General features: G+C 39.1%; 3 protein-coding genes across 6 annotated transcripts; 1 reads left to right on the top strand and 2 right to left on the bottom strand.

The window, feature by feature from the left end:
* Nucleotides 1-23137: 23137 nt before the first annotated feature.
* Nucleotides 23138-30981, bottom strand: mfsd8l1 (major facilitator superfamily domain containing 8-like 1). The gene is made up of 11 exons (XM_054603200.1): nucleotides 30591-30981; nucleotides 28793-28978; nucleotides 28587-28649; nucleotides 27984-28103; nucleotides 27538-27617; nucleotides 27099-27447; nucleotides 26901-26974; nucleotides 26585-26798; nucleotides 26173-26295; nucleotides 25930-26060; nucleotides 23138-24823 (listed from the first exon to the last, which is right to left on the bottom strand). The coding sequence occupies exons 1-11, from the start codon at nucleotides 30664-30666 to the stop codon at nucleotides 24743-24745; spliced, it is 1497 nt and encodes a 498-aa protein (XP_054459175.1). The 5' UTR covers nucleotides 30667-30981; the 3' UTR covers nucleotides 23138-24742.
* A 2264-nt stretch (nucleotides 30982-33245) lies between these two features.
* Nucleotides 33246-36292, bottom strand: polr2h (RNA polymerase II, I and III subunit H). The gene is made up of 6 exons (XM_054602548.1): nucleotides 36077-36292; nucleotides 35488-35579; nucleotides 35152-35235; nucleotides 34685-34778; nucleotides 34425-34508; nucleotides 33246-33652 (listed from the first exon to the last, which is right to left on the bottom strand). The coding sequence occupies exons 2-6, from the start codon at nucleotides 35558-35560 to the stop codon at nucleotides 33535-33537; spliced, it is 453 nt and encodes a 150-aa protein (XP_054458523.1). The 5' UTR covers nucleotides 35561-35579; nucleotides 36077-36292; the 3' UTR covers nucleotides 33246-33534.
* Nucleotides 36293-36347: 55 nt separating this feature from the next.
* Nucleotides 36348-61518, top strand: LOC129094390 (lisH domain-containing protein ARMC9). Of its 4 annotated transcripts, none has more exons than XM_054602545.1 (25): nucleotides 36348-36818; nucleotides 37091-37191; nucleotides 37973-38098; nucleotides 38345-38515; nucleotides 38923-39078; nucleotides 39306-39398; nucleotides 39785-39809; nucleotides 40264-40421; nucleotides 40734-40832; nucleotides 43374-43408; nucleotides 43500-43611; nucleotides 43999-44091; nucleotides 46121-46211; nucleotides 46838-46961; nucleotides 47258-47397; nucleotides 48272-48348; nucleotides 48784-48858; nucleotides 49295-49385; nucleotides 49837-49886; nucleotides 51062-51160; nucleotides 51909-52024; nucleotides 53544-53713; nucleotides 54213-54318; nucleotides 57145-57335; nucleotides 60271-61518. In XM_054602545.1, exons 1-25 carry the CDS (start codon nucleotides 36806-36808, stop codon nucleotides 60291-60293), a joined length of 2535 nt encoding a protein of 844 aa, XP_054458520.1. In that variant the 5' UTR covers nucleotides 36348-36805; the 3' UTR covers nucleotides 60294-61518. The 4 variants fall into 4 exon arrangements, with proteins under 4 accessions (XP_054458520.1, XP_054458521.1, XP_054458519.1 ...); XM_054602546.1 differs by having other exon boundaries at nucleotides 49834-49886; nucleotides 57169-57335; XM_054602544.1 differs by having other exon boundaries at nucleotides 49834-49886.
* Nucleotides 61519-72089: the final 10571 nt, after the last annotated feature.

Raw genomic sequence — 72089 nt, 5'->3', positions numbered from 1 at the left:
TGTTCATCGAAAACATAATAATACTGGAGATGCCGCACCACACATACGGATTTCAAATCCAAGTACACAGGAGTGCTAGAGGTTTCCACAGAAACTAGATGACTATTATACCCTCCACACGAACAAAGTCGTGCAAGTCTGAATGTTATAACTACTGTCCCTGGGAGACATATACTACCATAAAGTGCCATAAATGTATTGGCACATAAGTATATTTGACAGCAAGTAGTCTCATCTGGGATCACTTTAGGTAATGCTTGTTGGGTGAGAAAATGAAGGATTTTAAGATGTTGCCCCCATCAATCCACAGCATAATTTTCATTTTAGAGAAGAGACGGGGTAAGCCATAATATTATGTCATCTGTCAATAAAATGCTTTCTTGCTCCCACAGCGACCATGCCGTGCCATCCTGTTTTGAGCAGATTGAAATGCATATCATCTTACCCATAATGCATCAACTATGTGGTGATGAATACTTCCTTTCAGCTGTTTTGAGTGAAACAATGGATGGCAACCAATATCATATGCACACATAGTAATTATTGCCATTACGTGAGCAAATAGTTAATTTCTAAACACACATTGCAATCATCTAGTCAGGTTTGACTCACATAGCCTACAGTAACCAGCCCCATTTTGCTGCAGGAACTCGGTCATAAACCTTTCAGAATTCAGTCACCGCAGTATTATTACAGCTGCTACAGCCACTCACAGCAGAGCCAGGAAGACAGTTGATGTCGCCGTTCAAGTACAAAAAAAGAGCGCATCAAAAATTGGGAAGCGCAGTGCCAAAAGAAGTAGCCATTTCATTTCAACGCCATCTTTTGCTTCTGGAAAACTTTCATTGTCAAGCCTGGAAACTCCAGCTTTGACTTGAGGTTAATAAGCTGCTACGGCTTTGTGATGCGGTGAGTAAAGACAAACTATCCTCTGGAATATGCCTATAACTCATCTGCAGCTAAAACTTTGTCAGTAGACACTGGAGGAACACTGCACCAATCACAACGAAGCAACTGGGCAATTTCAAGTATTCAGCTACTCAAAATACCTAACAATACTGCTGCAACATTGGCCCATATGGGTATCATGCAATTTAAGAGGTTTGGAAAAAAATACAGAAATTGCTTTGGATATAGTTGATACATCTCTAACTAGGGAATTAAACAGGTCTGTAAAGCATAGCAACACACAACACTGAGACACTAATTTGTGATTCGTTACATAACACAGATAAAGACTAAATCAGCCATTTGGTTATATTTACCCTGGAGGCCAAGGGAATGAAATGTTTACGAGCACACATTACTTTTTCTCTCATTATTTGCAGGCAATCACTAGAAAATATTTACTTGTGGGCTTTCAATTTCCTGCCTGGCTTTCAGCAACAGTCTAAAAGTAAAAGTTATAAGATTCTAGTTTGTTTGGTTCATGTTGCTTGTAATTAACCAGGCTTTGGAGCTGTTCAAATATTTCTGTTGACAGAAACACATTCTCATATGTTATGAGGAATGACAAGTTATTCATTGAAGGAGAAAGGTTCTGTCAAAAGATCTCAGCAAAGACCACAGAGTTTCATCATGTAGAGATAGTTAGCCTAGGACATGTCGTCATTGGTTGAGTGTGTCTGTGAGTTTGTGTTCAGTGTGTGTGTGTTCAGCGCCGGCCTCTGTACCCGTCATCCTGTCTCCAGGAGGATTTAATCTAGTCCCTCAGGCCTTGTGCTCAAAGGCAGTGACTGACAACTGGCAGGGGGTGTGAGAGATATGCATGATACGGTGTACTGTAAGAGGTTGTGTGTGTGTGTGTGTGTGTGTGTGTGTGTGTGTGTGTGTGTGTGTGTGTGTGTGTGTGTGTGTGTGTGTGTGTGTGTGTGTGTGTGTGTGTACGCAAGTGCAGGCGAGTGTTCTGGATGGTTTTAAATATATTACCTGATTTATTGTGTCATAGACATGTGTCTATTGTGCCATTGTATTTGTGTATTTATGCCAACATGCACATGTATGTTGTGTGTGTGTGTGTGTGTGTGTGTGTGTGTGTGTGTGTGTGTGTGTGTGTGTGTGTGTGTGTGTGTGTGTGTGTGTGTGTGTGTGTGTGTGTGTGTGTGTGTGTGTTTAACATCAAGCAGCAGTGTTTACTACTTTGCAGTATGCCTGCATGGCCATACTATTTCTCCTGAGTGCAAGTCCTCCCTTGTGAATGCCATGTGTGTTTTACAACTGTGAGAGATATGTGCGTGTAGCAAGATATGCCTTGTTATTCAGCTCATATAGAATAAAGGAATAACAGGGATTTCAAGGGCTGATTTATTAAATTTATTTAAATAAATTAGAAATGTATTAAAAGTTGGTGAATGCTGAGCATAAAAGTTTGATTTTGAGCGCAGAAGCAATTGTTTGTCTATGAAAACAAAAATCTTTGCTCAAGGTCCACTAATTGTTATTTTATGGAGCTTTTATAAAAGTTAATGCAAAACAACATCTTTGAACAGGGATTTAGATCTCACCCCCATAGATGACAACCTATGAGAATAAGTATGGGACTGAAGTTCATTAATTAGTGTCTAGCACTGAGTTATCTCTGTGACAACTCTGCAAATTCCTTCGGCTGATACTTTCAAAAGCTCTAGAAGAAGCCAGTAAGTAACCTTTGAGTTAAGATATTTTATATAAATCGGTGTCTGATATCTTAAACAATCAGAATCTTATTTAGCTAAAAATTGTATTAATTTAATTAATTAATACTTTTTTAATCAAAATCGCATGTATTTCCCAAAAATAAATTAAAAAAAGTTAGTTTAAGTTGCAATTTAAAGTGTAAGATTGATCTTTAAGCACGGCAATCAAACAGTTTCATCACATCAAATTATTCCCTCCATCCACTATGCCACATCACAGTTTGCATTAGCTCGATATGCCTGTCGCTAACAGCCTGAATACAGATTGACATTTCATGTAAAGGCCTCACTGTTAATTATAACAGAGCACAGCTGCAGGTTAGTGTTGGCTAAAAATGAGTTATCAAGCCCTGAGGCTGTGAATGGTCTCACTGTATGAACAGCGGTTTCCTATGTCAATCTACAGGGGGCTACTGTTGCACCGCTAAGCCTGGCCATTGTTACAGTTGCTACTGTTGGATAGAGGACACACTTACAGTGTTGCGATCTAGTGTGTGTTTGTGTGTGTGTGTGTGTGTGTGTGTGTGTGTGTGTGTGTGTGTGTGTGTGTGTGTGTGTGTGTGTGTGTGTGTGTGTGTGTGTGTGTGTGTGTGTGTACAATGTAGGGCGTCTCCTTATGTGTTTGTGGTTGGACTAATTGTGTATTTCTGTGTGCATGCGCTCACATAAGTGCATCGTACAGCGTGCACAGTATGCATGTGTCAGGACAAGCACGTGGACACAAATGTCTTTCCATCTGTGTGTGCTTTCTATTGTAACAGTCTGCCAGTGTGTTATGGCAGAATTTCAGATCCTGCACCGTAAACAACAGGACACCCAGTTTCAGTGCCAAGTCACACAGTGCCCCCTGTTTCCCCATAATCCACCCTGTCTCCAGGCAGGTGATCCTTGTGTGTCTTTGTAAGCGTGCATATGTGTATGTCTGTGCGCCAAGCCCTGCTCTGCTCACATCAGCAAACTGTGTCTACTCTCACAATCCTTTGTAACTAATTTTCCCCATCAGCCTGTCACTCCTCGCAGTAACCCGAAAGCTAAGCCTGTCACAACCCTGGTTAAGCCTTATCATGTGCTCTGTCCCCACTTGGGGGTACAGGGCTATACCATATCAAAACAAGGCCACTTTTAGTGCCATTAGTCATTTTGTCAGCTACTAGTGTAGTATTTCTCCATAGTCGCAACCGTAACTGCCTACTTACCACAGTTAGGCAGCTGTCTAACTTCAGAGTATATTTTTTAAAATTCAAGCATACCTTCTTTGCCTTAGTTGAGTTAAAGCTCTACTGAGAGGTAGATTTTAGCATTACAGATATATTCAAGCTAGCTGGCAACATTTGCAATGCAACAACTAAGGATTGTTGAATGTCAGAAATGGCCATATTCAGACCACTGCATACATAAATGCAACGTCTTCATTTATTTTATTAAGTATAGCTTACTAACGAGTTAACAGATGGAATGAACAACTGAGATATAACGTTTTAATTAGCATTCAACATCTCCTGGTTTCGGCTTCATGTTCAGCTCACAGATAAACAAGTTGTATTGATCTTCTCATCTAACACTCGGCAAGAACGCAAATAAGCACATTTCTTAAAATAAGCACTCTTTTTCAAATAAAGCCCCAGAAAACTTTTCTCTGATGAGATGGACAGCCAGCATTCAATATCAGTATTACATCAAGCAGAACTCCAGTATGGCTGCCAGAGGATGTGTTACATTACCTGAAAGTTATTTCTTGCTAAAATAATACCAGATGTGTAATATAGGAGAAGCTGAACCTCATGGAGGCACACATTCATGAATGCACCCAGACAAATGCATGCACTCAAACATATGTTCATACCCCAGAAGGCCCACATAGACATCTGTTCAAGAACACACTCTTGCAATCTCACCAACGTGCAGGACATTATCACCCCCACCGTCTGTTCACCCACACTGACTTTAACATACCCACTGCATTTGTCAATCATCCAGTCAGTCATACCAGGTGTCAATCATCTTCCTTGCTGACCAGCCGTCACGCCGTGCAGCCAGAGAGAACACGGGCCCCCCTGCTGCACTCCAGCATGAACTCCTCACCCCAACCATAATGCACTTGGCCTCGCTCCAACCTTCCTTCAACCTCCTAGCTTTTACCTTTCTCTCTCTATTCACAACACCAGCATTTATGGACTCAAAGAGATCCATCACTCAGAGTAGTCTATGTACCATATCCCCCCTTTTCTATCCCCCCATCGCTGTTTAGGCTCTTATCCAACTATTCCTGGTATTTAGCCTGAGTGACAGTGTTTAATAATGTGTTCAAGAATAAAAGGGCATTATTAAAAGGGTGAAGGAGGAGGGAGGCTACTAAAAGGCCAGCTATTAGTACGGCCAGGTGAGAAAGCATGTTTGGACGATGGGCACTTGTTCGCAGGCACAAATGGGTCATGCTGGTGGTTACGTATGCTGACACGGACATGTAATTAAAAAAGAAAGCACACAGAAAGGTCTAATAGCTTGTTCAATCAATGGGTAACAATTATCTCAATAACTGCCCCCCAGTGGGCTCAGTTCGACACTGATAGTGTAGTAATGAGAGCGCGCTATGACAATAATTTGGTGTGTAATTCTATGTGAAGTTAGCAATAGTCAAACATCACCAAAGGCATTACCGGCATGTCTAGGAATGTGTGCTGCGCGGCCGATTCTGGCCAGTGATAAGGCACCATCTGTTACCCATGAGTGGAAGTGGTGGGCTGTCCATGCACACAGATGCAAACACACACCACTCTTGTCACTTGTTCCAAAGGCCTCCCTCCGATGCCTCGATTATGGAGGGGTTTTGGTGTTTCAAGCCGGTCAGTTTTCTTTTTGTTATTGTAACGTCTTTGGGCGACACACATCCCTTTCTTCCTCTCTTCAGTTTCTTACCGGGATTAAGATAAGTAAATGGGGTGAAGGACTGGCTATAAACTCCCGTCTCCGGTCTCTATCTTCAAGGAATTTAGGGACACATGGCCCCATAACAGCAATTCCATTCCCCTCCATCCAATTTGATTAGATGTGCCAGTGCCAGCAGGGGAGAGGGAGAAACTTACATTGTAAGTGAAGGAGTGACAAGAAAAAAAAGAAAAAAGATCACATTATATCAGTTTTAACTCATGCTGTGTAAAGCCTCTGGTTGTTGTGCTTGGAAAAGGTTCAGAGTGTGAGAAGGCTGCCATGGGGCACAGAGCGAGGATAAGGTGACTCCAACTTAGTGAACTGGTCCCAGGATTGTATTTCCACAAAAAGCGACATAACAATCTTTATGACCTCACTATGGTTTAATCAAAGTGCAAGCGAGATGAATGTCCATTCGTTTTGAAAGACATTTTTTTCCCTACTTGCCTGCCTTGTAATGTCACACAACGTTTAAGCAGGGAAATTGTCTCTTCCAATCAAAGTTCCTGATTTGTATTGTTCAGTTATCTGATTGAGGGTTGGAATGAAAGGCTGTCCGCGAATAGCTGGCCAATACCGGTCTAGGGCAAGTCACTGTTGGAAGTATAACCATATGCCTCATATCTGTACTAGCTGTTGCTATTTTAGGCTGTTTGCCTGCCAAATATGAGGCTGGAAATGAAATGTGAAAAAAAAAGGTGTCCTTTTCTTTAGCAAGAGATTTTCTCTATGTAATCTCTATTAGGTAGTGGAGAAATTGAAGCAGACATCTGCCATCTACTTCTCTTGATTAGTTGATGTTGCATCACTGAACGACCCAGTTAAACATGGAGACCAACAGTTGAATCGTTATTGTTTTATCTTCAACTTTTGTGCAAGGGGAAAATAATATTTTTGAAGGCTGACCATTATTCCGGCAAAAGATTTATACAATGTTCTGATGGATCCCAATAAATAATAGCGCAACAGCAAGTTTTTGGATGTGTGCACTATCCTCTCTACTAGTAGTAGAGAAGCTTAACTGCTCACTAGATTTTCCTCCCTTAAGAAGCATACATCAGTCCACCTCAGCCCTTTAATAGCTCCAGTTCACTTTAAAGTCACTTCCAAGTCTTCTCCCATACATGGAACTTAACATTCTCCAACTTCTGGTCCCCAAGGTGGTTGCCTGTGTGACAGTGACGGAGGAGCGATAAGTAGGTGGTGGGGGAGCACCAGGAGGATAGCTGAAAAACGTGTCAGGAGATGAGTAGAAAAGCAGCAGGAGGGTGACACAGAACTCACCAGTGGGAAACAGCGGTGAAGAGGTCTTCAGAGTAGTGGGAAGCCACCAGGGGAGCACCAACAGGGGGTGGAACGAGAGAAGACGGAGATGAGTTGGAGCTAGTGGGTTCATAAATGGAAGGTTGTCAGTTCTACTCATCCAACAAACTCAAAAGATATGCAGAATGAATAAGTAATGCAGACTACTCTCATGGACAAATATTACGTTATTTATGACAGTTATAAACGAGTATGAAATACCGCAGCAACTTAACCTCTCTTTTCACCTTGAATTTTTTTTTTTTACATTTTTTTACTTTTTAGCAAATGTCTTGTGGTCATTAGAGAATCTTGAGCAAAGGCACTGGATCTTCTGCTATGCTCTCGCTCAGTACACAGTTTTCCTCGCCCTGCAATCCCCCCCGGGCCCTTGTGGTAAACAAGCGTGTTCTTGCCGAACCTGTCAGGTTAAATAAGGGGTTAACCAAATAAGGGGTGAGGCCGAAGCTGCCAAGTGTTTGACGTTGGAGAGCTGTCGGACTATTGGCAAGGGCCCCTTGTGGCTGCTGTCTCAAAATCCAATGGCAGCCTCCCAAGTGTGTCCCAAGTGCCTGTAAAATCTGTGTACTGGTGTGGGTATGCTATCACTCCACAAGCTTAATGGTCACAAACTATCCTTTAGCCACTGACAACCTACGAGGTACTTGTTTTCTGGGTCAGGGTTGGCCCTTGGGGAAGGAAGACATGTTATGTGAGCATGCAGGTGTCCAACCATTTTTCCTCTTCTGTTTTTGTTTTGTTTTTTTCTTTTTTTGTACATTATCTTTTCCTTGTCTTCCATCCTCTCTGGCCAGAATTGCAGTCCACACACCCCCCTTTGCGCTGCCAACTAGTGTCACTGCTAAATAAAGTCCAAACAAACATGGGTGCTTTGCCAAAACAAATTCTGTGGCGTAGCCAATCATAAAATTCCCCCTTCATTTAACGAAAACCCACAGAAAACACGCCGCTCACTGACAGAGTGTATTAGCAGTGACAAGTACAAGTGTGTTTCTGCATTATATGTTTAGATATTTTTTTTGCGTGAGTCTGTGCATGTGGGTCTCTGTGTCCGGGGGCCGTGAAGGAAGGAAATATGGCATGCAGTGTCCATTTTCTAATCCCCATGTCTGCCCTGCCTTTCTTAACCTCAGCCTTCTCTCCACGCTGGTCGGTAATTTCCATCACTCTGCAGACGTCTCAGCTGTCCTGCTTCTTCACTGTCAAGGTGCTAACAACCCATGAAAGGTGTCATTATAGAGGTCCTCTGATCAGAGTCTGGCTTCCACATGAAAGCTGTCGTACATGTGTGCATGTCTGGCCCCGGAGCGCTGTGCGTGATGGCAGGTCTACGACTGTGAGGAAAAACTGAATGTTGGGCCAAACAGCTCAACACACTCGGGCTCTCAGCGACCCCTCTCTCTCTCTCTATGCAGATGTGAGCAATACTTTGGCTTAAGCCAGCGCGGTGCTGATCCAAAACCTGTGAATCTGATACCAATTAGTGGCAGCCTAATCATGTGCCTCCCGGTCCTGGCTTTTGTTCGAAAACTAAATAAAGAGATGGAAGAAAGTAAGGAGAGGGAGCCAAAAATGGGGGTAAAAAAAAAAGTCCAGAAAGTGGAGAGGGAGAAAAAAGGGCTCAAGGGATTTTTTTAGAGAAATGATCTGGCAGCAAAAGGCTTCAATAGTGTCAATTTTATCCGTGAGGAAAAGTTCCCTGTGCTTCATCTGTAGAAATGCGTAGGGATATGACAAACCGGATATTTGGGATGTACAGGACCTTGTGTTTGCTGCACTGCTGGCCACATGTGAGCATGATTAACCACACCCAAAACTCCCCTAATGCTCAATTACTGAGGAATGCAAATACGAACACATGTATAAAAAAAACACAGTCGCTTACCCACATATAGATGCATCATTGTCACTGTTCTACTTTCGCAGGTGGAGGGTTGGCATTTAACCAGTCAGCAATGCCCCGCTGAGCTCCCAGCAGATTTGCAGTTCATCACAGGGTCATATCTCTCTCACTCTCTTTCGCTCTTCATTCATTACTCTGCCTTAAACAGCAACATTGCCCAAAACGAGGTGAAATAGTGCCCCCCAGTGGACCCTATCTGCCATTTAACAAATAGTCCAATCGGCCCTGTAAGTCTTTCAGCTAATTTGAACCAATGCCCTCAGTGTGAACCCTGTGTCAATCAGAGTTCATGCTGTCTGAGTTTACAGCTAAGCTTCTCTTTATCCTCTAGTAATAAAGCTTAGACACATGTCTTGTACACTGAATGAGTGGAGAGAAATTGTTTGTTAGTTTGTAGCATCCTATCTGTTGGTGATGATGTCAATGGACAGCATGGACAGCGTTCCCAGGCTCTGCTGCCACAAGGTCGGACCACTGTATAATAAACATGCACATTGAGAAAGAAGAGAACATTACATATATTTTGAATATCTGTATTTTTTCTAAAGGAATACCTCCCTATTTATAATTTGCTCCAACAGCCCGTTTGAATTTTCTGATGTATTTGTGAGCCAAATAAGACATCTTTTTGTTCAAAATGTAAACACAGCGGGGCTAGTAGTCCTTGTATAAGTGTTATGGAGTTCCGTTAAATATAACAATTTGATGTGGTTTTGTCTAGTTTTACTTCTTGTTATCTATGGTTTTTAACTACTAATTTAAGTATTAATAAATACTTGTATGTAATTATGTCATGCAGACACTGGATGAGTGTATTCCATGTACATATTCTTTGTTTTTGTATGGATGTATACAGTATAGTATGTTTATGTTTTGTACATGCAACAGGCAGTGGGCAGAGGTATTGTATACACTATTAGGAAGACAAATTAATAATGTTAACATAAATAATAATCACCTTTTACAGTAATTTTGAAGTTGCTTTAAAAGACACAAATAATAAAAAGAAACCTTAATACAATTAACACAAGACAGAGAATCTCATCTGACTTTTAGAAAAAGAAAAAAACAGTAATTGTATTTAGTAAAATTAGGTAGGAAATTTGTTACCACTGCTTTTAAATTCCTTCAAGCCTTGATTTGTCAAAGTGGAGATGTCAGCTTGTACATACTACCAGAAAAATACATTTAAAATAAACTCACATATTTTTACAATTTCACATATTTCTACTGAAAGTCATGCATTACTTTATTAAATCTTGAAGAACGTTTAGGGAGCCTAAATGTTGGGCTATGGCTTTTAATTGACATACATTCTAAAATGAATAATGGCCAATAGTAGAATGTTTATGCTCAAAGCAGCAGGATTTCTAATTAATGTTTTTAGGGATATGTTCTTGATTGAAGTTGTGTTATGATTGTGTTATGAAGGAGCATGTATCATTCAATATTTATTATTTTAAATCCTGGATTAAAGAAGAAAAAGAAAAAATATTTTTGGTTTAATTTGAATTATTGTTGCTGTAAAATAAATATATGAGCTCTCTTACATCCTGTATTTTGTGTGGTTTGTTAATGTCTTTTGGAGGTTTGGGTGTTTGTCAGTGTGTTTTGTTCTTAAATATACTTGTATTCAATATGAATCCATTTTAGGGGAAAAACAAACATCTATTAAAATTAAGACAAAAACTAAATTATTTTTTATTATTATCCATTTTATTTCATCAACCATTATTGTGCCAGTTTTATTTATTTTTGTGATAACTGACAGTAATGATTTTGGTAGTTTTATATACTGTCTACAAATAGTAGTACAAATAGTAAAAAAAAAAAAATCAAGTATCATACGGTTTAATTTGTTATGGGAGTGTTATTCAATTTGCTAATACTGAAAATAGTAAAATAACAAGCAAACAAAAGTATTTTGATGTTTACAAATCAGACAAATTAGGGCGTGGAAAATAGTATTTAATTCTGTGGTCATGAGTGACCTAGGATTTTTTTTGAGTACTTTGTTCTGCAGCTTCTCTGCATTACTTCTGCTCTGTGGCACAGGAACACAGCCGGGCTTATTGTCAATGTTTATCATTGTTTTCCCACTCCTGACATCTACACATGACTGGCAGCAATGTGGATGTGATGAAGGGGAATGGAGGGGAGATGCTAATGAGCATGCTCAGTACTAGCAAAGACATGATGCACTGGAAAGGCACACAGCTATTTAGAGAGAGAAAAGAAAAATGGGCCGTTGCCTCTCGGCGGCCTCCCTTACAGCATTTTCACATAACAACTGGTCCGCTTTCGTGGAGACTCTTATCTTAATGATGCCCAATCCTTTGTTTAGCCCACAGTGGATGCACAGATAGGATTGTTTTTAAATAAGCCCCCTGCGTTCCTTGTGTACCTCTGTTGGCTCGCTGTCCGCGCTGCATCAAGCCAGGCAGGCCGCCTTCCATGTCTGAACTACTGAGACATGATACATCAGTGTCAAAGTTGTCATCTATTCTGGGTCCAAGAAGCCTGTTAGGAAAGATCTCTCTACTTTTCTTGAGGGATTGACAAAGACATTTGGTTTAACTGTCCCCCTCAGCAATCCTGATACATATTGAGGAGACGGGGAGGTAGTATACTGAATATGCTGAGAAACCCCACCGAGTCAACTGTCTGCGTCCTTTGTGATTTTACACTAAAGGGGAGTTTGTCAAGTGTCATAACTGTCTGTTTTATCTGAGAATCAAGAGCCAAGTGAACAGAGTACAGAAGAGCAGAGGTCAAGAAAAAGTTATGCTGACTTTTAAAGTGACTCCAAAGGCCTGGAGGACAGGGGCCACAGAAAGACATATATCCCAATGTAATGAGGGCGCCAAGTCATCATTATAAGGCAGAGCAAGCTCGGTCTCCGTAACTTGTGCATATACTATAAGTCACCACTTCCACCTCTACCCTATTGCAGACTGATCCCAGACCTCTGCAAAACCACCTTTGTCTCTGTTCTGCTTGCTGGCGGCCATTTACAGAGAACGCTAAAATGCGGGGTGAAAAGTTCATTCGCTGTGTGGCTCTCATGGTCTTTTGCTCCCTGTCTTTATACTAACACTTACTGAAGGCAGCCAGCAGCAGTGCCGTAAGTGAAATGTAAACTCCGACTCACATTGTGTGCAAAACAGCACCATGTTAACCCGCAAGAATACATTTCTTAAAATGTAGTTGCTAAACACAGAACCATCTTCAAGTGAGAGAACTTAGAGACAAGAATGTGTAAAGAGTCTCTCGAACACGTTTCAACCACCGAGTGAGATTATAGTGAAGAAAGTCGGTACTGTTCGGAGCCATCAGACTCAGGGTGGGAACATTTGAACTTCGGCCTGCAGGACTCAGTTTTCAAAACTTTACAGTTAAATGGTCAGGTGCTCCATAATGTCTCGGACACTGCGAGGCGGTACAGTCCAAATCAAACTACTCTGTAAATAAAAAAATCTGCAAATTGACAATGTACATATGAAACAAAACTATAATAAAATATAATACAAAAAAGTCCCATTCCAGCAAAAAATACCACTCAATTTTGTTCACAGGTCATACATAATTCAAGGAAATAAAATACCCAACTAAAATTTTTTTAACTCGCCCCGCTTACCATTTGAAAGACTTGAGCACTAGTCTAAAACTTAGACTCAGCAGATTTTTAACATCTGACTTGTATAATTTTAACAAATAAAAAGTATTCTAATTGCTGAAGGTGATGACGCTGTCGCTGTGTGAGCACGGAGCTACTCCCGCCCTTTTGCACATGTAGCGACTACACAAAGGTAAAAGGTAAAGTGTGTGGTGGTCGCGGCTCCCTGACAAATTAATTTAAAGAAAAACGGGGTAGGCTTGCCAAAGGGGATTTGATTACAGGGGAGAAACAATGGTAAACTAAAAAAAAAGAAGAAAAAAATATATTTTATGGCTGAAAATTGTTATTATGCAAATATGAATGTAGTTGAACTACCAGCAAGCTACTGCAAAATGTTTATTTAAACTACTAATTTAATTACATGTAGTTCACTTCTGCCCAACACTGGAAACTGCACCGCATTGGAAACTATATGTGTCCAAGGTATGTGCATTTATTCTATTAATATTAAAACTTAATAAAAATACATGAAACTTGGAACCAAACTGTTCATTTCAACTGTATTCCTTGGTATTGTGTATTATCAAATGTTAAATACACGTCTGTAAAAAAGCACAAGATCTAAATATGACTATTTATTAAAGAACAAGACACTCCTAGCACATAGCTATCTTGTTTTATTACATTTTGACATTATTTGCATTCAAGTTTTTTCTTATTTATTTGAGGTTGAGTACTTTATTTATCGTTATTCAAAGTTTAATTTCCCTTTTCCAAAGTAATGAGTAAAGCTAATTAATTAAGTCAAAATATTGTGTATCATTTAATATGAAACGCCTCACTATTTATCTGCAATATTTCAAAAATGGAGTAAGCATTAACTGTACTCATGAATGTTAGCTATAAAGATAAATATAAAATGTACTTTAAATATTTTTGTTGTTGCTTTAATATGTTGTTTTTTCAGTATTATTTATAAATATGTGAGAGTGGATGCGGCTGCTTTTTAAAATGTTTAAAGTAGGACATGAAATAAAAAATATTCTAAAATAAAAATGCAGTTGGCTACAACAACGAATTCAGTAGCTCTATATCGACGCCCCAGAGCGCCTCAGTCAGAAACAATATTCCTGTTAAACCAGAAGTTTCATAAGCCAAAGGTAGTTCAATCTTTAAATATTATACATTTATTTACAGTCAGTTGTCAGTTTGATTACATCAAGAGGACTTTAAATAATTTTATTATGGCTCCTGTTACAGGAAAGAGAGCCTAGCAACATTTCTGCCAAAGCTTATTCAGACTGACCTTAGGGACAGAAAACCAAAGCAGCTCCTGAGGCCATAAAAGTCATTTAAACCAATAATTTTAAAGATTCAAGAGCCCCATATAATCTGCATACAGACCCAGAAGGAACCAGTAAATGTCTACACATAGAAAAGACAAGGAGGTACATGAGAGCAAAGGTAAAACCAAGAGTGAATGTTTTACAGTCTGTGATAAACATACATGAGTAAAACTAAGACACTATAAAGAAGCACTAAGGTTAGAAAGCAAATTATATGGAAATAACCACAGTACCAAAATAGAAAAGCATGTAAAGGCAAATTAAAACCATACGGAGTCAACATGTTCTGCATTCAAAGTTTACACAAAGTACATTTAAAACTTATGTGATACTAATATTGTTTTCAAAAAAATTGAAAGCATATATTTTATGCCAGTTGCATTATAAAAGCAAATAAACATGACAGTTATAAGGGAGAGTGTTCATTTATATTGTCAAGCTACAACTCGCATTGGAGTCACTAAGACATAACGAACAGCTTAGTGAGTAATATTTTGCTTCAATAACTGCGTGTTTGCTTCACAGATAAATCCTGTGATGATTTCTTGCCACAATTACCTTTTTCTCACAACCTTACATAACCCATGCTTCGGTTGTGAACCCAGAAATGACTTGACAGTTAATTAGTCACTGCATTTCACTGGAGTTCACCTCACCTAAGTTTGTGCTCTATCATGGTTTTCACTCCATTTAATAATCCACACGACTAACTGCCATTAAATATTTACAGAGCTGCTCAAGCAGAAAGTGCTAAATGCGTACGGTCTATGACAGAAATGAATGTTTTAATTAAAATGTATCACTGACCCTTTGCACCTTTTATGAAAAAGTATTTTTGTAAAATGAGTTGACGTACTCTATGGTCGTTGACTTTAGAACAGAAAAAAATGAACACAACATTAAGTAGCCTAGATATGCAATAATACAGTTAAAGGGAGTTAATGGCATAGGAATAGGGGATACAGTGAAAAATATCCCAATGCTTGGGAGAGAAACAAATACAGAGATGTTATGTGGTTTATTGATTGTATATCAATTCAATTTAAAACTTTTTAACACCTACTTAGAGCGTTTTTTGAAACACTGTAGTAGCGACAATTGTTATATATATTTTAAAATGCATTTATTTAACATAATTTTGGGACTTGAAGGACAGTTTACAATTTATAAATTAGCATCAAAAGGGTCTTTAAAAATGTGTTGCGAATAATTTTTATATACGTGTCCTCAAATTTGACAGTTTTAGGGCAAGAAATGTTGAACAATTTTCAAACATCCAGATTACTAGAAACGTTTACATATTTTTAGGTCTCTTCAAAAATAATCTATTCCTGAAATCCTGACTATTGTCATTGCAAAAAAAGATTTTTGCCAAACAATCCAAATGTAGTATAGTCCAGTCAATTACTAACAACCTGACTGTTCTAGCTAAATACTACATATCATAATACATTATATTCAGCGGCAACTACATAAGAGGACCTTTCCTAGTGTCACTTCGATCTCATAGGATTTTTATTTACCAGTGCACAGCTGAACCTACATTATAGTAAATTCTAATTTTCCAAGACAATTTCTTTATTATGAATTACCAATTGTTAATTCAGGTCCACTTAACAAGAAAATATGTTCTTTCAGCTGAGGTCTAAGGAAAAGGGGAAAAATACCTTTGACAAAAGGGCAGTGGATTTGGATTAAATAGGACAGGCAACACAGAGACTTGACGCATGAATCACAGATAAGGGACGAACAGTGAAACATGAGTTGGAAAAACAATGTGCATAAGAGTAGGGGTGTTATGACAGTCTTGGAGTAAACAAGAATGAACTCACAGATCCCCAAACCAAAAGAGAGTTCATGAGAACAATGACGAAGTTATCAAAGTCTCTCATAATCCGTCCTTGTTTGTTTGTGCCTCAAACCATTGCACAGACAAAAACAATATAAACCATAAAAACGTAAAAAAGGTTGAGAAGAGAGTGAAATGGAGAGTGAGGACAACTGTGGATGGATTATTAAATCCAGGAGGGTTAGGGCATTGTCCACGGTTCACTTTTACAGAGAGGTTATGGAGAGGCCACAGCAGGGTGGTGTTATGCTGTGTAATTGTGTGGCATTTGTCTTGGCACTGCTCCGGTGTGACTGCAGTGTCTTGGCGCCACACGAGAGCAACACTCAGGCAATGGTTTTCTTTAATTTGATGAGACTTACATTGGCTTGACCGTGTACTTTGCATGTAAGGCTGGTCAGGCCGATTGCTCTTTGACATGTCCAGCACCCTCACACCTCACGAAGACAAGAGAGGTCGCAGGTGAAAGTGGTAAGTGGGTAGCTGAGAAAGAAAAAGGGGAGGAGAAAGAAAAAGAGTGAAGAAGTGGGGAGTCCCGTGGCTAGGTCAGGAGTTCAGAGTTGGAGTTTTTTGTCACCTGCTCGGCTTGGCACGCAATCCTACTCAGGAGCAGCAAGACTAAACTTTCTACTCCCTCCTACACACCCGCCGTTCTGTCTCCCTCTACCTCCCGCTAATTGGATTTAATGAGCGATTTAACAACACAGCACTGCCCGATCAAATCAACCTGCTACTGTCAGCGCGCGCTTAATCCTGGGTCACTGCTTTATAATGCCGGCATGTCCCAGGTCCCTCCTTTTCTGCAAGACTCCTGCGGCCTCCTTTCTGCCTCACACATTCTCTCCCTCCTCTCTCACCCTGCTGTCTGTGTCTATTAATGTCCACCCGGTCAAACCCAGAACAGGCTGAGAAATCCCCCCTTATCCAAAAAAACAAACTGTGTTCTCACAGGACTGGTCGTATTTGACTGTTTGTTGTTGAGCTCAAGGTAAGATCTCACCTACAGCTCAGAAGGAATCAATCACCGGCCCTGCAACTTAAGCTCAGCAAGTTTGTGCTGCACCCTAAAAAGAGTTCAGAACAAGTGAAGGAAAAACACTATCCAATGGGGATCAACTGATACCTCTGTCAACTTCTGCTTTAGTATACCAAGTTGTTTGTTCACTTTAATTTCTCACTTCTAATGAAATACATGGCAGTTTGAAACAGACTGAGACTCACATCTTTGGGCTTATCAGTCATTTTTATTTCATCCTGAAGACATCAGGCTAGGAATGGTCTCATCATGGCTGAACAAGGGGATCTTATGTTAACGCCACATTTTGGGATGAAATCTGTCCAAAACGCACAATATACACCTCCTTAATAGGATTTTCGTATAAGAACATCTACATATTTCATATTACATGCTCCTGATACAATGCAACAGTCACTCATGTGTGCGGTCAAAGCTGTAATTCCTTCAAATTAACATGTCTCACATTGATGACACTGAATCAAAAAAGGTAAGCTCATGAAACAAGCTTTTCACTTGGCCGTTGGTGAATATTTTTTTGTACTCATTCTCATAGATTCAAGATGTAGGATTCATCTCTCAGTGTGATAATAAAAGATTTTGGAGTTTAACAAGGGAGCTAGGAAGCAACCAAGTAAGACAAAGCAGTGGTTCAGTTGAGAGAGATTTGTCAGTGCTGTTTGGCAAAGCTGCTTATAATGCTGAAAGCAGCTTAATTATTAGGTCAAAGGAGAAATGGCTAGGATCTGAGAGAGGAAAGGGCCTGTTGGGTTGTTACAGGGTTCAATGTGTAATTATCTCTGCATTTGTTTGGGGGTGTCATTGCAAATGCAGCAAGGTATTATTTTCTTAAAGCATCCTAATATAATGCAAACCCAAACCACCATGTAGACAGCTACATGTAAATAACATTTTATTTTTTATTTTGGTACATATCATTTTTATAGATTTTGTATAAATACTCTAACCATAGCATTTGAAAACAATCTTTTTACAATTTTAACAGTTTTTTTTAAATCATTGCAAATGTAACTTGATCAAATTTTCAATGTCTCATTTGGGTTAAATTGAAAAACCTTTATTTCTCAAGATTTGGCTTTTATTTGAAATAAAAATGTACTGTAAAGAAATGCTTTTAGCGTTTTAGCTGTATTAAAGTGCCTGAATTCATATGTCCAATTTTATGTTGAAGTTTCAATGTCCCCAATGAAAATTACATAAATATTTTCTCCCTTTCAATCAAGTGTCGCTGATAATTTTATGCTTCTTCAAATGTTTGACATATAGCAACAGATAGAGATGGACAAATATACGCTGCAGTCCGCGGTCACATTCCCCCACATGTCACGTTTGCTCACACCAAAAAGGAGCCGGGGGTTAATCAAGAAGAAAATTCAGTAGGTCATTCAGACGTCTAACTTCATATGACTCTGGACATAAACCCACAGCTGTGTTCAGCACATTTGTATTCATTAAGAACATTTACTTATTTTACTTTCTTTTTTATATAAAACATTTATATATACATATTTAAAAACATAATATATTGTCAACCATATGTGCTGAAAAATCTGCACTGAAACATTTTCTCACTCAAGTGCAACAGAGCTTGTGAGTAAACCATCATCGTGTAAAAACACACTGGCCCATATTTTATTTTCAGTATTTTCACATTAAGCTGGAATTTAACTACACAAGATTAACTCCTGGCAGGCAACACGCCTGATGGCTTCCTGTCAGCTTGGTCCGGCAATATGTCATAAACAAAATATCAAGGCTGGCATTGCTGTTGACATATGGTCTAACTTGACCTTTCAGGCTGAGCCATTGGCAGCAATGCATTTCTAGGTATAAAGCTAGATGAGCAAATCCATCTTAATGCTTAAACAGTGCAAGTTTAGTTATTGATGGCACAGCAGTGCTTTAATACTTTGTTGTGTATTTCATCCATGCTCATATAAAACGTTCTATATATGATAAGGAATTTAATTTCATTATTTAACGCTCCATATACAAATATACCAAAATAACTGGTTCACGACCATAATACTGTTGAATAAGAAACAATCAGGATTTTTTGTCTCATTAAGAGACAAAGCAGTACAAGTATCAGTATGTTAGGGATTAACATGAATTAAATCTTTATTTTAATGGAGGGAAGTGAACCTTGTACGCGTTTCCCAAATATAAAAATATGCAGCAAACATCTACACTGGTTTCCCTCTGTAATGGTAATCTCACTATAACTGAATCTTTGATGTGCTGTTGCATCCAGCAGCTCGACAGAAGCTCATCGCAAGGACACTGAAAGTCATACCAATTTATGTTTAAACGCTAGAGTTTATATCATAACTGACACCCAGTTTTCATTGCACTAAAACAGAGAAAGATATATGTATGTGCATGAATCTGCTCCTCCTGTGCAAATGTATTTGCCTTCGCTCTGTCTCTCTTTTTCTTCCTCTCTTTTTTTCCTGGCTCCTGTTCCCATCCGCCCTCCCCAAGTTTGCCCAATTCCCCCTTGGTTCAGCGGCAGGGCACTGGGTCACGGCACTGGCTTGATTTTCACACTGTTCCCTCTACTGAACAACACATCAAGTTAATCAGGGTTAACAATTGCGGCAGTGCCTTGCTGAGCAGGGCTCCCATCGGCTTAGCGTGGCCTGGCTCTGGTGATACAGATGGGCTAATAATCTCTGTTCTGGGAGGAAAGGGGTGGGCGAGGGTGGATGGAGGTACATCATGGCTGCCTGGGCGGGTGATGGTGTGGGATAATGGTTGTCAGAACAAGAGGACTATGTGACAAAAATGGGGAGTTGAATATTTGTTAACCTTAATTCGAAAATATTTTCAAGAAATATTGTAGCTTCCTGAACTTCGATGACAACAAAGGGCCGCCAGACATTTTTTTGCTGTTTGGTAGCTCCCTTTTTTCCCTTGTTTCTTTATTTTTGGGCCTCAGTGCTTTGCCGGAAAAATGTAACTTTTTGGCTCCATTCATAATGTGTTTACCTCAACAAATAATCTAATTTATATGCCTCCAGAGCAGACCTATCTTCAAAACATATCTAACTAAAATTGACTGTGAGGAATTGAGGATTCACTGAGATGCATTAAAGAAATGAAAGAAGATAGAATAGAGCTACAATGAAAAGGACAAATTGGTATTCTTTTAATAGACCGGCCAACATAAAGAGTTTGAAAAAGGTGTCAAATGGGACATAAGTACCCTAAATCCCTCATGTGCCGCTCCACTCTAATTGACCACACGGTTCGAGACTTGAAACAGAACTAGTGCCATGTCAAGGATCAAGAAAGACCATCAGAATTACAAATCCAGAGCAAGTGTATGATGTTTTATGATCAAAGAGAGGGGGAAGAATGTTGTTAGGAGAAAACTTCCAGCACTGAGGATGACTGAACCGTGACACATTTGGCAAAACAGAACTCTCAGCGAAACAGCAGCTGGCTAGCTTGCACAACACAGCCCAGGGTGCCCTGAGCAAAGGCTAAGCAGACTTAATTATTTATTCAGACAGAAGAAGCATTACACAACCGCAATTTCCTTACAGGACCAAGGGAGGAAGAATCCTGCATTTCACACAGCCTTGGGTGACAGAAATGGAGCTCAATTTTCAGCCGGACTTCCAGTTCTAACGGCAATCGAACCAGACTTTCCAGATGACCTTTTCAACTTAAGAAACTAGGTTAAAGTCTAACTCGTGCATTTGACTTTGTTGTATTCTACCTTTTGTTATGGCAGACTTCCTGTCGCAGCACATCTCTTTTTACCCGCTATACCACAGCTCAAGCACTCTGCTTGTCTCTTTTTTCACATAACAGTCTTGCTTTCCAGAGGTCGCAGCTCTGCAGAGTGACATATGTATTATTAACACAAGTTTCAAGTGCTACTCATGCAGGGACACTCACAGACTTTCACAGGTTTCTGTCGGTGCCACCATTTTGATTTGACTGTGGCTTCAGCAGTTTTTGCAAAAAAAACGGTAAGAATCCGTGACACTAGAGCACAAACTAAATATTTCATACGCTTGGCAGCTCAAAAGCTTTGAAGTCCAGGTTTGAGAGCCCTTCTATCCATTTATTACCCATCTCAACTACCCTCATGAAAGTCTTATAATGACCAAGTTGAAAGTGTTATTCATGAACTGCTAAGTTGTTCAATGAACGGAGAGAGGGTCTTGTAAAGGGCAAGAGCAATAAAAAGGGGATATGTGGGAAAAGTGGTGGCCGATGCCGAAGTGTTCTTTTGTCCACACTCCCATGGGTAAAATATGTATGTTAGGCTGAGCCACAATGTCCCACAAGCCCCAGTGTCGCAGTGCATCATCCAAATTCATCCCTACACTAACCCAACCCAGTTTGTGCGGGTCAATCAGTGATCGAGCATGGGGAATGAGATTGCAAATAAAAAAAACGTTTAAGTCCCACTGAACTCCACCTGCCCTCGCTGCCCTCTCTAGTCAAAGAAAAACACAGTTCATCAAAAGTTCACGTCTACTATCATCGTTAAATTTGGCTGTATATGCCTCATACCATTTCCCTGTGATTGGCAGGGAAGGAGGAGGAGTGAGCGTACCAAACTTAACCCAGCAGCGGCTGCTGATATGACACACATCGTGTTCTATACTTCTGACCCTGATACGCAGGGTCACTGTTCGGTCAGACTGCCGCTGTAGGCTGTGTGTGTGTGTGTGTGTGTGTGTGTGTGTTTGATGGGTGGTGGGGGGGTTCCAAAAGACAAAACCCAAAATATCTCTGGCACTGTGTCATAACATTTCTGAGCCTGCCCCACCCAACATGAAAACGGGTTCAACCAGAGTTCACGTCTAAGGCCACACCCCCTCGCCACCACGTCAGCGGGCAGACGACGTATCGTCATGAGTAAGAAAGACGCCTATTTTCTGGTTCTGTTCTAGTTTCTGGTTCTGTTGGCGAGGTCACAGCGACCCCGAGTGGGCACCGTTCACCTACCCAATGTTACCAATGTTGAGAACACCAGGTTTAGAAATGTGCTGGTTTTCATGCTGTGGTCTAAAATCATTATCAAACTGAGAAGGTCTGTGGTCAATTTAATTTTTTTAAATAAAATTCCTTATGAGTAACTATATATGCATTGAATATTTATTATGTTAATGTTTCACTAACCAAATGTTGAATAAAATAAATATATTTTTCTTATAGATAATACATGCTATTTTGAAATATCATTGCAGGGACAAATTATCCTCCACGTCACAAACATAACTAGTAATTTAATTAAATTTGTATTATAAAATCATATCTAAAAAATAAGTTTATATAAATATGTATCGTAAATAAAATCAATATATACATAAGTAAATTTGGATTCTATTTATATTACATATTTACATTTATAGACTATTATTAAATAAATATCCATATTTTATTACAAGAAAATATTGTCACTCTTGAAATTAATCCATTCTACTGGATTGTAAATTACATAATGTGGTGCATAAATCATGTATGGGGAAAATAAACATTCAGAAAAAACACTTATTCGATTAGAATAGATAGAATATTTTTTTATTAATAGATAGATTTATAATTGTCCTAATGTAATCCATATTATAGATAATATTATTATAGACAATTGGTATAATAAGCTCTGAACTTACTGTTACAATTTATGTTTGACATAAAAATAACATAAATGCATTTATGTTATTTTACATTTCCGATCAATATTTTTTTCTTCGTCCCTTACAAATTAAGATACAGAACCTAAGTAACAATGAACAGAAAATTAAAGTATAAAATATATTAGAATGACAAAAAATATTATATTATGAATTTTACAACAAAAAATAAAAAAGAAACCTTACATCTTAGAAAAAGAAAATAACTACAATAACTTAAATGTCAATGAAACAATTTGAAAATAAAAGGATTTTATGTATTTAATAAATAAAATGAAAAGAAAGACAATAAATGATAAATTCATGTCCCATGACACAATATTAATCTTTCACACATAGCATGCTGTTATGGAAGGGGGGGGAAAGTTACAACTGGCAACATTATCAGAAATGAAATATCATCATTTGCTATAAAAAATCTCTGTATAAACTATAGGTTCTCTTTGTTTCAATTTGTAGGCCGAGTTCGAGTTGTAAAAAATGTTACCCACTAAAAAGGGCATGAGCTTAGATAAGCAAAGTTTTTTTTAAATATAAATGTATTAATATATTATACTCCTATAGGTTTGTCCTGTGAATTATATTATAATTAATATCATCATTATTATTTTTTTAATATGTTTTACTGTGCACACCACACACAGAATAAACAAGCCAATGTATTGCAATAGAAGTTTATCTTTTCTGTATAGAGACAAGGAATACAAAAAAGTTGGATGTACATGTTATTTACCACCAATTATTTAATAAAGAAATGCGTAACAAATTTGAAACAAAAAGTTGAAAATGTATATTTTGTGTTCATTAATATAAAACCTGAACAAATTACCAAGAGGTATAACCCATAATGCCAAGCCTAAAGAAGTTATTTGCCGGAATGGTGTGCATTTTTGTTCTGCAACCTAAAACAATTCCTTTACTATTTTCAATTTTTCCCTAAATGTGTATGTGTGTGATAGTGCACCTGACCTTATGGAGTAATCAGACCAACTGAGATCACAATGCAAGCATTAGGCTCAGCAGGAAAGACGGGGATATACTTCGGTAGAAAGACTAAGAGTGCCCACTAGTGTTGAAAACATGTACTACATCCGCATCAAACAATTAGAACCTTTTTAAAGCAGGAAATTATTTTATTATTATTCAGTGTTTAAGCCAGGACGATAAGAAATTATAAATTCTATTGTATTTAGTGTTTCCCTGAGAATTGTATTACTGTTAAGTTTCAAATGCATCATTTTCATCATTATGGGATGATAAAGACTATAGGTTAAATAAGACAAATAGTTAAAACGCGAATTAATTCAGTCCTTTTATGTAAGTGTTCGAAGTTCTTTTAGACAGTGACTCATCAAACTGCTTCAATGGTAGGGGCCTTTCTATAAGTATTTATTAACAAAGCACATAATTCAACAGTTATATGAATAAAGACTTTCAGGAAAATAAAACATCCTTTCAAATATTTCTCTTTCATGTGCCCTTCATTCTATCAGAGGTAATGGAATTTATATAATGAGTAAAGTAGTGGATTGAAATTATATGTTGTCAAGGTTAAATTCCTTCTGATGCATCAGCAAGTAAAATATTGCTCTAAACTATATGTATTTTAATAAAAGCCTGTTTTTTTTCTACATTCCAACAAACACTTTACACATATAACACTTTTGGTAGTTTCATCCATCCGAAACTATTCCGTGAGCTTGATAAATATTGGAAATGCCTTTTTCCTCATCATAGCTAAACAGCTTATTTATTTGCATACAGCTCAAGGACACAGGTCTCCAAAATCCACAAACATTTGGCATGTCCATTAACGGCAGAGTGTTATCGACTAAATGTAGTACTGGTGCACAAAACAAAAAGATGAAAATGTTTTTCATCCAAAGCTTTCACATTCAGCAGGATTCCATATTTCCATGGGAAATATAAATATACACCATATGAGTGTTTTGATTAACCTCGGCAGACAAATCTGAGCAGTCCAAGTTTTAGGTAAGCCCTCAAGCTGAAGTGAGGTGTGTTATGTTGGTGTGTGGGTGTTATCACCCTGAATGCTGGTCCAAATGCGGTAAGTGAAACTGTGGAGGGACTCTAAGGCTGCTTTTTAGAGTCTGGAAATTATCTGACAAAATATTTTTTTTGCCGGTCAAACCAAAAACGTGGAATATATCAATTTATTATTACAAAAAAAAAAAGGGGTCCAAAATTCCCAGTGAACATTTTGATCGTTACCGACTCAGATTATGTATGCATGAAAGAACAAAAATTGTCTTGCATTAATAAAATACAGTTCTTATTGTATGTCTTTGAATACACATACATAATTCAATGTCTTATTTTACTACATATATTATGTTCGTAAAAAGCTACCTTCCATATCCATTTTTATTGCATCCAATGGCATCAGCCACAGTTTTCAGAGTCCTCCACTTGCTCCTCTGTAGCAGGTGCAACTAGCCGGTCGTAGGAGAAAGCCAGCATCACCTGTAGAAGACAATATTAGACTAGAGTTAATACAAGAAAGAAAAACAGAAGAGAAAAAAACTGTTTGGCAATGAAGCTCCATGAGAAAAAAAACAAGTGTCTGATTGTCTTGTACATTTCTTCTATTTCTTTCTCAAATCTCCCTCAGTAATAAACTACAATTAGAAATCTCATAAAAATAAGTTGTCTAGATGGATTAGTCTAAATATTAAAAAGTCTGATGCATTAGCAAATAATTGAGGTTTACACAAAGCAAAATAAATCCTAAAAAAAACTGACTGATTTGGAGAAACCCTAAACCTTGAAACCCTGCTTCAGAGCTGTCAGTGATGTAACAGCATATCATTAACAATGGAAAAAATGAGAGACAGAAGAGACAGGGCTGTGAAGGGAGCTTCCCTGTGGGCCTAATTTAAAAAGGAAGGTGGACTCCCTTTCACCTGTTTCACAGTGCACACACTGAGTCCTTCTAACACAGACACACACTCTGGTTGTGTTTCTTCTTTCTTAGTGATAGTGGAAACATTTGGTTGCTGGGCTATGGTTTGCCCACGCTTCATTACAGGCATTACAACCATTTTGTTATGCTTGTTTGTTCCCGAGCTCAAGAGAAGCTGTTGGCTATAAGATGTCAACTTGCATCTTCTATTCCTAACTGGAAACCCATTTCAGAGGTTTGTTTGTTTCTTATTTATTCTAATTAGATTCTTGCTGCAAAAAAAAAAAAGAATAACTGTCATTGTAATTTTTTCTTGAAACAGAAAAAAGATCCATATTTACACAAATCATTTTAACCATTGCAAGTTCTGTGTCTTGTGCACATATTACATGAGAGCAAATCAAAGTAATTGGTATTTATACTTATAGTTGCATGACAAACTACAAAAGTATTGAGATTCAGTACACAGCCCTAGTGGTAAATAAGGCTCCGCTAAATTGGATTTTGGTTAAATTTGTGCAGAATTATAATGCCACAACCAGAAATTGTGTTTGAGCCCTCAGATGGTGCATTTACTTCCCTAAAACACAGCCATAATCCCCTTCACCCAGACATGATGACTTTGGATTTAGACACATTCTCTGTGTTTTAGTTCCCTTTTGCATACCGTTAGCAGTGCCAGCAGTGTCATCATGACCCCCATCATGATATACAAGTTATCTGTAAGGCCCCCAGCCCACAGAGGGCCCAGGATGGTAGCTAGTCCTCCCACTGAGCGACGCACTCCCTGACTGAAACCTGAAATACAAGCAAGGCAAAAAGACTCAACACACCAAACAACACGAGGTACAGGACATACTTTATAACATGCAATGCTTTCTCCTTTCCAGTGGATGGTGCCGTTTCTCACCTTGTGTTTTCTCAGAAGTAATTTTGGAGAAGAGGGAAACCTGAGCTACGGCTACAAATGGCAAACCCAAAACCTGCAGAAACACCCCAATGACGAACTCGGTCAGCTGCCATGGGAAACCGCCTGCAAAAGAAAACACCAACACACTGATACATGCATGATGCAGCCACGTTCTAATGAGGCATTTCAAATGTTTGATCGAGAGGATGGTACACAAGATTTGAGGATGTTCTATATTTAGCAATGTTAGTCATATAAACATGTAAACCTGCTTTATTAAACAGGCCTCATCAGTAAATAATGCACCATTAAACTGACTCTTTGTGGGAGATCAGGATTTTGTAGCAGCATCAGTTACAGTTGATGAAGATTTGTGTGTACAAAAGCATAAGTTCTTTCAGTGCAGTCTGACCTAGCGGGTTAGCCAAGAAGATGAGGCACCAGACACCAGAGATGTTGCAAATGGCCAGACCGATGGCCAGGACCACTCGCTCAGCAACACGCTGGCTCAGCCAGCGCACAAACAGGAAGCCAGCGATCACCTCCACACCGCACAGACAGTACATCACGCTGTTCTCCAGCTCCCCGTAGTTGAAGTACTTCTGGGTCAGCGGAGTCACCATGGTCTGAGTAGGGAATGTGTGGAGATGTTGATACAGTGCATAAAACGCATATTAACAAGTGAATTGTCACTGAGTAAAATTGTCTGTGTGCGTTTCTGTTTGCACCTCCAACGCCGTCTGATTGAAGAGGGTGATGAACTGAGCAGCCAGCAGCACGACCACTTCTTCTCTCAGGAATTCTACAAAAAAGGGTCAGAGACAGCATTTTTAATAATTTAAATTTCTAGTACGTGTTTTACAACTGTTCACTGACTTTCCATGGACCCTGAAATGATACTGACACACGCACTGTAATCCACCCACCTCGGGATATGCTGAATTTCTTAAAGGTGCTGGAAGCCTCATGGGACTCTGCTGGCACGGGAGAGGGAGGAGGAGAGATATGATTCAACGTGGCATTTGAGGCAGCACAGGAGTCGTATCCGGTTGGGTTGGGTGTCACAACTGAGCCGTAGGACCCCCCCAGCTCCTGCGACCTCATTAGAGGCTTTTCCTCGTCATTGTCCTCTTCCACACGCCCTCCATCATTCTCCTCCTCCCTGCTCTGGCCTGTCAGACTCTCCTTGGCCTTCCCCTTCTCTAGAGGCGGTAGGTCCCAGTACATGCAGATCACCGCCACTTGAAGGAGAGTCCAGAGCAGGCACATGAACAACTGCAAGAGATGGATAAAGAGTTAGAACTGTTTTTTTGAGGGGGCAAAGACTGTGCTGCAAAGTTGAAAGAACTTAACGCGGACCCTTACCCCTGGCGCAGTATATTTATTGATCACAAAAGAACCCAGGTGGAAATCACACAGCCTCAGGAAGATGTTAAATGCTGGACCTGTGTCAAAACCCAAAGTCAAAACATGCATTTTAACCATAGGTCACCCCAAAATCTTTGCAAATCATTCAGCAAAATCTTGGTGAGTAGCAAAATAATCTAAAAGCAGCTACAATCATACAGGCTGTTTGTTCATTTCATCAACTGTATCGGCCCATGCACTATTATGTAAATGTGCTTTTGAGCTCTAAGCATTCACTGTGTTAAATGGGAGGCTAGATGGCATAGGTCCCGCTCAAATATAATTTTTTTAATTCTTATTTTCTGTGTAAAGATCACATAACCATTCCAGTACATAACAATTAAACTCAAATGATCAGCTGGCAGCCTTTGGAATTTTTCATAAGAAAGCAGAGGAGCACTGACCAATCAGAAGGCCAGCTTGTCGACATGCCATGACAGCAGCAAATGCAGTGGCGCGGTCCTCAGGAGAAGTGCTTCGGGTCAAAAAGCCAAAGATAGATGATCCAGCACCTGTGCCGATGCCTGGGGAAAATACATATTTCATGAAGAAATTACAGTCCTGAAACATTGAGGTGGAAACCTGGAGCTCTGGGGAGGATGTACATCCTTGTGGTATTATGTCACAAAATGTGTTATTATATTATAGTTTCAAAGCATCACCAATGTGCTGAAATTTGGGGATTTGTGGCTACTATTGAGTATTCTTACAGAGAGAAAAATGTATGTCCGTGTTTTGAAGCATTTTGGATATGCATAGATGGTCAACCAGACATTATAATGTTAAAATGTATCATTTTTGGTTTAAATATGCGTTTGCATTTAAAATATACTGAACAGCAACTGTTAGAAGGCTCAAACAAGGATGAAACATTTTATTTACAAGCTAAAATGTAAATCTTTACATTATGATACTGCCAGGCTATACTGGTGATGAGAGGTGTATTCTACTGGCTTGCCACCAGCTAAATGGTTAATAAATCAGAGTGTAATTTGGTGCCTACCCACCTGCCACCAGTCTGCTTGACAGTAACAGCCACTTGGAGTAGCCCATAAAGTACATGAAATTACCTGGAGAGCAAAAAGTAGTAGAAAAATAAAGTTAGCCATGTACAATAATAACACGAATAGAAAAACAAATGGAGTAGTGCTTTTGAAATGAGAATACCATCTTAAGGCAGTAGTGGTGTAAATACAAATATGAGTGGATTCACCAATTATCTCAAAACAGTTGGCAAATAAGATGATCTTCTTGGTGCTCCGTGTTCGGTCGGACCAGTGGCCAAACAGCGGTCCTGTCAGGAGGCCGCTCAAGCTGAACGCCGACAGGGCCAAACCTAGAAAGTAGGGAGCTGCATCCAATGTCTGCAAATACTTCCATATTGTGGGCAATATTACCGCTGGGGACACAAACAGAAGCAGAATAAGTGTTAATCTGTTTTCTGAAAAAACACTTTAATCTGAAGTATTGTTACGCTTCATTGATTCATTGTCTGATTTGAAAACAGCTGGAAAACACATATAAAGTGAACATTGTATTCCAAATCTGCTGATTCTACACTGCCTAACTCAGCAATGCTGAGTCATCTGCATCATAATGTCCAATGTGGAGTTAATTGACCATGCTGTGGCTCTGTTGGGCTGAGGCCTTGTGGCATCTCATCAGTGTTTATTGCAACCCTGTGACTCTCCTGAGCCCTATAGTGACATTTATCATTTGGTGAAACAAAGATTAGATGATGTCTGTATGTATGTATTATTTCTAGGTATTTCAAGTGAGGAAATTAAATGTTCTTGTCATCTGCAACAATGTTCATCATTCCCCACCAGATGATTATACAATTGTCAGGAGCTTGTCTTGTCTGTGTGTGTTTTAGTCTTGTCCTGTTTATTTGATATTAGTATGTCATGGTATTCTGTCTCTGTTTAGGTATTGTGCTGTTTATTATGTAAGTCTGTTGTGTGGACCCCAGCTGCTGTTAATAGCTACTGCAATGCTCTAGCTAATTGGGATTCCTAATAAACTAAACTAAACCCTGACGGAGGCATCTGTATGTGGGCGAGTGATAAAACCATGTTATATATTTGAATCTTGTTTCTTTGTTACAGTTATTAGGACATCATACCTACTGCGAGTGACCATGAAGAAAACATGTACAGTGAAATGCGATCTAACACAAGAGTCCTGTAATAAAACGTATCCTTATGAATCTTATTGAGAGAGGTGTTAAAGGTGTTGTTCTATGGGATAAAGTTATAATCAGGTTAATCAAAATGCCCCAAACATTACCCAAGGACATGACAAGATAAGATAAGATAAGATAATCCTTAATTAGTCCCGCAGCGGGGAAATTTACAGGATGCAAGCATGTCCTTTGGTATTGCAATGTATTGGGTATTGTAGATGTTGGGTGGCATCTGTATAAAGGATTAAAAATGTGCTAACCCCAACCAGATTTCAGTTAAATATGGACTGTTCTGCAGCTGGATTCAGGTGATTACATCGAGTCATGTCCTTGGGGTATTGTCCGAGGCATTTTGATTAACAGCCTAGGAACGATTATCCACAGGGTGTCTCTTTGAGGCAAAATCAGGTATTCATGGACCTTTTTAGTCAATAAATGACTAAATGACATGGTCAGAGAGGAGATGGAGTTGGGACCGATCACAGTGTAGGCAGATAAAGTTAACTTACACAACAATAGAACAGTTAAATGAATACACTGATCCACTCTTCACGTTTGTTTAATCATAATCCTGCATACAGTCCTGGTCAAAGTATATTCTCTGTCTGATGTAACAAAAGAAAATTTAAATAAATAGGTATAAATAGTAAACAATCCACTCTGCATGGCTTTAACCACCACTCTGTATTACTAACAAATGCTCAATTATGGTTAGTGATAACTTTATCCACAGTAGCTTTACACGCATGTAATGAAATATATCAATGTTGTTATCACAGAAATAAGAAACATTTTAGATTTGTGATTCATTCAAAGCAGATCTTACCATATTCCACACCGCTTAGGAGAAATATAAGCCCAATGGTTACGAATGTCAGCTTCCTTTTTCGTCGATTATCCATCGTGTCTGTCTGCTTTTAATACTATACTTGAGGATACATGTTCATTCTAGTCGCTCCACGAAACACCGCCGTTGACATAATCCCGAATGCAGTGCTTCCAATTACATCAAAAATGCAGAAAACATGTCACCAAGAGCTGTCTGTGAGCCCGTTTTTAAAACTCTTTTCTTGTTGTAAAAAAAAAAAAAAAAAAAGTGCAAACAGTGCGTCATAGTGCACGGCGCGTGTTTAGATCATCCGTGAAGGGCAGTACAACTCCCTGAACAGGTATAGGTCGGAGCACCAAACCCCGCAGAGCTTCCTGCGCAGCTTAGGAAAACACTTACATCACTTCCGGCGGGCTAGAACCAAGCACTGGACCGACCCGAGTCCTCCCTCAACTACAGATTGAATGTGCAAGTGCGCAAGGGTCGGATACATGTGTGTGGTTTCAGGTGCCTGGCCATTTAGTGAGAATATAAATCTACAAAAAAAAAAAAATGAATTATTTTGCTATTTTTAATTTAATTTTGATTAGAAATCATTAAATGGCTGGAAGGGAACTTCATAGAAGCTTGGGGAAATGCTCAGAATTGTTGTAAAGTTAACCTTAGTTGTAGAAAAATAGAAAAAGAAAGACCAATTCATTTACGTCCCATGGAGTAAAAGTCAAGCTCCAATATGGCACAACCAGGACACAGCTAATGTACTGACATTTTTATTCTATGTCTATGCAAATGCACGTTACAATTGCCCTTTGCCAATTGTAGTTAATGCCAAACCAACATTGTCATAATATGAATTTGATTTGCATTTAGGGTGTTATTAAACCAGCGGACACCAGTTGAGAAACAAAAAGAAATGCTGTTTTGGATGCATGTCCATCCTGAAGAGTATTCTGATGAAAATCACTGAATATGTGAAGTTTTTGAGCAGTGTGTTACATCATTTATAAAACATACTGATCATCAGCACAAAATCTGCCCCCGAATCTCGAACACAGATTAAACCATTCATGTCTATTATTTCTAATAGTAAGCCCAACATTTATATCTTTCTTATAACTTGGTCCGTGTAGTGATACAATTTATTTCTTTAACATACAGCATTGCTGTTTTGTTAAGGCTGCAAGGTTATTCTTCAACTGCACTACATTTAAATGTTTTAAGGCTTTCCTGCACACATCAGGAGTTTGTGAGTCACTGGCAGTGTTCCTCTGCATCCTGTGACACCAATTAATGCAGACATTGAGAAGCCTGTGTTACACACAGCAGCTGCCTCTTCACTCTTAATTCAATCTTCTGTCTCATGAGTATCCACATTTTAAATTGCTGCCATCTAAGCAAATATAGGAACTTTGACCATGGCCTGGTAATAATGTACCATGTATGAGTATACTATTCTAACTTCCTTAATTCCTTGAGTATAATATTCTAACTTCCTTAAGAGGATCTAGTCAACATCTCAAATTTCAATGTTTGACTTAATGGTTAATCTGCAATTTCTGTTAAACAAATCAAGTCAAGTCTTTCTTTACAATCTGTCTGTAAGCTTAATACAGAATCTGCAGATGACTCTGACTCAACACAGTAAAATGAATGAGCGAATGAGTGAAAGAGAAAATAAGGTTTTATAAAAACTGACAAACAATGAGATCAGAGAGGGACGGAGCAACTTATTAATTTGACCTGGTGCTAAGACAGCATCTTGAAAAGATGACTTAGCATTAAGGCCATTTTATCTTTTCCTGTCTTGTCCTGTTCTTGTGTAAGGCACCAACAGTTGGCTATTTGCAGAGATATAAAACCTATTTAATAAGTAATAACATTACACACATTTTCTGCTTGGTCACTCTGATAAAAGATGATAAAAGTACTTGGGGGGGTTAAGAAAGTACACGGTCAGTGTGGGACTGTGCTATGAAATAATACATTGGGTTAGGGTTAGTAAATATGCAAAGCAGCAGAACCTAGTAGCACTGAAGGCCAAATAAAGTTACAGCTACTCATTCTGACAACTACAGCAGGATATACACATAACAATAGTTGTATAGATGGATTATTTCAAAGCAGATTTAATTTGCAAGTCTTTTGATGTGAGCAGATTAGAGTTTCTCTGTACCCTGTTTCTGGAAGGAGATGTGGACAACTGTTCCATTGTTTTCAATGTAACTTTTTAAGCTGTGTCTGGATTACATAGCTAGCAAATATATCAACGCTTCATTTACTGGTAGTAAGAGGGATTGCATAAATTTATGCTCAGAATTAATATTTGATTTGGTATAATGTCTATCAATTATATATTTTTCCATAACAAAGCAGTGTTTAAGACCATTGCCCTCTAAGGTACAGTGCTTGGCCCAAGCAGCACCAGCTTCTTTATAAAAACCTTTTCCCGCCCTCTTCACTATAGCACACAGCTTGCCTGCAGTGAAAATATTTAGGAACACTGTTACAAAATATAACCAAATTCAACAGGTTTGTAAGAGCCCCTAAGCAGTTGCTGAGGTATATGGTTGGTTAAGAAAACGAAAAGAATAAATAAGCCAAGATAAGAAAAAACATTTGTAAAAAGGTGACCGACCACCTGAGAATTTTTTTGTATAAAAGAAATCTTTATTTACAGTTTGCCAGCAGATGGTAGCTGCCGTAGTTCTTAAGTGTCACAGTCTTTAATCTGTAGTCCATCACCTTGGAGGAAACATTTTGTAACTACAAGAGTAAAAAACTAAATATGTTTTCTTCAGCCTCCACATACTCTGTCTTTGAGCTGCTCTTAGATGATGGTCAGGTGCAGCAGACTTGAGAATATGAAATGTTCAGTATACAGTTCAAAATCACTTTAAAGTTGACTGCGGGATTCGAGGAACCAGTGAAGCAGAGTTGAGTTTTAGAAGGCCAGTTTCTTCATGAGGAGGTAGACCCTGGCGTCCACCTCAAAGCCGTGAAGGTTGTTGGCGTCTCCTTGCAGCCTCATGAGGAGGCCACCGAAAGACACATAGGCAGAGCTGAAAGAAGGAGCATATCCATGAAACTTGATTAAAGTTACGAATGAGAATGATTCCAATGTTTGCAACCGCTGATAAATAATATCATATCATTATCTCTCACACAGACTTTTGTTGGGCAAGTTAATGACAATGAATCAGTGTAAACACAGCTGATGGTGATCATCTGCAGAGAGTAGTGGACTTAAGTCAATCCACTGAAAAGCCTCCTACAGTGTACGCTCTTCATAACGATGAGTCAGTAGATCTTATTATAGTTTAAATATAAATTTACAACCAAATATAATTTAAAAAAGGCCATTACAAACCAGCTGTGTTTTTTCTTGCAATTATTTAGCACTTCAATATTCTTTTTTTTCAACTGTATGTGTACTTTAACAAAGACCGCAAACATTACACGGCAAAAAGCAGAGTGTTATTTTATCGAAACAAGGTGAATTTTTCTGAGATTTTGCACTGATAAGTAATCAACCAATCAAGTTGTGCTGTACCTTTTACAAAAAAGCTCTAGACAATCTTTTTTCGTTTCAATTTTTTTTTTATTTTATTATTTTTTTAAAAGGCATGCCCCTTGTGTGTAACGGCCTAAATGCTGAAAAATAATTGAAATCTAATATTTCTGTGCCATTTTCGATATGTTTCTAGTGAATTGTCGCACAAATAATGTATCAATAACAACTGCAATGCTACTTGTTATAATGTTAATGGTTGAATTATTAGTTAATATATTAACACATATAAGCTTAAATTGAAATCGAGAAGAATTACTTACAGGCGTGTTGCTGCTTCTGTTGAGGTCTCATCGCCCTCAATCTTATAAACCTTCCCATACATCACATAATCAAACTGGTCCGCTCTGGGGATGTAGACAAAGTTAAATGAGAGCACACATCTAAACCAGCTAAAATGATTGATTATCACAGGGGACAGTCAAAGAAAGAACACATACACTGATGGTATTTTACCCTATAAAAAAAGAAACATTTGTGCGTAATGTTAAATGCATCAATGAATGAATAGCAAATGTCTTACCTGGATGGCCGGTCATCCTGAGGATTGTACTCTCCGTCGTCTGGCGTTCCATCTTCATATAACGTACTGGCAATAACCAGCCTGAACTTGTCCCCTTAATGAAATGGACACATGCAAGTGAGTTTCTATTGTGTGATTAAAACCCTGGGTTATTGAGGCATGGTACTTTGCTCCTTTATCCCTTTCTCTAAAAGGTGCTCTAACATATAGAGGACATGAGAGGAAAATGTAGCTTTTTTTAGTGCAAAATGAGTGCACCCAAACACATATGTGACCACTTTATAAAAGATGCTTTAGATTTAAGAGGAGAAAACTTGTTCTGATGGGATGTGGAAAGATAACTGATTTGTTCTGACCATCCTGTATTCAGCTGACTTTAGAATATGTTTGTGTTAGACAAAAAAAGACTTCCAATCTTCATTTAACTTGAAATAAATATGCACAAAGACAAAAACATTGCTCCTTACCAAGATCAACCGGATAGATCTGAATGTTCACATCCAAGATGAGGTCCATCTTAAAAGATTCACTTTCACAATGCAGACGAGATACTTTAGAGGAGGAAAGAAAAGTGGTAGTGGATTTTGGATTAGGTAATTTGCAGTTTTAAAGTCAAGGACATGAATTAAAAACTACACTGAATACATGATGAGTAACTATATGTGAATATAGGTTAATACTTTTCGCAGGTGAATTACATAAACATACACATAACTCAAAACAAAAATGAAAGAAGCAAGATCAACAACAAACAACTAAAATGTCCCTTCTTCAACCTTGTTTTATAATGACATTTCACACACCTCTGTCAAACTTCTTGCCATCGGGATCAATGTCCTTTACATCAAAGATATCTTCAAACAGAATTCCAGCCATCTCTGTCTTGGTCTATTAACTTGGGAAAGGAAAAAAAAGATAGAAGATATCGTTAAGCCAGCTTTGTTAGGGGGAAAAAGGTTCTGTGAAAACAATGATCATGCCTAGGAAGCTTTAGACTTTAATAAAAAGTGCTAATATTTCATCTACTAAGGGGGAAGTATGATTTTTTTTTTTTTACAAACAAGGTGTCTGTTAAGGCATTGCTCTTCTTATTTAGAGTCTGCCCTTTCTAAGTCAACCTGTACAACTGGACAGATCTCGCAAAAACAGTGCAGAGTGTAGCTCAACTTAATAGTTAAAATAAAAGTGATAATATAGATAAACCTACTCCACCAAACTAGTTGAATGAACCCCATTAGGTAGAGTCCATGTGGAGCATGAGCAACTCTAGCTTAACATGAGACGTTTAAACTCAAAAACGTGTTGGCAACTCAAACACTACAACTTCTGACGTTTTCACTGTGAGGCTAGCTGTTAGCTTTAGCATGTCGTGCACACGCTTCCCGAACTTACCTCCAATAAGATGACTTTCTTGTGTTATATTGTGAACAGAATGAGGTCTCAGTCACCTGGTTTCTTTACTGTGGCACTGTGCTATCTAAAGGGTGCGCTCGATTCCTTGTTCGAGTCAAACTTAATTCAAACCAGTGATTTTGCATCAATAGACTGCAGGATGGTACCGCGGAGAAATGTGCTCGACCTCTGACACGGAAACTACTTCCGGTTGAAAATACAAATCTAGCTAGATGAATTTACCGACTGATGTTAAAATTGAAAATACATGGGAGTATTTTTTTGTTGTCTACGGCTAAGAAAAAATAAACTATATTATATGTAATAAGAAAAAAACAACGTTGTACTAATGTTTTTAAAAAAACAATTGTGCTTTACACGTTATTTGTTGTATAAAGTCGGTTTTCCCAGGAGATCACGCAGTATTAACCATTTTTAAATTAATATATCACAATCTAAGAAATAAGTAATGTTTATACATCCAGATTCAAACGCTTTCAGCTTGTGCGGTAAAGTGTCATAATTTACGACGTTTGCCTCTGCTTTCCGGCCTGCATTTCCCCACTGTTTGGTTGCTAGGTGTTTTAGCGTCCTATCTGTGTACGGTTGCTAGCTAATGACTAGCTGCCTGATATTGTAAGTGAAGCCCATAAGCCTTGTCGAAAAATGGATTGTAAAAGTTTTAGACGCGGACGAACACGTTAAAAGGAAAATAGCCTGTATTCACCAATGTGTGTAAAAGGTGAGAATGAAGTTATCTCCTCTCTTAACGTAAGATAACGTTAATTGATTAGCTTGTCTGCTAACTAGTAACGTTACTAGCTTGCAGTATTTTTTGCAAACGTTGTTGTCGCTGAAGCCGACAGAGTCAGCTAACATTCATTTAAAGGGCTTTGTGATTAATTGTTTTTTTGTGCAACACTAATATGACAATGTAATCGCGCTATGTATTCCCCTGTCCTCACAGGCTGTGCAGGATGCTTTAATCAGTGCAGACACCTTTGCTGTCAGTAGGTGTTTCAAAGGTTTTGGTCACTCACATGAGTTCCAGGGACGCAGCCAAGATGGGGGACATCTTGGCAACTGAAGCCGATCTTCTTGGGATGATCAAGGAGGTAACACATTCAACATTTTCAAAATGCACACAGCAATATAAGAAAAACGGAATTACCCCCAAAACAGTAATTATATTATATAAATGTGCTCAAAATGCCCCCCTCAATAAATTGATACAAATATACAGTACCAGTCAAAAGTTTGGACACACCTTCTCATTCAATGGTTTTTCTTTATTTTTATTTATTCTACATTGTAGATTAATATTGAAGACATCCAAACTATGAAGGAACACATATGGAATTATGTGGTAAACAAACAAATGCTCAACAAACCAGAATATGTTTTATATTTTAAATCCTTCAAAGTAGTTGAATGAGAAGGTGTGTCCAAACTTTTGACTGGTACTGTATATGCATAAAAGATACCCCAGAATCAGTTTCTGCTCAACTGCTCTTGATAGGCACAAGCAATGTCAACTACTGTAGGTTACTGTCTCTATATTTCATTACTTTCAAATGTGTATAAATGGGAAATTATATATGAGTGTTGCATAGAAGGGTTTTCCCTACCATTCAAAGGCTTAGGTGCAGTTTTGATACCCCCCAATGTTGTCTCCATGGCTACGGTCTTGGAATGAACATCAATAGAAATCCGCTAAAATTTAACAAGATGGTACACAACCTTTTCTCCAGTAAACCATGCTTGATATAGCATGATATTATAGAGAGTTTTGTCAAGACAGGAGTTGTGCAGCTTTAGATGACTTGAAACACAACTTCATTCTGCACTGGTTAAGGTGGAATTAATGCCCCTTATTCTTGTTTCTGTCTTTTGTAGTACCTTAAGTTTGAGGAATTTGAAGAAACTGTTAACAGTTTTGACAAGGAGTGCAAAAGCAAAGGGAAGCTCGTCTCGAAGCCTCAAGGAAATACTCTCAGAGACTCAAAGACTTGTGGCATTAAGGTAAATTCTACAATTCTTTTAACCTGTTGATCCTTCAGGTTTGTGAGGTGTGATGATCCAGAGGACAGAGAGTCAAGACTGGCTCTCTTATTTTAAACCATTTCTTTTGTAGAATTAATTGTAATTTGCCTTTTCTCTAAACGTCCATTTTTAATTTGTGTTCTAATGTATCAGTTATAATGGTGTGATATGTAAATAAAAAATGACCGTTAAAAAGCACCATATTGTTAATTCTGACCTTTCTAGAAAGACCTCCTTAGCTCTTTTGATGATGGAGATCACAAAGTGTTCTTTGAACTGTGGACCGAGAATATTCCCTCTGAGATAAAAGACACAGACACCGAGGCCCAGAGCCTGGAGTTTTACCTTCACATCCACTTCACTATCTACCCACTGAGGAGGCACCCTGCTAGACAAGTATGGAATTCCATTTTTTTGTAATTGTTTTGAAATTTAGAATCTTCTTTTGTCAAGAGCCTTTCTTAGTTTACATTATTTTCAAACAAAATCAAACTATATCACAACCCTACAGCTGAATATTATTATGTGCTTTATTTCTAAACTGTCCACTAAGCTGTGCTACAGGCTTCTTCTCAGTTGGCTATCAATGATGTTTCTAACTTCTATAAGATGCCTGTAAATTTGTAGATCGTTGCGGTTTCAGTGTTTTATCAAAGGAGCAGCAAAAGAGGCAGTATCTAATTGAAAAGATTTGGTGTATGGAACAGAAGAATTGTTTCGAATGATGTAATAGACTTAACTGAATTTTTTTGTAATTGACTTGAAATAAATCTTTTAATTTGAAAACCTGAATCTTTCTCCAGGACCGAGCTGAGTTTGAGGAGAGGATTTCCCACTTCAAGCAGTACCTGGAGACCCGGGGAGCAGCGCTGAGCCAGACCTCAGAGTTTCTGCCTTACTATGCCTTGCCCTTTGTTCCCAACCCTACAGTCCACCCCTCCTTCAAATATCTTTTTCAGGTACACAGCTTATTATGGAACATTACCAAGTTAGTTGCCAACTAGTAATTACATATTCAACATTATTACCCAGTGCCGCCTTCATAATAAACAGGACCAGATAGCTCCACTGGTACAGACAGAGCCAAAATTCTCTTAGTCCTTACCGCAACCAAAAAAAGAATATTTATAAAAAAAGAATGAACATAACCACATTTTCTTCCATCCTACACTCTTCATATATTTAGGATTCCTGGATACCACAGTTGAAGGATAAGCTGGAGCCGTTTCTGGCAGTGACACTGAAGCCGTCCAACACCCCGAGGCTGCTGAATTTATATGTATCCTCTAATGTGACACTATTATGTCATTAAACATTGGCTCTTTATCAGCCATTATCATACAGGTGTAATTAATAGTATTATTTACTGTCCTGTCCCATTAAGCAGGGCGTGGGCCCTGGTATTGTGCATGCCGGGTTACTACCCAGCATGCAACAATATTTTGACATACAAAATAGAACAGTTCTTTTAATGAGAATTCTGCCTGCGTCAAACAGGATGTCAAACAGGATGTAAAACATATTGTGTGCCTGTCTTATGTCTAGTCAAACTTAAGCAAGTCATTTTATCCCATGTATCTTTTGATAAGGAAACAAATACATTAGAAATGTTTGACTTGTGTTGAATTGAGTGCTGGTGTATAGTCTTTAACAGGAATCATACAGAAGGAGGGAGGAAGGGGTACTAAAGGTAAATATCTCTCTAAACCTATCCACTTTTTTGCAGTGTATTGCAATTATTAAATATGCCTTTTTATTATATTATATCTGTCATGTGATAATATGGATACCGACTGTAGACTTCCAATACCACAACTTGTGTTTGTCAGTGCCAGTCACTCAATTATTTCTTGAGTAGGTTCATTTTACCCTCAAATGCTTTGATATGTTCTGGAAAGGAACGAAGGCGTCCCACACCTTGAAATCTTAAGACCACACCTGCTTATTGCATAGCAGTACTGAAGTATTGACTGGCAGATATCATTTGAAAAGATGATAAGCATCCATCCATTATTATTTTTGTTTAAATTCTCAGATAACACATTTAACATGTTGTAAAAAAAACATTTTGACCTGAATGTTGTATATTTTTTTGTGTTTACATTCTCCATCTTCTTCCTGTGTGTGTTTGCGTGACTGCACAGAGGCCATGCAGCAGTTACATCTCCAACTTGTCGAATCGGACCGGCGCATCACCAGCTACGTGCGGAAGTTCAACAAGATGCAGGCAGACTATCACAACCTGATTGGAATCACCGCTGAGCTGGTCGACTCATTGGAGGCCACCGTCAGTGGAAAAATGGTGGGTCAGCTTGACTGTGGTGCACAAGCTTGACACAGAAGGAGACGCACACAAACCGACACATATGCGCTAATGAGTGGTGCACACATAAATAAACGCTGGACAGAACAACAAAAAGGCTTTAATTAGGCTGTTCACATTTTGTAAATGCAAACACTTAAGATAACAAAAAGCCTTTTTTAAACACAGCAACATTTTAAAATGCACATGCATGCCCTTAACTGCAAGATGGCACAAACAATAGCAACCCTGCCCTCCGGCTACCCACAAACGGTGTCTCAAAGCTCAAGGGGCCTGCTGTGTTTTTTGCAGATCTCCCCTGAGTACCTGCAGAGTGTGTGTGTTCGCCTGTTCAGCAGCCAGATGAGGCGGAGCGTGGTGCAGAGCACCGACTTCACCAGACCTGGCACTGTGAGTGAGAGCACACAGACACCTCCCTTCTCTTTGTCCTTCACACCTAACTAAAGGACAAACAACACACAAGACCTATAAGCTGGCAGAGGAAAGTGCTCTCAGGACACTATGTCCTGGATATTGGTGAAGTTGACATTGTGTTTGATTTCTTCTTTTTTTTTAAAGCAATGGCGTTGTCCCGTTGTTTGAATCCTGGTTTTGCCGTAAAACACACACAGTTGGAAGGCTTGTTGATAAATTAATTGTGCATGACACAACTCTGAATGCACGAGTCACAGTGGCTCACAAAATCTAAATCTAAGATCAACTACTTTTTAAATTTAGCTTTGATTAAAGTGGTTAGAATGGACACGATACACATGGTTGATTGCATGCCACAGGTAGAAGACAATGTATTCAAATTAAACAGCAAATAGAAAATAACAGTTCCATTCCCTTAGTGTTGCCAAGGTTTGGTAGCTGTTACAGTGTAACTCCATTACACAGATAATCCAAAAACTGTCCACACTGAAACCTTGACAATCCCGCTTACTGTCAGTGGCCTTCATTGTGGTGTTGAGCTTTGTGAAATCTTGTTCTTTCTGTTTTGAACTGAACAACTTCTTTCTTTGTGTTTGTGTTTTTTTCCGTGTGTTATGCTTTTGTCCCCAAAGGGATATTACTCTATGAGTCCCTATGATGATGGCTATGTAAGTTTCATATGTTTTCATCTTTACTTCCTGTCATCGCTCAGGTCCCCGCCTCTCATCTTGCTTATGCCTCCCGTGTCTCTTCTTTCTCCTCCTCCTCCTCTCCTTCTCCTTGTGTCTGCCTCCCCTTCCTTTACTTAAATACATTTCGTGGCCTGACTTTCTACTCAGTCTATAACCCCTGTTAGTTTCCTTTGGTTCATACTTTTAAGGGATATTAGGTCTCGTTTGTTTCAAGAATTACTTATTTTGTCAGGCCACTTGTAAAGACCGAACGTACCTCATGTTGGAATGAATCTGTTCTTCCTCTCAATTCTCCCTAATGGGTGTGTTTTTTGTTTTTTTTAAGGTAAATGTGGTCATTTTCAGTTTTGTCCCCACACCATTTGTTCAATGGTATAGTTTTTCAAAGAATTTAGACAGACACAGTGACTGGACAAGATTTGTCAAGGCGCTTTGATGTACTTTGAAAGCACTACTTTCACGCTCAGGTTGTCAAACAGGGAATTCAATTACAGCACTTTGAAGCAAGACAACCAGAACGCTTTATTTAATTATGATTGTTCTTAACAATATCAATAGAAAGCACACATATGATAAAATGAATAAAATAATAATGCTTATTTAGATAACTTCCATGGAATGTCAGGTCAAGCCTTTAACTGTTGAAAGAAAGTGTTGGGAATTAAAAGATCTACCAGCATTTAATAAAGGATTATCTTATCTTAAGATGTGCTAAAGAGGAGAAGAGAGTAAAGGCATAGTTTATGTAAACTGTGCATTGTCAGATAAATCAGGTCAAGCCTTTTCCTTGTGTAGATGATTATCTGAAATCGGAGCATACAGGTCGCCTTTTATTAGTTTTATATTATTAGTTTTTATTTAAAATGTAGAAATGCCTTCATATAGTTTTACCTCCTGCTTCTTGGATCATTTAGTTTGACGCCACTATTTCTACATTCACCATAGGTGTCTTTCTTGTTAATAGACAGCAATGGAGATTTTCTTTTTTTTTTATATATATATGTACATCTCTTAATCAGGCCCCCTAGGGTCCAGACACTCCAGTGTTAAATGTCTCAGGGAAACATGTCCCCCTTCAGCACTCTTCAGGTCAACTGACATTTTTACAGATAAAGGAATTTGAGAAGGAAGTCCACTTGCGTATTTCCTGCTGCACACCAAAACAAAGATGTGGCAATACCCCCTGATAGGTCTGACGACACATATCACCTGACCTAACACTTCTCCCGCTATTGGACTCACCACCCAGGCTTCAGATTAGATTTCAGGACTCAAAATCTCCATTCAATAGTTAAAAACCCTTCTTTCAACCTTCTTCCTAACACTCTCACCTCGATGATATTTAACTCTGTTTAGTAGTCTCCATTTCCTTTTCTCTAAAACAACAACACATAGGCCTACAGTACAAGTACACTGAGGTATAACAAATGGGATGGCTGTTTCACACTAACTTGCCCTCTCTGGTATTTATTAATTGCTGTAATATCTTATCCCACTTGACACTGACCGCATGGACGATGTTGCCTAACATCACACCTGTATGTGTGGGGATTCAGCATGTACCACAAGCATGATGTATGCATGTCCAAAAAAACCCACTAATGACTTATTTAGACAGTAGCTGACCTGAATGTCTTACAACTATAACACTGGGTAAGTAGGGGAACCGGATAGTACGGATGATAAAACAGATGAACAGCATCATGGATTAGTTTTTTCCACACTTTAAATTAAGAATGTGATAAACACTGTCTGAAATAATCAAATTCTAAAATATGTTCTGCTCCTCTGTGTCTTCTTTTCTTAATTTTGCTCTTACTCATAGGCCTCCTCGATGCTACGAGCGTCCATTGCGCCGCAGTAAGTCTTAATTTTGAAGCTGCTAATCTGTTCAGTTTGAAAAGTGTCATTATGAAAACATGGCTGACTCGTCCTTTTTCTTAATCTCCAGGAAACCCAAGGAGGTGCCAATGCTGCCCTCACTGGACTATGAGAAGCTGAAGAAAGACCTGGTCGAAGGCTCAGACAGACTCAAGTCCCTGCTGCTTCAGGCACTGCGCTGGGTGCGTATTCATATTCTTATTTACAGAATATTAGCATTTTTTAGAAAGACTAGTGTTCTTTACTGTACAGTGTATATTGTAAAGGTTTTCGTTATGTTTTTAAGTTAAGTGTAGTAACTTCAACATTTCCTTGCGTTGGCACATTTTTTATTTTATTTAGCAAAAGTTTGCTGTTTTGACAAACCGTATGCTTTTCACACAAAGGCATGGTAGCCTAATAGACCTATAGGGTTCTACTGAGCAGCTGCATTGCATCAGTGTGGTGATAAAAATAAAAACAATATTTTTTTTTTACCTTACAGCAGTTAGTAAGCACCATTCATATTCACTTTGCATGTATACTTGTTTGAGTCTTCATTGGTGGGTCTGTTTCTCACATTGTTTTAGAGACTGACTCGCTCACTCCCTGGTGAGCAAAGAGACACAGTACTTCAGGCCTTTATCAGTAACGACCTGCTGGAGCGCTACAGCACAAGACAGGTGAGATTATAGGACAGCTATTTTATTGTGGCATGTTTAACACTATAAAGCAATTACTGTGGTTGACACCTCTACGGACGTGAACTGAAATGACAGTGATTTTGTTTTTCCTAACCTATACTTCATGCAACCATCAGAGCCGAAGGAAAACATAACTTCTTGTCCATTGGACTCACAACCTAATTAATCCCCAGGCTCTTTTTTAAGGAGGCCCTGAGTTGGTGAATTGGAACCCTTGCTGGGTGCACACAGATTTGTTTCTCACTTGCCATTGACTTCTAAGTAAAGTGGGTGAAGAGCATAGACAGCAGACAAACTGGAAATAGCATTTCAGATGTGAACTGTATGCATCTGGGATATTTGTTTTTTATAAATGTTATGTTACTGCTTTTAACTTTTGCCTTCCCTCTGCATGGCAAGGATGTTCTTTCCATTGATTTAAACTTTGACAACAGTGTCCCTCCATTTTATAATATTATGGCTACTAACAATGTCTTGATGAACCCAGGATGGATAGGAACAATTAATTGGACCTATGGGATCTATTCTATATATAGAGTATCTCTTCATCATTGTCTTGAGAATTAATCAAATTTGGCACCTTATTTCCCACAAAATGATCTATGTATGTTCGTTAGTATGTATGTTAGTATGTCATTTTTATTTTTATTATTTTGATAATTTGATTTGAATCATGTTCCCAGCCTTATACTTAGAATAATTCTCTTGATAAATGTCCTCTTTTTATTAAACAAAAGGCCAGAGCAGGAAACACAGATTTTATTTCAAATTTCACCCTTCGAAAAGGCCTTCCCGTGTCTGTCTTACATGCTCTATTGTTTTTTTCTTTTCTTTTCACATTCCTTTCACCTAGCCATTAGTTGTAGGGTGCCATGTTAAAGACAATCCCTTTACTGAGGAGTAAGTGATCCTCAAGTCACACCTGAGCTCTTTGTTTATGTACTTACCATGCTCCAAGCCACCCATAAATTACACAAGATTCATTTACTGTAAAGCCACAACAACAGTGGAATGGTGTCAATGTATTGTAGTCAGAAGACATGCATGACTGTTCTTTGTCTGACAATGGCCAAAAGCATTAATTTTTTTCCAGTACACTGGTCAGCTTGTGACCCGGCAGCAACACTAATATCAGGCCCCATTCGCTGTGTGGGTCAACTCCTATTACCATGCTAACTTTACTTTAGGAAATTATTATTGTTGTTTTTATTATTTACCTTTATTTACCCAGATAAGTCAATTGAGAACTAGTTCTCATTTACAATGACGACCTGGCTAAAAGGGTAGCCACTGTAGGCAATGGGATACAAGCGAAAATAAAACAGAGATACATCTGAAACAATGTGTGTTCAACAGTGTTCCTGGAGAACCAAATTCAGAAGCAGGAACAGTGATCAGAGACTATTGTTTTTAATGAGTTGTAAAAAGAGGGTAACGGAATGAGGGTGTGGAGTTTACCTTCTTTTGCAACTCATTCCAGCCGCCTGGAGCAGCAAACTGGAATGAGAAACGGCTGAAGGCGGTGCGGACTTTGTGAATGACCATGTTATTGAAATTGCTAGAGCATATTGCGGTTACTGTTGGAGATGATGAGTAGTGAATGGGTTATACCAATCATAGTGTTATAAATGAACTGATACCATTGACTTAATCTGCAGGTGTGGTGTGATGGCCAGTTTGCCTAGAGAGTACAGGCTACAGTGATGAGTGTTGAAAGGGGCACCGGTGAGGAAGCGGGTGGCGGAATAGTAGATGATGTCTAGTTTATTGTAATTTTTGGAGGCAGACCTGTAGAGGACATCACCATAGTCTGACATGGGAAGGACTGTCATTTTAATAGTTTTTTTTAATTTATCTTGAAATCTCAGCAGCTGTTGAGATTTCAAGATAAATGTATCATTTATCTGCCACACTTGTTAGGCCTGCTCATAAGTTTATAATTACTGATTTAACCTGGCAGCAGTATATATATTTATTTCTAAACTACCCTACTTTTGTGTTTTCATAGAAAACTTTGCTTCATTTAATGAGATCGAAGAACGAGATTGTCCGCCAATACATGGCTCGTCTCATCAATGCATTCGCGTCCTTAGCAGAGGGTAAGTGCTCAAGCATCATTATTTCTTTGCAACATGAGTCATTGTCTGACTGGACGCATTTGGAGACATAGATTCACGGAAGACCTCAAAGGCTTTTACTATAACTTTCCATTTGGGTTTTAAAACCGCTAATGATCCCCTGTAGCAGCAACTGTTGAAGACATTTTGTAAACCGATGCTTTTGTACATTTATGCTGACACAAATTACTTTTATTGTGTAGTAAGTGGCTGTGGTATGATCATTATCTAAGAGATTGGGTAGTTAACAGTCCTAATAACAAGAACAAGTGGTTAAAATATCGCTTTGGCAGCCTGAGGTTTTAGGGACTTAAATACTCAGAACACTTGCAATGTGAGGCCAGATAATTGTTAAGATGGTAGAAATAATTTTGCATCAGCTTTACCCATCATTTGTGAGTCCAGTCAGCTATGCTTTTGTTAAGATAATGCTGTTGTATTCACAGTAACACCTAAAATGTATTATGATATTTGGGGCTTCTCATTGTTGAAGCCACTACTTGTAAATCAGATTAATCTGGTGTATTTCTATAAGGTCCAGCAAGGGTTTGAAAGAAGACAATTTCTTGCCTTTTGATCTAAATTTCATATTGTGTAAATGCTTACAGGTCGGGTTTACCTCTCCCAAATGCCCATTCTTCTGAGACTTCTGACAGAGGCACTCAGGACGGAGGAAAAAGACTCCCTGGCTCGAGAGAATGTGCTAGTGGCCCTGCAGAAGCTCAGCCTCAGGTAAATTGAAAAAACAAATGTTTTAAACTAAACTTTAAATAAAATTTAGACTTGATGCCATGTTTATAAACAAGATCATATATCAGTTTGTGTAGAGAACGACCATCATCACCCAATCTTCAAACTGGTGCATGCTCACAGTTTATCTGTAAATGTGACGAAACATCAGAAATCGATTGTTGTTTAAAGTTGCCGTTTTTTCTTGGACATCATCAAGGATTACCGTCCTGTTGAGGAGCACAAATATTTTGGTTCAAGTTGCTTTTAACCCTTAAGTTATCATAATTTCTTGGTAGGAGGAGCCAGCAGACCGCCATGATAGCAGCCGATCTGATTGGCTGGCTGGTGGATGAGCTGCAGGACTCGGACTGCCTGAGTGACTACACCCTGGAGTATTCTGCTGCTCTGCTCATGAACCTGTGTCTGCGAACGAAAGGTAAAGTCAAGTCAAGTCATAGATGCATACAGAACAGAGACACAGTTGAATAATTGTATAATACCCAAACCCTTTTCAGATTTGGCTGGATAATTTGGTATACTTTCATTTAGATCATGTCCAAAATACTATATAGTGTAACCGTTTTAGACTAAATCAATTAATAACATTTTTCCAAACTCATCAAATTTACTACATGTAAGATTACTTTGCTTTATTCCCCACGTTTTTGACCCTGATTAAGGCAATAAAGGGTGTTGTGCAACTTGTTTAATTTTGTATATCTAGCTGTCCCTGTGACCAAGGGTTAACCAAAAAAACCTATGGAAGAAAAATGTATCTTTTTAATAGTTTGCTGTGTCAGTGTAGATCAATGTTAACTCTTTTAAAGCCACATAGCCTATCTGTCTAACTTTGTTCATGTTGGATTATTTCATAATGGCCAGAGGACAGGCCATTATTTTTTGCTTCTGCATTTAATACAACATTTTAGCTTTTACAGCTTCTTATGAACACAGTGCTTATCAGTGCACTCTCCTTTGTACTTATTTCCTCTTACATCAATTCGAGGATTGTATCTTACTTCCGCTTAATGATCAAACACCATCAACAAAGATACTCTCCATCTATATCTGTACTGCACTGCATTTGATTCATCAGTGGTTTTATTATCTTACACACAGAAAGATAAAATGCAAAGGAAAAAAAAGATTGTGTTGGAGGGAATCATTAACTATTAATCTGAATCAATCATCATCCTCTTTTTGAACAAATAAGTTTTGCTATTAAATTGATCCAGGTGTGTTTGTGTGTTTGTGTGTGTGTGTGTGTGTGTGTGTGCATGCGTGTCTTTTGGATGGCTGTCTTTGTTCAGGAAAAAGGAAGTGTGCAGAGAACGCCAGCCATGTGCTAAAGGTTCTAACTGACGTCCTTGGACATGAGAACCATGAGGTGATACACACATCCGTCAACACTTGCACACAGGTGTTAAATACACAGTAAATATAAAGTGCACCCAGAACGTACTCATAAAGGGTTGTAAAAATGGACGCAGCATACATAACATTTTAACTCATTCTCACACGTTAAGAAACATAAACAACAATAGCTTCTTTCAATTTCATGAGGCTGCTCGCAACTTTGGAGGGCCCATAACTCAAGCTGTTGTTGTCTCACCACTGCTACGATTATTATTATTATTATACATGACCAACTGTACGTCTGTAAAATATACTTGTGTTTGGATCCACTGCGTCAGCATTCTTTAATCTTTGTGTCCATGTTTCCTTACTGCTACGTGTTCAAACAAGCTGTTACCGTGCGTGTGTGTGTTTGTGTTTGTGTTTGTGTGTGTTTGTGTGTGTGTGTGTCACTTTGCTCTCTCAGATTCGACCATATGTGAATGGAGCCCTGTACAGCATCCTGTGTATTCCCTCTGTGCGACAGGAAGCCAAAGAGATGGTGAGATAGCAGAAATGTCTTCACCTGCTTGGAGGAAACAGACCCAGTTTGTGTATTTGCTCTGCATTTGTCTCCTTATGTCACCACACAACCAGTGTTTGGAGGGGAAACGACAGGTGTGCACAGTCATATGACACAGTCATTGTACCCAGACACTGGTCAGCTAGTGGGCTGGAGAGTGTGGAAGTGGCTGAGCCCATCCTGTCCAACAAATATCATATTTAAGCAGATGCCTCAAACCCTTAACACAATTACAATACGTTATAATCAACTTAAAATTAGCCCCCCCGCCAATTGTTTCAACAGTGTATATTGCCTTTGATGATTCAATCACTGATTTGGATTCTGAAGCTAACTATAAAAGTAGCGCTTGTCTTTCAGCTGTAAAGTTATGTTGTATGTTGGTGTGACATGTGTTTCCCTCACATGTGTGCAGAGTGTGGAGGAGATTCTCCGCTGCTACAGCAAAGAGGAGAACCCAGACCTCAACAGACAGATTGAGTTCATCATTAAACAGCTGAACTCTGGTTAGTGAAGTAAAATTTACTGTTAAAATTGATGTATTCTTTTCTATGAATGTGTATGCATACGGTATGTACTGACTGTATCATTGAAGAATAAAATAATGTAACTATTAGAAGGGACATTGTGTTAATTTAGAGTTTGAAGCAGCTGATGTAACTGGCAGTAGTCATGCACTGGTAGAAGTGCTTTAAATAACAGGAAATGGATCAACTACATGTAAATATAAAGTTTAGTGGCTTTTGTACATTTTTTTATAAGCGTTAATAGCAGTTACCTGTTTTTTGAGATACTTGAAGTGTTTCTTTGAAATACTTGAAGTGATCATTTCCAATATACAGGCCTTCAGAAATATTTTCAAAAGTGATGCAAAGTGACTCCTGCTGCTGTTTTATTTATTTTTTTAATTTATTGATTTGTTTAATCCTTATATTCTGGCTTTGTTCCACTCAGCAGATGAAGAGGGGCCAGAATCAGATGATGAAGAAGATGAGGACGACAATGATGTAAGTTCTACCCTCAACCCGTTACAGTTATTGATTTAAATCATCCTATTATATATTTTATATACGTTATTTAACCTTTATTTTAACTCGGAAGTATATTGGGGTAGGGAACTTATTTACAATATAGCCACGTAAAAAAAAAAAGAACCACATATATAAGAAACTTAAATGATAACTTCTCAAAGAGTAGAAATAATAAAGCCATAAGAATAAATTAAGCAATTATTTTGCTTAAAATTTTAAGCAACAGAATCAACTAAAACAAGGACAGCTGGAAGAGAAGTTAAATGAACCTAAAGATAAAAGTGAGGTAAGCTTTAGATTGTTCAGCATGTTATTCGATTCTGCATTACATCAATTCACAACTATAGGACTATATCCAGATAGCAGATAAGAAGAACAGAAAAGAGTGATAGATGAGAAATTAAGGTCAGAGGAGGCCTGACCAGAAATGAACACCTTATATTTGACACCTTTTCCCAAACCTGTAGATAGCAATCTCACTATGATACAGATATTGGGTGTCAGGCCGGAGGGGGGAGGGGGGGGGAATTCTGTGGGAAAGTGGGTTATCAAGATAAGGTATGTGTAAGTAAGTTTAAGTGGGAGTAGCTGGAGTCTCCTAGGTGTGTGTGTGTGTATAATGTGTGCAGTATGTGTGTCCCCCTTCTCCAATTATGGTCACATAAGAATTCCTTGAGTGTGAGTGCCCTTGTTCCATTGCCTCAGATCTCACATGTGGTGTTTTGTAGCTGCTATCCATTTACCGTGGCTATAAGGGTGAACTGATATGTATGTCCCCAACAAGTGCAGACTACACAGGTCTCTTGTTGGCCCCATGTGACTCGGTCCAAGCATTGTGTTTCACCTAGTTCGTAGACTCACATCAATGTTATTGTAAAAAAATAAAAAATAATAGGCACCACCAAACCAACCATAGTCACAACAATAAACAAACTAATAATCTGTTATTTAATCTATTTGTGTTGGGAGGCTTCTCTTAAAAGTTTCAAACATGGTCAGCTGTGTTCATTTCATTATATGATTGCATACTGACACTGCATTTTCGGATAGTCTTTTGTGACCATCATGTTTAAGATCTTTCTTAAACATACCTAACGTTCACCACAAATGATGTCATTTGTATCTGATTTAATGCCATTGTCTTGTGACAGGAAGATTTAATGGAGACAGACCTTGATGCAGAGGAAGTTCTCCAACCGCAGCCCAGGGAACTGTCTGGGGAGAGTCTGCTCACTACCGAGTACCTGGGAGTAAGAGCCAAAACAAATACCATCAGTGCACTCCTCAACATGTAAATGTTTAATAAAGACATTGTTTGCTTAGAAGATCCATACATAGAAGAGCCAGCTGCACATAAGCAAATGTTGAGTTTGGTTTGTGTGCGTGCCATACAAGTCAAGCTAGTTCAAGATGCAGCAGCTCATGGGAATAATACCTGTGATTTGGCTAACTGGTAGTGTTTGCTCTGCTGTGTGTGGACCCAAAATACACATCAGATACAGACTCCTTGTGAATTTAAAGATTTGGTGTCATTGTGCTACTTAGTGCTAGGTGGCTAGAGGGAGAACACAGGCAGGGCTTCACATTGAAGGAAAGTGTTCCAATGATAAGTGTCTATAAACTGATAATCTACAAACACAGACGGAGAACTATTTTGAAGAGATTGATGTCGCCACCATCATGCTGCATTTACACTGAACTAGTAGCTAACCATATGTCACCTCATAAAACTTCTGTGTGACTCTAAGGCCTGTAGGGATGAATCATGGCTTGTAATACACCAAACGGAATGGCTCTGATTATCCCTGTGTCATAACAGTTACTCATTATTGTAACCACTCTTCACATGTCAACACTATTTCACATGTTTAACAATGCGAATAATGCAACGGTCATGTTGAGAGCTTGGAGTGAAAATGGTTACTATAGACCCAGAGTTTTTTCTATTATTCACGGTCTGTGAATGCATTCTATCTTGTGTGTGTGTGTGTTGTGTAGATTATGACCAACATGGCAAAAGTGAAGAGGAAGTCAACCCCTCTGTCGCAACCAAGCGTTGATGAACCCCTACAACGGCCGGTCACCCCAAGTTCTCATCGGAATTTCAACCCGCTGTAAGTTAAATACACACACAGACAATATCAGAACGTCTAAATTGCAGTTCTCTCCTGCAGTTCTTATGATAATTCATGGTATCTGTATCAGTGTCAGGTGGGCTGGAAGTGTGCAAGATAAGGTTTAGTTTCTTGCGCAAGGTTACTTTAGTTGGACATTGTACGGCAGCCAGTCATTTCCAATGATGTATAAAATAAGACAGAATGCTATATTTAGATAAAGCCATGTGATGTCTGGCCTCTTTTCTCTTAAAGTGGATCATTTTACACAGCTCGTAGTCCGTGCCGTCCCCTTTGTTCAACAACGTAGATAATGAAGTTCCTGCATCTATTAAAACTAGTGCAGTAGGCCAACCAATCATGGGTTTGAAATACATTTTGCCATTAATCATCACAAAGCCCGACTGAATTGTGCTGTGGCTCAGTGGAGAGCAGGGAGAGCAGGGTCGTCCTCCAATCAGAGGATCGGCGGTTCGATCCCTGGCTCCGGCAGTCCATGTCGATGTGTCCTTGGGCAAGACACTTAACCCTGAGTTGCTCCCGAAGGCTGTGCCATCGGTGTATGAATGGGTGTGAATGATTAGAGAGACCCTGGTGGGCAGGTGGCACCTTGCATGGTAGCCCCTGTCATCAGTGTATGAATGGGTGTGAATGGGTGAATGATTAGTAATGTAAAAGCGCTTTGAGTGGTCGGAAGACTAGAAAAGCGCTATACAAGTACAATCCATTTACCATTTACCATAAAGGAATGAGTCAGCAGGAGGAGATTGGAACCGGAGCTGCTTTCTACTGAAATCATTGTCAAAAAAAACTGTAATCAAGACTGCAGGGATAGAAGAAAGAGCTATTTTAGAATAACAGATATGACGGTTGTAAATGAAACGTGTTCTACACACCTTGCCACAGAGATAAGGGAACTCACAGCAAGTTCTTTATGTGCTGGTTTTATAACTTACTAACTAGAACCAACAGTAATGCTAACCTTTATTTATATAGCATGTTTAGAATTAGGGGCTGCACGGTGGTGTAGTGGTTAGCACTGTCGCCTCACAGCCAGAGGGGCCCGGGTTCAATTCCCGGGCCAGACAACGTTCTGTGTGGAGTTTGCATGTCAGCGTGGGTTCTCTCCGGGTTCTCCGGACCTCCCACAGTCCAAAGACATGCAGGTTAGGTTAATTGATGACTCTGAAATTGCCCGTAGGTGTGAATGTGAGTGTGAGTGGTTGTCTGTCTCTGATGTCTGCCCTGCCTGGCGACCTGTCCAGGGTGTACCCAGCAAGTTCGCCCATTGACAGCTGGGATCGGCTCCAGCACCCCCGCGACCCTTAACTGGATAAGCGGTTACGGAAGATGGATGGATGGATGGATGTTTAGAATTAAAGCTGTACGACCATGAACAGGTCGCCGAGGAAAACCATTAGGATAAACGTTTTAAGATGTGATATAAATAAAATGATACAAACTACAAATATTAAAATCCAGATGCAATACCTGAGCTTTTTGTTTGTCTCATGTGTAGGGACTATCGATCTGACGGTCATGGGGGTGATGGTAGCAGGGACAGGGAATTCCCCTTTGGCAGACAGAAGAGCGAGGAAGGAAGCCTGCCTCCGTCTCAAAACAACTCCAGACCTCCCACACGCTCCGGCAGTCGCCCCAGCACTGCTGACTCCCTACGCCACAGTATCGGTGGGTGGATGATGTCATTTACCTCCCAAATGTCATTTACCAGGACATTTATACAATGGAAAGCAGTAGAATTTAAAAAAGAAAAGCCTTTGACCCTGTCGGAATGCTGTGACTGTTCTTCATCAGATGTTTGCACTCATACTTAATACTCTTTGTGTATCCTGGAACTCAGCTGCATATTTTTGGGATAATTTGATTTGACTTATTGTTCTTTATTTGGCTCATGTGGATTTATTTGATGTGATGCTCATTGTCCACTAGGCAAGGAGGCTCTTTCAATTTCCTCATAAAGCATAAGGGATAAAGACCAAATGGGTCATGACCTATTTGGATTGTCCATATTACCTAACGTCAGTGTGGCATAAGGTTCTGCTCATGTGTTCCATAGTGACCATAAATGTGAACAGTACATATCAGTACTGTAACATTGTTTTATTTAAGTTATGATTTATAATTCCAACAGTAATGGGGTGAAGCTCTAATATGTCCTCCCTCTCAGACTCTCAGTGCGGCCGGTTGTCCCAGGATTCCGAGTTGGACGGGCCATTCGAAGGGCGAGCCAGAAAAGGGTGTTCCCAGGAGGAACCCAATGGACAATCTGCCAGGTAAACTGACACACAGATGTCATCTGCACGCAAACATACATAATGAGGGAATGTGTGTTTTCCTGAATGTCGCTGCAACTTAATGGTTGAAACAACAAGAGGTCTTTAACTTGAGCACCAAGCCACGTTGAAAGGTTTTATTCTATATGCATTTGAAGCAGTGCATTTCAGTTCAATGAACAGTTTGTGCTCTGGCTTCCTCTTTATGACACAACATAGGATAAAAATTACATTCATGGAAGTGCTCCATTCTCAGCATGTTTCAACAGACTTGAAGAAGGTGGATGATCATTTATATATTCAATCCCTCCTGAATGGGGCCTGTTGTGAATGCACATTTTCAGTTCACTGCTCAACAGAGCGAGTGGGCAGGCCAATTAATAGTTAGAGTGGGATGCCAGTATGATATCAATCCAAGCGATTCCTATGAGGCGCCATATTTTATCTCTCTCTCTGTGACAGACTGAGACTGTCAGAATCATTGAATTCAATCAGGGAGAGCTGTGGGGTTAATTCTGAAAATAACAGAATAGATGGATTTGAGATAAAGAGTACAACACATTGAAGAGGATGGTGAGTGTATTTGTAATTGAAAAGAGAACAGAATACATATATAACAAAATGCTGTGTGTGGGTGTGTGTGCGTGTGACTTCAAAAGAAGCCCAAGAATAGAAAGAACAAGACAATAACAAAATAAAACGGCAGTATTTCAACGAGCAGTCTTCGGCTTGTAAGTGCAAGTCAGTTGTTTGGTAGCATCTACTTTAAAGGAGAGCCACAGTGGGACTTTAACGGAATGATGCAAACAAATATAAACAGTGTTAGTCAGCTGAGGATCCTGTGAAAGGATCCTGAGATGTGTGTCTCTGTATTTGTGTGTCTGTGGAGAGAGTGTTGTTCTACACCGATCTGTGACTCAGCACCGCCAAGCTGGTCTGTGAGTCTGTGACATGCGTTTAAACGAGCAGTTCCCACAAAGAGACCCATTCAATCAAAGCTCCCCACTTTCTCCTCTCCTTTAAATCCCAGAGGAACTTGACTCCTGAATTCCGCCAAGAGTAATCTGTCCTAGGAAACCGCTCCAGTTACCCCCCCCCAAAATCGTAAAACACCTCTACAACACAGACTTCAGTAGCCTCATTTCACCCCAGTTGGGGACAAGACTTTTATACTGAGAGTGATTTCAGGACACAGTCATTGATGTTTAGATGAATAGAATCTTAGCAACACGGCAATTTGGCAAATATCAGAAGAGAAGAGGTTTATTTTTGCCTTTGTGTTTAGGTAAATGAATTCCCTTTTTTGGGGGGGCAAAAGCTCTGCTTGAAACTTATTCAAGGTATCACCTCAGCAACCAGGTCTTTATTCCATTCAGACATCAGAGTTACTGACTGACAGCCCTTTGCCAACTTGCTGACTACTGCAGGTGTTAATAGCAGCGACCCCTTTGAATGGACAAATCTTAGGCACCAACTGCATTTCATCGACCTTACACACCCAAACACATGGCCATTTATGCAATATGTATTCATTAATGCAAATGTCAGTTCCCTGCACTACAGGGCTGAGGATGCAGGTTTGGTAGAGGCCTCCACTGGTGTTCAGAGCGAAGGTTAAGGTCTGTAACATTCAGTTGTAAAAAAAATGATATCAGGGAGGTTGGACTCATCGTGACTGCTGTGAGAATGAGCTGACTGAAACCCACCAATCGATTATCGAAACAAATTGCTGAACAGGATGTAGGTAATTTGGCCCCTGTCTGATAAGCAGCAGTAGTTTCAGTAACACAATCAGGCCTTTTACAAGGCCAATCATTTTATAAGCCAATGTTAAGTAGCTGTATTATATTGTGTAATTTGCATACAATTGATGCAACTATGAAATGTAAATACATCCCTGTATTATATTAGAGCATGTGTAATTTAAACAAAAAACATAAATATGGAGGGAGGCACCGACAAAAGGTCAAATTTAGGCATTGGCCCTATCTGAATTTCAAAGTTTAGAAAGAGTCTTGGTGACAAAAGCTGTTTTTAAATAGTGATATTTCGAAGTCAAGTACAATAACCATTCAGGTGAAATTTACTTAATAACATACATAGTGAAGGAAAAAACAGTGGACTCATGCCTATTAGATTTGTTTTGATTATTCAGAAATATTAAGCCTGATCCTTAAAACTAGAGACATCCTGCCTCTAGTTTTAAACACCTTACTTATGATATTGAATGTGTTTTATAGTATAAAAACCTGCAATTCCAAGGTAAAAAAAATAGCTAGATGTTCCCAAAATATAGAGTTGCAATACATGCATATATTTATGAAGTCTGTACAGTATAGATAACCATACTGATAGCTGTCCACACTGGGTATCTTGGAAGTATTGATAAAATAGTCTGGCATGCTCTCACCATAAGTGGAGGCTATCGACTGAAACAAGTGAAGCGGATGCTATCAAGTGTCAAGGGCAAGACGCTTGTTCAAGGTTGATGTTGTACCCAGGAATGTCATGATTCCAATGCTATGAAACCTTCTGTGAAATGAGAGCTGTTCTTCTGACCAGCTCATCAGATAAAGCAAGTGAGAAAGAGCTGTAGTAGCTGAGATAAAAAGAGAGAAAAATGTAAAAAGAATCAATGAAAGGACAGTTTCCACCCGGTCTCAGAAGGCTGACTTGCTGAATCTAGCCTTAAAATAGGAAACAATATGTTATTATGTTTTATTCTGATTATTTTTCATAAGCCTACATCTGTTTACACAACACCTTTTTTTGTTGATTATGACCTATTACTGTACATAGCACCTCTCCTCTTCCTGTCATCTGTAGTGATTTTGTCCCTGCATTTACAAGCCATCCCAAGATTCCCCGTACACCTGACGCAGCAGACAGCCAGACCGTCGGTGCTCACCGGGCTCGAGGCCCAGCTCTGGCGCCCCAGTTTTCCCACTCGGAGCCTCAGCAGAGCAGCCGGCCAGGCTCCGCCAGCTCCACAGGAGGAGGGGGACGACAAAGTGGAGGTAAGCACATGAACACCAGCCAGTGTTGGAACATTTTGGCTTTGGCTGGTGGCCTTGTCTACACTACCAACACTTTAAAAGATAACCAGCCATGATTTTGAGGTCCATTGCTTTTCAGAAAATCAAGTGGGTTTTTTTAAACACACACTCAATCAGAATTGAACATAACATAACAGTCTCTATTTAATTGTCCATTATAAGTAAGTGTAGGTAATATGGATAAAATATTGCATAGCAGAATAAGAAATCCTTATATGTCTATGCTGATATTATAATACAATAAATCTGGAAATCTCCCTGGCAAACTAGCCAAAAAGAAATTGGCTACGTCTGGATAATCCTGGTCATTAAACAACTGACAAATCAAAGTACTTCATCGCATTGAAGCAGGAGAGAGTCCTCTAAGTGCAATATTAGCATAAAGCAGTCATGCTCATTGATTTCATAGCATTGGCAGTAATATCCTGATACTGCTATTGGTATTGAAGGGATAGCTACCTCAGTAAAAATGGTATGGTTAAATCTCCACCATCACAGGAAACTAAATGTAGACATGGAGCAATAACAGACCAAAGTGGTTCAGTAGTGGTTCACTAGCAGTTATGACAGATGTTTTCTGCCTGTACAACTCTGAACCCTGTCTCTGTCTGTCTCACCAATTTAACATCCAAGAAATATCGTTCATTTCCCTGCTCTTGTCAAACTGAAAGAAGCTGACTTACAATAACATGCAGCAAGACAAAAGTGGGATTTACTGTAAAACGACAAAACAATGATCCGGTTTCCGTAGAGCTCACAACTTAAGTTACACATCGTGATTCATAGTTTCGTCTTGAATTCTGTAACAAAATCTGCCATTACTTTGTTATAAAGCTATTGCATAATTCCAGTGTTTTGCCACACTCAATCATCAATTGGTAGTTATCAAACAAGTAGTTTAGAGCTCACTAATTAATTCTCAATTTGTGTTCATAGCACTCACAGTTGGCTTAGCCACAGTTACCCTTCATTTAACAGGCTCTGATTTTTTTTTTTTAAATAATTTTAAGCTGAGATTTTGGATTTCTCAGCAAGCTTTGAGCATTGTGTTTTAAATCTCCACAGCGCTCCTTGTCTTTTTGACTTTCTCCTTTGCAGTCCTACAAAACGATATTATTGTATTGCTGTTTTTTTTTTCTTGCTTGCTTTTTTTACTAATAGCAAAAGAGCAGCAAAGATGGCACAGAGACATACACTAGCTCTCACAAGAACAAGGCTGGTCGAATTGCCTTTAGATTTAGGAGGGGACAGTTTTGTGAAGGGCAAGCAGGTTTCTAATATGAATGTTTAGGCCACCAGACTATGTCATGTCAGATGTCTATGAAACTTTCTGAGTTGAAGGAAGATCCAAAAAGGATAAAACTTTTCACTTTTTATGGTATTATTCATCTGAGGCAAATGTGGCGAGTTACAGCGTGACAATATTTTATTTTGGCAGTACATATATGACTGTTTGAAGAAACATAAGTACAGCATTAGTTGTTTCAGCCCATATGTCTTTGTTGTTAACTCCTCATCTTAAACTTAGAACTTGAGTCACTGCAGGGAAGAGGGCCTGACCCCACTGCTCTGGTGCTCTTAGTTGGGTGATAACATCTCTCCATGCTCTCATGCATCTTAACTGCATTTGATGAACGAGTACCTCCGGCTCTTACGCCGGGTGCCCTTACCATAAAGCCTGTAATAGGGCTTAATGGTTTGTCCAAGCCACCACATCCTCCTGTGTGTGTATGTGTGTTGTACTTATGAGGTCTGGCAAGTGTCAGACATCTATCGACTTATAAGGAAGTCACTTAATCGTAGCTCCACTTAAAGGGCAATAAGCAGGCGCACGTGACGGGGCAAACGAAATAAGTACACTTTTATTGTGAGCATCTTTAGCTTTTATTGGTATCTTCCCTGCTAGCTCCCTGCTGTTTGTTTTTTTTCCCTAGAGACACAATCTTTTCACTTTATTTTCACTTGAATGGAGTTTCTGCTGACTGTCAGGCGTTATTATGCCTAATGTTTGCTGCTTGGTGGAGTCTGGCTGCAGAGAGACCAACCACATGCTGAGACAGGACCCCCTTCAGGCCAGCTTTTGGTAAACACATCCGTTGTGAGTGACAGAGACGCTCCTTCGACTGAAGAGCGGTAGAGGAGGCGTTTTTGTCGCTGACCACCCACTCAGCCAGCGCAAACAAGGAGGGGAGCCGCCGCTGCCCCGCCATGTTGAGAGGATGGAAAAACGGCATTATCCTACCTTGGTCATGTTGACAAGGCTGACTTCACGTGATGACAGTTCCTTGTTATGTTGCCGTGCAGCTAGAGAAAGTATAGGAAGTGCCGGAGTGTCTCTTTGGACTGTCACTCACAGTCACAGTGGAAAAATGTGATGAGGAAATCAGGATTTCTTTTCTCACAAATAGGAAGGAAAGAATATAACAGAACCACATTCTTGGATTTAGGTTAAATGAAGATGCTTAGATATCATAACCTTATGTTTCTTGGGTAAAGTTGAATGAGGACACATTACCGTGTTTACATAAACTTTCCTGCCAAAATGAAACTAATGAAAGGAACTGAAAAAGTATAGTTTTACTGTCAAATACTTTTGTTTGAAAATGATGAATGACAGCATTTTTTTACACGTTTTCGAGAGTTTACACTGTTAGCTGCTAGCCGCGGGCTCAGCCGTCGCCAAGAAAAAAGACACACATAACTAGCATCACAGGTTGAAAAGAGATTTAAATCGATGAGTTTTAAATGCAGTTTTGACAGTGGCGAGACCTTCAGGGGGGACCTTTAATTTTATTTTTATTGCGAAGTTAAAAATCTGACTGTCCTTTTCCGTCTCCTCTTCTCAAACCCCACGTCCCTCTCTCCTGCCCCCCCCCTCTTCTCTCTCCTCCTTCAGGCAGCCAGTCAAACAGGAGGTGAAGAGGGAGCTGTCACCATGGAATAGCACAATCTCCCCAAGAGCATCAGGCTTCCTGTAACATCATCCCTTCAGGTTGTGATCAGGGTCAGGGCAACAGAGATGGCCGAGGATCATCAGCAACAGGAGTAGGGACTTGAACAATGCAATGCATTGTGAATCTCCATTTTTTTTTTTTTTCCCCCCTTTGGCTTCAGCACAGACTTCTTCTGTAACATAATATAGACAATAGCCACAACCCCCAGCCGTCCCACCCTGTGCAAGTTGTAGCCTTAGTTGGCCCTGAATTTCTCCACTCTCTCATCAAGGTGAGAATTGGCACACCTAAATATGTGCAACATCCTCCAGCATTGAAAAAAATCATCTTTAACAAGATGTCATTTGGAAGTATAGCTCTGATTCGGGGCAGTTCAAGAGTAAATATTTGATCATCTTTCTGGTTTCTGGTTTTCTGACGTAAGCATGTCTTCACATCTCTATAGACTTCTTTATTTTTGTATAAATCCTCAATATCTGCATTTAAGTCTGAATACAAGCTGACGTGTTCAGACTTAAACATAACATGGTTTTACATGGTTTTAACTACACATAAACCGGGCGTGAATGGTTTGGGATACCTGACAGAGCTAGGCATAGAGATAAAATGTATGATCATTTTTCTGTGAATATATCAAAGTGTAATTCATTTGAATTGAGGCATGGCAAGGTCTCTTTTGTCTTCGAATTGATTGTACAGACATTAAAAGTGAAAGATCATTTTTCCAGAGCTCATCTTGATTCCACAAATCTATAATCTTCTGGATCACTACGTACTGTATATATTGATTTTTGACTGGTTGAAAAATATCCATACACATGAATAAATAGTTTTACCGGCTTTACTTCAAATATAAGATATTATCTCATATCAGAGTCGCTGCTATTGTTTATGCTTCAGGAAACGTTTACAGAAAGACACAGGTCGTGATGTGAGTGGTCAGGCTAGTGCATGTTTTTGTATATTTAAAAGTGTTTATTGCTATTAACATACACCACCATCCATAAATCTGACAAAAAAAAAACTTGAAATTGAGTGAATGTCTTAAATCAAGCATTGTTTGCATTGTACATTTGCACTGTTTTCCAGGTGTGGTGATGTACAGTATATTTATGTTTACTGCTGCTTTTTTGTTGTAATACATTTTGATAGTAATTGATTTTGATACTGTTCAAGTGGTTTTAAATAAATGTGGGAAATTTCACCTGTTTACTGCTCTTGGAATCTATATCCTATTGGATGCTTTATTGAATTTCTCGATTTGATGACTCTTGTTGATGCAATTTAAGCTCCGTGCTGCATCCCAGTTGGCTACTGATAAGATATGCAGCATAATAGAATCATAAATCACCTCCGCTTCCATAATTACTTCCAGCCAGTAGTTGTTGGCATATTGTGCCCACACAGTGTTGTGTGCTCGCCTTTGTGTTGTAAAATGTCACACATACTCAACTCAGCTGACTCAGATCTACACTCTCAAATATTCTGTGGACATGCTGAAGATTTTAATTAAATTCCCAATGAATAATAATCATTAGCATTCAAGACATACTCTTAAGATCTGTTGTCACCATTGCCACTGAATTCCTTGCAGTCAGTTTACACCAGCACTCTCATACTTAACCCATCGGTTTCTTTGACAGAAAGTAAAAACGGTTTCTTTTTTTTTTTTAATGGGGCAACAGAGAGTTCATGGATGTCATGGACGACAAAGATCCTTCAAGGGTGACTAGGCTGGAAAAGTAATCCCTATAAATTTGAACTGTTCAAGGTTTTGCAAACGGTCAGATCTGTGTAAAGCATTGAATCTAACTGCTGTTCATGAATGATGTGATTTTTCCAGTTGTGAAGAATAATGCTCTACGATGACGTGACATTTCTGGCAGCAACTTTGGCTCTCTCTTTCAGGTATGCAATCACACATAAGTCAACATATGAAAATAAAGGAATGAGAAAGGTGTGTAAAAAAAAAAAAAAAAAAAAACAAAAAAAAAAAATGGAAAATCCATCTTCTTCCCTCTTCTCTCCAAACAGGCAGTACAGGTATTGTGTGTAGAAGGGTGGTTTGCAAAGTACACAAATTCTCACACAGTCTAAACCCCAAAATTGCCTCTTTTTCCTCGTCTTGGAGAGGTATAACTCAACATACTGACGTGTCGTTCTCCTGCTGATCCCCAAGGTGTGTTGCATCAGTGACTAATTATGAGTCAAACTTGTGGGTGAAATCAGTGTTGACCCAGTGCTCAGGCATTTTTCATATGGCAGACACAGAAGATATGGACAGGTATAAATAGTTCAATTATTATATTATTAATAATGATAGACAAATTCCACGGAGCTCCTGGTATTGTGCATGCTGAATCACTGTCACACTGTTACTGTGACTTACCGAGACACTTGAATGGGTTAATGTTAAATCTTTGTTGTTCTTAGTAATACCTGTGCTTTTCCTCAAAGTCCAAATGTCTGTCTTCAAACAGATTGCCTACTAAAAAAACTCTGTGTAACTACAAGTTAAGTTCCTGTGATCACGATGTTAACACTTAGCCTGGAATTTACCTTATAACACCCAGATGGTCAGTCAACTTTCCTCAGATAGCTAGTCTTTCTAACTTTGACATGCAGTCCTCTGAGGCATGACATATTCAGTGATTAATACTGTGGATGCTGCCAGTGAGCACAATGCGAGGAAACAGGCCGCACATGACAGACTGACGCACTTGTAGCCAGGTGGTCACGTAACCCTGAGCCTCAGCTACGCCGCTGCTGTCCAGCTGTAACAGCGACAGAGGAAGCTGCTACAATCTATCAAAACAAAATGTGGATAATGACTCGGGAAGTGGTTTACAGATATGGAAAATGATCAAACAGTTACTATGGCTTTTATCATGCTGAAGAGATTGCTATTTGGTTAAGGACTCTCTGGGTCTCTACAGCAGCGAGTGCAGGAAAACACAGTTCACCCCCATGGCATATCTGATGTACCATTTCATTGGCCATGATTATCCAGGAGCGCAATGAAGATTTTGATGTCTTTTTTGGTTTCTTTAATTTTAATTTAAAACCTTGTTCTTTGTCATTTCGGCAATGACTCCCTTTGGTCATCATACTAATTTATTCATTTGAGGAAGCAACTGCCAGCTGCACAGCTTTACAACAGAGCTCATTGGGATGATTTGGATTTGCATTATCAGCAAATCAAATGGGCTTTTTACATTTGCATGGCAAGATTTTTGAATTATTCAACTTTCTACCTTGACTTTGCTTGTAAAAAAAAAAAGAAAAAAGGGTTTTACTAACCTGGAGACTTGTTTATGACCCTGCTCTGCATTTCCTTTAAAACTATGTTGAGAAAACTGACCACATCTTTTTTTTTTCTTTTTCTTTTTTTTTTGAAGACACTCAAATCTCCAACAACAGGAGCATCCTCTACTGAAGAGTCCAAACTGTCATAAGGATCAGTGACACCCATTTCAGATTTGTTTATCAGTAGACAGCCTTGTGCTCCACTGATAAAAGGTGACGGCAACCAAGAAAAGACAGCGTTTCAGTGTCTCCGTCTCCTGAACCTCCTGTTTCCTCCTGACTGGTCCTTTTGAACGGTTAGATAGTAGTGACCCCCCACAGCTGCCCTTTTGTCGTAAAAAACTTGAAGCTGTGTGTCTTTCCTTCCAGGCTAACATCATTACATATCAATCTTGTGAGAGCGTTGGGTATTTTTCAAAAACAAGCTTTTTGTCAAAGTTTAAGAGGTCTCTCATCAAACAGACCAAAGACTAAAGCTTATTTGGAATACACCTTTTACATTTTTGACCTTCTCAGGAATGTCCTCACAAACGATCCATTAACCTTTAGCATGAATGCACTTACACTTTTTTCTGTGTGTACACGCTCGAGCAAATCTAAGCTGTGGGTTTGCATGTTTTGTGGGACACCGTAAATGTCTGTCTGAGGCTGTTGATTCTTGAACAGGAAGGGGGATAACAGATTAATCACTGTCACAGATGACAGCTGCATCAGTTTAACAGCCTGCCACGATATTTGCTTTCCTCTGGGATTTCATCTGCATGCACAGAGGGTTTATTGTCCGTGACGACACCAACGTTTCTGGAATTAAACCTGGCAGTTGATTGTCTAAATTGAAATCCACAGTTGATAATCTCATCTCAACTCAACTCAAAACCAATTCAGAAAGGAGACGGCACACTGAGAGTAAGGCTTCTGTATCCGCCCCATAGGAGAATAGCGGTAATCTTATTAACTCAAATGGGAGAAGTATTGCATATCATTATTGATTATTTTGTCCCATAGCCGCCGAAGTAAATATTTTTCACAAGCCACATATCTTCTGAACATTCTGACACCAAAAAGGTACTTTTTCGAACAGACAAATCCAGAGAAAATTAACTTCGTTCGAGACCTTCTCAGCAATACAGTCTTCCACACTCTTCTGCAGCTGCCATCGATCCACACAACGTTCACAACTCTTCCAAACAAGGTGGGAGGACAGGGGGGAGGCGAACACCGCAAGGCACCATCCTCTTAGGGGACAGGACGTGTATACCGTTTCAAACCAACAGCAGAGCTTGTAATGAATCTTCTTTGTTATAGAGCATCTTTGCTTCGACTGCTTCATGTACCTTCAGGTGTTTTTTGCCCTACAGCCTCAGGTGGCAGTTATGAGCCTGGCGCAGCGCATCACATCACAATGAAACGAAGAGGACACCAGACTAGAGTTAAGGCTAGGCTTCATAGTTCCTATCTGACCTTGAAAACAGAAACTGACAAAACGACCTTCACTGATGTGTACCCAAGATATGAGCCCCACTTATAGTGAGTAAATGGGAAGTAAGTTTGTGTCTTCAAATTCTCAAATTGTTTGATGCTGCAAGATGCCAATCACAGAGTGAACACACCAGGTTTCACAAAATAACATAATGTAAATCATTAATATCTTTCTTTGTCAGTGGGAAACTTCAGGCCTAAATCAGTAATGTATTTGAAACTAACAGGAAGGTGTGTCAACACTTCTGAAGCCAGAAATTTAGGTGGCAAAAGCAATAAGAAATCCGCATAAAGTAATTAGATTTTTGAGTGATACGGGGTATTTCAGATTGCCTTTTGTAGCTAGGTGCTGGTGACCTTCTTAAAGTTTTTTCTTTAAACCCACAGGGGCCTCTGGGTGTTTAGATAGGGGGAAGGTGTTTAGCTATAGCCACAGCTGACAGGGACATTCATAACACAGCCTTATCACATCGCCTTTGTTCTATCAGCCTTTTCAGAGATGAACATCCTAAGTTGACGGCTGAGTGGAAAACAGGGAGGGGGGAAGAAAAGGATCCCCTCAAGCCACTTCTTCCTTCCCAGCAGTAAATTCTTTCATGGTGACTGGGAAGCTAGCAGCCAGGGCCCCTCACTTCTCCACTAGTCAGACTCTTGACAAGAGTCAGGCCGACCAAAAGGTAATCCTCACCCAAGTCCCCCAGGTGTGTTAAACCCAACAAAGAATTAGCACAGACTTCCTCTGAGCCAGAAGTATTGGCAAGGTTTTCCATTTCTTATTAACAGTCTATTTTTCTTACCACCCCAAACCCTCCAGCCCACTTTGGCTTCCTCATACATGCAGGAACCACAACAAAAGGTCAGGTCATCATGGACATGGGTGGGTCATATTGTGTAATTTAACCTGGTGAGGATAATGATTTAACAACTCTGCTATCATTTCCCACACAGGTGGCCATTTATCCTGAAACTGAAAAGTTCCGTCCGTTAAGGAACAATGCTTTAGACTTTGGTTATCATTAACCCTTTCATATCTTGGTTTTGATCTTTGGACAAGTGTTTTGAGAACAATCCTTTATTTTCTCCAATAATGGAAAAAAATGCTATAGAGAAGTGATGTTAGATATGCTGACATTACTTGTGTATGTGGGGGTAACGACTTTCATTATTTTGCCTACTGGTCAGCAGTAGTCATCTTAGGTTATAGATTATTATCTACAGAAACAATTTCAAATGCAATACCATTCTACATAGCTCTTTCACTTCATTTGAACATCTTGGTTTTATAGTGAACTCTAAGGATCCAGTGATCATTTTAATAATCTACAGACCACCCAGGCCAAACAGTGTTTTTATCCAAGAGTTTGCAGAGTTACTTTCCCATGTGACATCAAAGTACGACAAAATTCTTATCTTATCTTTTAATCTCACACAGGGTATACAGGAGCCTACACACTAGACCTGGTCATTTATAGTGGTCTCTGCCCTGACAACTTTGAGACAAAGGATATCTGTGTGTCTGATCACAAAGCGGTTTTATTTAATGTGGTTTTACTACATCCTCTAACAGTTACTGACAGCTCACCTGTCCGCCGCCGAGTTTTTAACTCTCTGTCTGCTAGCAAGTTTTCTGAGCTTTTTACTACTGCTTTTTTAACTGCTTTTAATCCTCATCTTCATTTAGAGGACCTGGTATCCCTTTTTAATCACACCTGCCAGAATGTCCTGGACTCTGTTGCCCCCTTGAAAACCAAAAGGTCGAATACAACACCCCAGCCATGGCTAAACGAGGTCACCAAAGACTTAAAAAGAGACTGCAGGGGTAAGGAACGAAAATGGAAAGAAACAGGCTTACATGTTTTTTATGAAATTTGGAAAGATGCGATGAAGTACTATCAAGTGGCAGTTAAAGAAGCAAGAACGTCCTTCTTCTCTAATTTAATTACAGCAAACCACTCAAATCCAAGACTTTTATTCAAAATAATTGACTCAATGGTCACCCCCTCCCCCTCTCATTTCACTGATGCCTCACAAGAGCTGTGTGAGCAATTTTTAAATTTCTTTGCAAACAGAGTACAGGACATTAGGCAACAAATTTGTCCCCCAGACCGTGTTTTACATGTTAGTAGGGATATTCTAAGTTATTTTAGCAGTTTTAATCCTGTATTGCTTTCCTCTTTAGCAGAAACCATATCCCATATGAAATCAATCACGTGCAGCCTTGATTTTATACCAAATAAATTTCTCAAACAGGTTATTGACACAGTCGGGCCCAGTATTTTATTAATTGTTAATAGCTCGTTAGCAACAGGATCTATTCCATCCAGTCTTAAACATGCTGAGGTCCAACCACTTTTAAAGAAACCGAATCTTGATCCCTCGGTTCTTAACAATTTCAGGCCTATTTCTAAACTTCCGTTTTTATCAAAGGTTTTAGAGAAAGTTGTTTCAACCCAACTTCTAGCCTTTATGTGTCTTAATGATGTGTTTGAGAAGTTTCAGTCAGGTTTTAGAGCTTTACACAGTACAGAAACGGCCCTCCTCAAGGTGTCCAATGACCTCCTTTTAGCAGCTGACAGGGGGGAGAGCTCGATTTTAATCCTTTTGGACCTAAGTGCAGCCTTTGACCATGCCATTTTAATCAACCGTCTTAAGAACTGGGTTGGCATCAAGGACTCTGCACTTAGTTGGTTTTATTCTTACCTCACTGACAGAACCCACTCGGTCACCATAGGTAATTACTCATCTTCTACTTCTAACATTACCTGTGGTGTTCCGCAAGGTTCTATTTTAGGTCCAATTTTATTTTCCATATACATGCTCCCCCTAGGTCAAATCATCAAACGTCATAATGTCTCTTTTCATTGCTACGCAGACGACACACAGATATACCTTCCACTGAAACCCGACGACCCAAGAAGCCTAGCTGCTATTATGGACTGTCTTAAGGATATCAACTGTTGGATGGCTCAAAACTTTCTTCAACTAAATAATTCGAAATCTGAGATCATTTTATTTAGTCCCCCAAACCCCATCACTCCTATTGTAAATGCACTTGGTCCTCTGTCTTTAAATATAAAATCCACGGCAAGGAACTTAGGAGTTCTATTTGATTCCGACTTCACTTTCAGACCCCACATCACAAAAGTAGTCCAGTCCTGTTTCCTCCAAATCAGAACCATTTCCAAAATAAAACCTATCCTCACTCCCCCAGACCTGGAAAAAATCATACATGCATTTGTGTTTTCAAGACTGGACTACTGTAACTCCCTCCTCTCTGGCATTAACCACAAGTTACTCTCTCGCCTCCAACTGGTTCAGAACTCCGCAGCTAGGCTTCTTACTGGTTGTAACAGACGACATCACATCACCCCAATCCTGGCTTCTCTTCACATACATAGGAGAAATGTTGACCCCGTATGAGCCAGCTCGCAGCCTTAGATCCTCAGGTGGGGCCCTTCTGGTTGTTCCAAAGTCGAAACTGAAAACCAAAGGCGACCGTGCTTTTGCCATAAGGGCCCCTCGGCTTTGGAATGACCTACCGGAGGAGTTAAGGCTTGCAGAATCAGTAATCTCTTTTAAATCACTTCTTAAAACACATTTTTATAGATTGGCTTTTATGTGATGTCGTCGTTTTATTTGGTTCATTTTCATTTGGTCTTGGTATTTTATCTTATATTTGTTTACTATATTTTACCATTATCACTTGATTTTATTTATTTCATTATTTTATTTATTTTATTTATTTTATTTATTTTATTTATTTTATTTATTTTATTTATTTTATTTATTTTTATTTTATTATTTTATTTATTTTATTTGTTTAATTTGATTGTCACTTGTTATTTCATTTTGTTTCTTATGCACTGTCTTGCTGGCTGGTCTGTCAAAGCACTTTGTAAACCTTGTTTTTAAAAGGTGCTATATAAATAAAGTTATTATTATTATTATTATTATTATTATTATTATTATTACTCAACATTACTTATATATTACTTACTGTATTATTATTACTTTTATATCTTTTTTTCCTGAAAACAGCTGCCTGCATTGATCGATATATGAGAGAGGTGCAAGAATTACCCAAAACAATGAGATGAGAGGTGCTATCACACAAGAGAGTCTGGTGATAATAAGTTATCTGGGTGCATTACTACAAGTGACTCCTTTCCCATACAAATAGTCATGTGATACAGTAATTAATATAGACATTTCAATATGTGCAGCTTAAGTGTTGCAGTTGACATCTTTAATGTCGTAGAGTTTTAACATTTGTCCAGGAAGCTCAACTTATAGAAGATTTATTTGGACTTAAACATGAAAATTGACAAGATTGCAGTTACTTGGTCATATCCTGACACCAGCCACATGTGACAATGACTCACTGTGCTCTTAGGTCTTAGTTTTCCTTGGCTGATGCCTCTGTTAGACACCAGTGACAAACGCTGCCTTTCCAGCCAAGGGGAAGATGAGGGACTGTGGTATCCATCACCACCTCACTCCTCTACAGCACTTGCAGTGCCTGAATCCACAGAGAGAAAAGAAAAAAACCAAAACGGGAAAAGAAAAAACCAAAACGGGAAAAAACACCGCCGGCAGGCAACAGGATGCACATGGTCCTGAGAAGGATGGCTGGTTTGATCCAGGAAATGGAGAGAGAAGGAGAGGAAGGAGAGAATTTGAATCGCAGCTGTGTCAGGATTGAAAAAATCCTGTTTTGAACCACAGAGAGACATTTTGTTGTTCTTTCCCCAGACCATAAATATGTGGAAAAGCACAGTTTGCCACAACAAGGGTTAAGTATGGTTGTGGTGTTGAGGGTTGTGTAATCCGCAATCCACCCATCACCATTCCTCATTTGTTTTCATGTCTGGGAGACCATAAGAGTGAAAATCAAACTTCAGCAACATTTGTTTACAGTCTATTACTCATATTTTGGTGCTAAAGTATCTTTTGCGATTTCTCAATTTGCATCATTTAAGAGAAAGCCAAACTTTGTCTTGCTTTTGTTTTCCAGTAGATGTAGACAAGATTTGTGAGTCATGTTGCAGGAATAAATTCATCAAAAGTCTAACCTTATCTTGACAGCTTTTTCCAACAGTCAAGTATTTCAAATCCTTAGTTAAACATGTCTTCGAAAGGCCGCAGAGCTGATAAAAACCCATGGAGTTTGCTCCTTAACACCAGGACCTCTTGCTGACGTCAGTAGCATACCGGAAAACCCAAAGAATAATGTCATTATTAATAGTTAAGTTAATCATCGTGGGTCTGTTAGCTATTCAGGCAGTTACTGGAGGCCAAAGGTTGGTATCAACCTATTCAATTCACAATTCCACTTCCTTAAGTTTCCATTTTGCCATTAAACACTTTGAAACCATTCCTTCCTTTTTATGATTCCTCTTTTCTTTATTACTTTTAAAACTGTGTTCCTATTGTATCCATTTGATTTTTAAAACACATTGAATTAAGACTTTTGTCTACTCACACATCCAAATCACACAAAGCAACATTACCTGACTACCTCTCTTTTTTTTTTGCTCTGTTTTGGTCCCCACTGTATGTCTGCTGTGACACATTCTCATTCCCAAATCGTCAAATACTGCCGATTGTTCAATGGCCCTAAGTTCAAACTATGAGCCTTTAGGTACCCCTCTAGTGTCAGTTTTGGATTCAGGGATGGCATGTCAGTTTACTTTTTGAACTTCCATGTTCACAGGAAACTTACAGTTTCTGCTTGTTACATGGATACAGTCTCTTGGTTAGGTTTATGCAACAAAAGTACTTGGCTTTAAGTGGCAAAAGTAAAGTAAAAGAATCAGCAATGTTGACTCTGTTTCACACAGGGAACAAACAGTGGTTTCCTAGGTGAAAGTCCTGCGTTTAGCAAACAGAGTCTCATTTACCTGTTTGTTGTGCTTGATAATACAATTGAGATAGAAAAATTTGACTTCCAAAGATGTAGGAGAAACAAAAGAAATACGTACCATGCATGTTAAATAACTCCTTTGTCTACAAAACTGGCATTTACTCCCTATTTACTCATCACCGCATCCTGTAAGTATACAGTGGGTACGGAAAGTATTCAGACCCCTTTAAATTTTTCACTCTTTGTTTCATTGCAGCCATTTGCTAAAATCGAAAAAGTTCATTTTTTTTCGCATTAATGTACACTCAGCAACCCATCTTGACAGAAAAAAACAGAAATGTGGAAATTTTTGCAAATTTATTAAAAATGAAAAACTGAAATATCACATGGTCATAAGTATTCAGACCCTTTGCTGTGACACTCATATTTAACTCACATGCTGTCCATTTCTTCTGATCCTCCTTGAGATGGTTCTACTCCTTCATTGGAGTCCAGCTGTGTTTAATTAAACTGATTGGACTTGATTAGGAAAGGCACACACCTGTCTATATAAGACCTTACAGCTCACAGTGCATGTCAGAACAAATGAGAATCATGAGGTCGAAGGAACTGCCCAAGGAGCTCAGAGACAGAATTGTGGCAAGGCACAGATCTGGCCAAGGTTACAAAAGAATTTCTGCAGCACTCAAGGTTCCTAAGAGCACAGTGGCCTCCATAATCCTTAAATGGAAGAAGTATGGGATGACCAGAACTCTTCCTAGACCTGGCCGTCCAGCCAAACTGAGCAATCGTGGGAGAAGAGCCTTGGTGAGAGAGGTAAAGAAGAACCCAAAGATCACTGTGGCTGGGCTCCAGAGATGCAGTAGGGAGATGGGAGAAAGTTCCACAAAGTCAACTATCACTGCAGCCCTCCACCAGTCGGGGCTTTATGGCAGAGTGGCCCTCCTCAGTGCAAGACATATGAAAGCCCGCATAGAGTTTGCCAAAAAACACATGGAGGACTCCCAAACTATGAGAAATAAGATTCTCTGGTCTGATGAGACCAAGATTGAACTTTTTGGCGTTAATTCTAAGCGGTATGTGTGGAGAAAACCAGGCACTGCTCATCACCTG

This window comes from Anoplopoma fimbria, chromosome 8, assembly GCF_027596085.1.
Source record: "Anoplopoma fimbria isolate UVic2021 breed Golden Eagle Sablefish chromosome 8, Afim_UVic_2022, whole genome shotgun sequence".
Classification (NCBI taxonomy): Eukaryota; Metazoa; Chordata; class Actinopteri; order Perciformes; family Anoplopomatidae; genus Anoplopoma; species Anoplopoma fimbria.
Note: the sequence above shows the minus strand (reverse complement) of the source record. Positions and strands in the feature narration are given on the sequence as shown.

What these genes read in the sequence shown, in the direction of transcription:
- mfsd8l1 (XM_054603200.1), bottom strand. Translation starts at nt 30,666, where the DNA reads ATGGATAATCGACGAAAAAGGAAGCTGACATTCGTAACCATTGGGCTT. An exon ending in CCTAAGCGGTGTGGAATATG is followed by an intron (nt 28,979 to 30,590) that starts GTAAGATCTGCT and finishes TTGTGTCCCCAG; the next exon opens with CGGTAATATTGCCCACAATA. An exon ending in TACTTCTGAGAAAACACAAG is followed by an intron (nt 26,061 to 26,172) that starts GTGAGAAACGGC and finishes CTTGTATTTCAG; the next exon opens with GTTTCAGTCAGGGAGTGCGT.
- polr2h (XM_054602548.1), bottom strand. Translation starts at nt 35,560, where the DNA reads ATGGCTGGAATTCTGTTTGAAGATATCTTTGATGTAAAGGACATTGAT. An exon ending in TGGCAAGAAGTTTGACAGAG is followed by an intron (nt 35,236 to 35,487) that starts GTGTGTGAAATG and finishes CCTCCTCTAAAG; the next exon opens with TATCTCGTCTGCATTGTGAA. An exon ending in ACAGAAGCAGCAACACGCCT is followed by an intron (nt 33,653 to 34,424) that starts GTAAGTAATTCT and finishes TCCTTCTTTCAG; the next exon opens with CTCTGCCTATGTGTCTTTCG.
- LOC129094390 (XM_054602544.1), top strand. An exon ending in CCACCGTCAGTGGAAAAATG is followed by an intron (nt 40,422 to 40,733) that starts GTGGGTCAGCTT and finishes TGTTTTTTGCAG; the next exon opens with ATCTCCCCTGAGTACCTGCA. An exon ending in AGCGCTACAGCACAAGACAG is followed by an intron (nt 44,092 to 46,120) that starts GTGAGATTATAG and finishes GTGTTTTCATAG; the next exon opens with AAAACTTTGCTTCATTTAAT.